The following is a 62093-nucleotide window of genomic DNA, read 5'->3' as shown; positions in this document are numbered from 1 at the left end:
AAAAAAAAAAAAAGGTGGTATGGCACGCTACAATAGCGCGTGCCGGAACAAGTAGCGGCTTGGTCCTCCAGGGAGACTCTCTGGTTGCTGACTCTCTGGACGTGCCCCGGCTGCTCCAGCATGCCAGAAGAAGCTGGGCAGGGGCGGTTTGCCCAAAGCAGGACACCGTGTCCCACAACAAAGTGGACATGCAGGGTTGTGCAGGCGTGCTCCCTGCATGTGTGGACACGTGTAGGGATAAACACGGCATGTGTCCACTTCCAAAAGTAGTTAATGTGGTTTTGACTTGGACCCACTTCCAGTTGGTCATATATTGTTGAATAATGGTGCTGCCAGTGGAGGAAGCTGTCATTGTTTGGGCTGCAATTAAGATTTCCTGCTTTTGAGGTTAGTGGCTTATTTTTCAGTTAAAGGCTTGCTACATTATCTTAAATGCCAGCAGAAGAGCCTCGAACTCGTGTAGGCTGAGCATATTACAGAAGTAAGGCTTTGAAAGTTGTGATTGCAGATGACGTTACTCTTGCTAGCTGTTCCTCAGAAGAGCAGCGAGTTAGCGCCTGCCTTCCTCCCCGATGCATGGAGGCATGCCACGATAACAGGTGGCTGCATTGAAAACCGCTGCAGATGGCACTCCAGAAGGCTACATATGACCAGAAGCTCAGGAGCATATTTTTGTTACAGAGATGATCCATACGGCATCCCTACAGCAAAGAGAAACTTCTCTCCCATTTGAACTGATCTGGGGAACAAGAAAAGAAAACAAATGCTGCTGGTTGGGGCAGGGTCTGATGGCGTAGACTCAAGAGTTGCCTTTTGGCACTGTCATTCGTGCATGGAGGGAGCCAAGATGAGAATTTGCAGCTCAGTTTTGGCCTAGGCCAGGGCACCCGTGTGTTCTCGAGCTTGAGCATTGGTTGCAGAGCCAACACAGCAGAGTCCTCCCAGATTGCCCGCTGCTCTGCTCATGTGCATTTGACCAGGTCCCTTAACCTCTTGGTTCTCCTACCTGTAAAAATGTCCTGTGAAGTGTGGTGACAGCTGAGAAGGAGATGACATGATTTCCCAGCAATGAAATAAGTGCCCTGGGCTGCTGTTCTATCCATCTCCCTAACCTAAGACAATCTACATCTACCCATGCAAATAAATTCAGTGGGGCTGCTGACCTGATGAGCAAATCCTGATCAGAGTCCATAAATCCAAAGGATTCCTCGAGCCCCCCAGACTTGCAGAAATGAAGATGTATATGACACTCGTGCTAATCCGGTAGCTGTTCATTACTAATTGCAGGATGGCATAATTAACAATAGGGCACATTGTACCTCCCAGTGTCTGTGCTGCTCTTCCACGGCTATTGATGTTTGCAGGTTGTAGGGTTGAACTTTCTTCCTTGGATAGAATAATTTAGAAATCTTTTCAACTAACTACAAATAGCTTTTTTTTTTGCTCTGTAAAGTGTGTCTTTTGTCTTCCCACATGCCTATTGGGATGTTTGAATGGAGAGAGCGTATGTGTGTGTGTGTACAGGTATGCATGCGTGCCATACCTCTGCACGTGCAGGCACACGTGTATTTAAATATGATGCTTTTTTTTTTTTAAATCTCTCTGCCAGATCCCAGGAGACCTATTTACAAATGCTTGCCAAGGTCTTTGGTGTGTGTGTGTGCGCAACTAAGACAGGTAACAGTAGGTGCTAATAAATGAAAGAACTGAGTGAAATGTTGTGACATGCAACTCTCTGAGCAACCCGCAGAGCCATGACAGAATCATCAAACCAAGCTGAAAGTAATCAGCGGGGACTGATAAAGCCGCACTTGTAATTATTTGTTTGATATACAGCTTTCTTTTCTCCTTCCGCATAAATAGTAGAATTGCTTTGCTTAGTGTGGGACAGGTTTGGGGTCCTTCTTGTCAGGGCCTGTGTATCTGGGATGACATGAGAATAAGGACCTAGGACTACAATTTTTGTTTAATTTATGGGCTTTCACTGGTAATTCTTAAAGTTTCAGGTTGAGCCAGCCTTCATTTACATGCGTGACATCGGCACGGATCCGAAGCTGATGGCGTTCAGGGGCAAGGGGGCCTACTCAGTGTCTAGGTTATACCTATGTTGGCTGAATAAGGCGCGTGTATTTGTGCCCCGTCCAATCCATGCTGGCCATGCACTTGACCTGACCTCAAGCACATTGCTCTCCGGGGCAGCTCCAGCTCCACTCCACTCCAGGGCGACTTGGCCCCACCAAATTCAGGGAAGTTCCCCTGCTATAACTCCAACCCAAGGGCCTGGTTCAGTTTTGCTTCACGTGGCCACTTTCACATGGTACAAACTGCTGCCGCTCATACCCACTTTGCTTTGGTCCAGGTGGAAGGGGGTCGAAAGCCTGGTGTCAAAGATGAACACCGAGGATAAACTAACAAGGGCAAATCCCAAGCAAAATGAGAAGAAACGCCTTACCAGCTAAGACTGGAGCTTAACTAGGAGGGGGATTTGGAGGTGGAGAGAGAATTTGTCACTCCAGTAAAGTAATATCTATTGGGCTGTTAAACCATGAATGGCCCAGCTGTGCTCAGGGACATGTGTGATATGAGGCATTTCTGTCCCTGTAAGTGAACGATGCTGTTAAGACTTGGATACATCTTTTCTATCATCATCTATTTCCTATGAATCGGCACAGATTCCAACTGCAAATGTTCAAATAATAAAACAATAGGACTGGACACGTTCACGATCCCCCTTTTTCTTTTTAAAAACACCCATACACACTTTTTAATTCAGTTGAGTTTTTTAATGGATGGTGCAAGCTGCAGGGTACTGAATGGAGAAATGTCAGAGCAACAGCAAATCCAGTGATTTTCTTGGCAGAGGGAAGCTGCTGAAGGCTATAGGTGCGTCATACACATTTATTGAGTGTATGGAATACACTTCTAAAATCCACGTGCTGGATTTAAGGGCAATAGGGGTGACTGAAATCCAAGAAAATATTGTTGCACAAGTCACAAGATGATTTTGATATAGAGCTATTTTTCATCCTTAAATCCCTTTATTAAAATATTCTTCCACAATTCTAATAAGCCACTGTGTGTTAGTTCAACATAATGTCATCCCCGTTTTCATTAGTGTGATGATCATATAGATTCAAAGTTAGGGTTGGGAGGGACCTCAGGAGGTCACATCGAGTCCAACCCCCTGCTCAAAACAGGACCAGCCCCAACTACATCGTTCCAGCCAAGGCTTTGTATAGCTGGGTTTTGAAAACGTCCAAGAATGGAGAGTCCACCACCTCCCTGGGTCACCTGGTCCAGTGCTTTATTACCCTCCTGGTGAGAGAGTTTTTCCTAATATCTAACCTCAACCTTCCTTGCTGCAACTTGAGCCCATTGCTCCTTGTTCTGTCATCTTCTACCACTGAGAACAGCCCAGCTCCGTCCTCTTTTGGACCCCCTTCCAGGTAGTTGAAGGCTGCTATTAAATCCTCTCTGTCTCCTCTTCTCTAAACTAAATAAGCCCAGCTCTCTTGGTCTTTCCTCACGCGTCCTGTCCCCCAGCCCCTGAACCATTTTCAATGCCCTCCACTCGACTCTTTTCAACTTGTCCATATCCTTTCACTGGAGGAGAGGGGCAGAACTGGACTCCAGATGTGGCCTCCCCAGTGCTGAATAGAGGAGAAGAATTGCTGCCCTTTACCTGCTGGCACCACTCCTGCCAATGTAGCCCAGGATGCCTCAGTTAGCCTTCTCGGTGCCAAGGGCACACTGCTGGCTCCTGTTCAGATATTGTCCACTGTTACCCCCAGGCCCTTTTCTGCAGAGCTGTTGCCCAGCCAGTCCCCAGGCTGTAGTAGTGCATGGGATTGTTGTCCTAAGCACAGGACGTTGCTCTTGTTCTTGTTGAACCTTATGAGATTTCTTTTGGCCCAATCCTCCAATTTGTCTAGGTCCCTCTGAATCCTGACCCTGCCCTCCAGTGTATCCACTACTCCCATCAGCGCGGCATCATCTGCAACTTGCTGAGGGTGTGCTCTGCCATCTTCCAGGTCATTGATGAAGATATTGAACAAAACCGGGCCAGGACTGACCATGGGGCACTCTACTTGATACTGGCTGCCAACTAGACGTTGAGCCATTGATTACTACTCTCTGAGCCTGAGACTCCAGCCAGTTTTCTATCCACCTTACAGTCCATTCACCTAGCCCGGTACTTCTTTAGCTTGCCTGCGAGAATGTTGTTGCAGACCATATTAAAAGCCTTGTTAAAATCAAGGTATACCACATCCACCGGTCTCCCTGCATCCACAGAGCAGTCACCTCGTTGAAGAAGGCAATCAGGTTGGTCAGGCATGACTTGCCCCTGGTGAATCCATGCCAACTGCTCCTGATCACCTTTTATTCCTCCAAGTGATTAGAAATGGATTCCTGGAGGATCTGCTCCAGGATTTTTCCAGGGACTGAGGTGAGGCTGACCAGTCTGTAGTTCCCTGGATCCTCCTTTTTCCTTTTCTTAAATATGAGCACTATGCTTGCCCTTTTCCAATCATCCAGGACCCCTCCTGCTCTCCATGAGTTTTCAAAGATGATAGCAAGTAGCTAATCACATCAGCCAAATCCCTCATCACCCTTGGGTGCATCCCATCCAGCCCCATGGACTTGTACATGTCCACCTTTTCTGAATAGTCCCTAACCTGTTCTTTCACCACTGTTGGCTGCTCCCCTCCTCCCCAAAATGTGGTGCCCGGTGCAGTAGTCTGGGAGCTGACCTCGCCTGTGAAGACAGAGGCAAAAAAGGCATTAAGCTCTTCAGCCTTTTCTGCATCCTCTGTCACCAGATTGCCTTCCCCATTCAAGAAGGGACCCACACTTTCCCTGATCATCCTCTTACTACTGACATACTTGTAGAAACCCTTCTTGTTACCCTTCACATCCCTTGCTAGCTGCAACTCCAGTTGTGCTTTGGCCTTCCTGACTTCATCCCTGCGCACCCAAGCAATGCTCTTGTATTCTTTCCTACTTATTTGTGAGGTTTCTTTTGGGTGGGTTGTCCAAAATCTATTGAAGTCCATTGAATTCTTCTCATTGACTTCAGTGGTTCTTGAATGGGGTCTTTAGCTTATACATTCCTTGGATCCGGGTCTATCTGTGAGTCTTATAGCATGGTTTTGGCACTTAGTGAATCACATACAATTTTTAAAGTCTGATATGTTTCTATTCTATTCACCATTATTTCAGATGCACCAAAAATAGTTTTGTATATAATCTGTGACTCTTTGCCAGGTATTTTAGAATGGCAGGGAACTGTAAGAGGTGAAGAAGTAAGGTTTGAGAAGAAGATGCATTGAAGACAGTAAGTTGCCCAACTCTCATTGGTAACAGGGTAACTTGTAGTATGCAGCAGAGATATCTGATGGATTGGTACCTTTTTTAGTATTCCTGTAACCATAGTAGTAGTAATTTTGTCACAATATACAGCGGGGCCCTGTCCACTTTTCCTCAGACATGCCAAAGCTGTTGTTGAGAGTAGCATGGGATTACGTTACCAATTTATAGACCTCAGGGGCTGGATTCTGATCCTGCCCCTGGTGATAATCCTAAAAATGTCTGTCCACAGAGACTTGAGTTTGAATTAATCTGATGAGGAGCAAATTTAGTCCCAGGCTGCGAGAGAAGCTTTGTACCCGATGTGAATTCAGACAGAGTGGTTTTTCAGTGATTACACTTCATGGCTTTGGTTCATTCTTATTCCAAATGATGGCATTTTAAGATGAATGATGTGTTTGCTGCTCTGCTTGTTATTGAAGGGCTTTTATTATTGCTGATGTTACATGAAAAGGCAAGTTATTAGAAAAAATGTGGCGCTAACAAATTGAAGCCCCCGGGGAACTGTTGCCTGGATGGGATTTTGATTGGAATTCAATTTAATTGGCCATAAATCTTCCCATTTTTGATTTACATTCTGCTTGGGACTGTCTACCAAATTCATGCTAATCAGTTTTTCGTTTTTCCCCATCAAACAAAATTTACAGACATGAGCGTAAACAAAACCATTCCCCCAACAAGGTGACTTTGTCCTTGTATGCAGCATACCGGTAATTGAGTTAGCGCCACCTCCTCGCCTATAAATCGGGCCTCTTTCAGTAGCAACCTTATCATCAGATTTTTAGGTAATTGGTAGGCCTCATTGGTTTTCCAGAGTAATATTTTGATTGCAAAATATCTGACACAAAGCTGAAATACAGCAGCAGCTATGATCGTGCTCGTCATCATTTCGTTGACCTGCTAGAACAAATGCTGCTGTTTCGATACTGACTTCCAGTGTAGGAGCAGGAAGCAAAAATAGGCTTTGTCTTTTCACGGCAACATCGTGGGCCAAAGGGAGTCAAAGCCCCCTGAAATCATGGGAGAGACTCGCACTGATTTCTGGGGGTTTGGGATGAAATGTACAGGTCAGGAAGGGAAAGGCCAGCGGGCAGTTACTGCTGGTAACATTGCACACGCGTGAGTCAGGGTCTTTGGGAAAGAGGGTCCGCAGATGGGAGCAGGGGCGTCCCCCCTCTGCCATGCCTGCACCGTACCCGTTGGGGACCTGGAAGTCGGTGCAATAGCCCTTTGCTTGGGTCTGTGCTGTAACAGATACGCGAGCTGGGAGCTCCTGGGTTACGTGTCTTGACTAAAGCTGGTTAAATGTTTTCTGTCAACTTTCTAGTGGAAAAATGCCTGCTCTGGACAGAAAAATGTTGGTGTCTTTCTTTGAGAAACGGAAGGCCTGAACATCACACATTTTTTTTTTTTCAATTGACTTGCGTTCACATTGTGTCATGGGCCTCAGGATTCATGGCTTTATATCCTCATTCCCTTGTCTCTGGGCTGACGGACTGCTCCCACTCTCCAAGAGTGAGACCATCCAAGGAGCAAGATTGAAACTCCAGCTCCCATGAAGCACCAGGCTGATATTTCTGGATTGAAACATTGGTTTTGGCCAAAATAGTTTGGTTTCCATTTTTTTTTTTGCCAAAAAAATACATTTTCCAAATATGAAAGACAGCTCAAGAGCTCAGCCCTTAGGAGTAAGTCCCCCTTCAGGTTGATGGATCTTGTCCAGTTGACAGTATATCCCACCCAAATTCTTATAGTGGTCTTCTCACTTTTATTACCCGAGTCCAATTTTGTACCACAGATGTGTGTCTTGTTATCAGTGTCAGTGGCCAAGTGGAAACTCAGAACAGCACGACTAAAGGCATACATCTTGTGATTTTTTGGGGGGCGTCTGATGCTCAGACACCTTTTCTGGCATCTTAGATTTGATGCCCTAAATTTGAGTCACCCCAAATCACCTGCTATGCTTGTAAAATCTGGGTCACGGACATCTCCGTTGCATTGCAGCATCCAGTCTACGTGAGGAATGAGCAGGAGCACAGGGAGGATCCTACGTACTACTGAATTGAATCACTTATTTATACTTAGAATTTTGCAATCACATTTTCCCACCTTCTCATTCCCCCAGTGCTTATCCCTTGCGATTACTGTGCGTTTGTACTTGCATGGCTTCATTATATCCCTCATTTAAACATCCCCGGTGTTAGCGGGATTGACAGGTTGAGTTTTGTGCAATTTTACAACTTCACGGACTGTAAATTGAATGTTTTATGGCCTGTTGAAAAAGGTGAAAAGAAAGCAACATCTGCCACCAGCTTCCTAATTACATCAGCATCAAATACATAATAATGTTCTTAACACCACCCACATGCACTGAAAAATCATTTATAACCCCAGCCCTGACAGCCAGAAAGTTAGTGCAGTATGGGACTTACTGTCCTCCGGCTTCCTAAAACACGAGTGATCTCTCCCTCTCAATCTCCCCCATTCCCCTCCTGCTAAAACCATGGGAGAAAGATCGGGATGTTTATGACTTAATAACTGTGAATGTGTTTCTCTGCAAAAATGAATAGCTTTACAAAGGCACGAAATTAGTGTGGAAAATGTACCTCCCAGAAAGTAGCCGGTGATAGGTAGGGTCCCCCTGGCTCTCCTGTTTTTGTTACTTGTATAATAGTGGTGATCTCAACTGAGATCACGGCCCCTTTGGGCTAAGTGGTGTGCAAACACAGAGCAAGAGACTGTCCTCGCTCCGAAGAGATTACAGTCCAAACCAGACAAAGGGGGAAAGAAAAGGGAATGGTGTTATCTCCACCTTGCAGAAGAGACGTGGAAGGATGGAGCAAGTAAGCGCCTTGCTCACAGCAGTGGAGGTCTGTGCCAGGGCAGGGAGCGGATGCCAATTTTTGCCATCTCAGCCCAGGATGTCAACCAGCAGGTTTTGCTCTTCTATTCCTTTCTCTTAATCTGTTGCTGACTCTTGCATGCAGTGGATTGTGAGAAGGGTGAATTGCTCCGGCACAACCAAGCTGCATCCTTCCACCGTCACTTATATAGAGCTGGATTTGCACGGAGACCTGAACCGGCTCCATTAGTCAAGTGGCTCCGAGGCCCAGCAGCTCCTCTGGCAGACGTGCAGTCATGAAATAATGATGTGGTGAAGCTTTCCTAGATAAGCAAGCTCGATCCCAGCATGCCATTAGCACAAAGCCTAGAGCTTTAGAGACCTTGGCTTGGAGAATGAGGAAGAAGATGAAAGTGCTGCTCTGAGCTGGAGTTTTTATGGCATCCTCAAAACGGAGCTTCCCCAGTCCTTCCTACTCTATCGTCCCTACAAGGAGAGCCTAGACATCAGCTACGTGTAGCATTGCGCAGTAAGCGTGCCCAAATCCTCAGGTCTTTACTTACCGAGCTTTCAAACGAATGCCCATTCCTGTGGGGGGCTTACACCAGGAAAGAATGAGGTCGAACCCCTGGATTCACCCCCCGCAGTTTAAACGCGTCACCTTTATCAAAAACAAAAAGCTTTGATCATGTCGACCATTATGGCATGGAGCCCTGCCCTGTTTAAGCTTTTCCCTGAGACAATATAGATACCATATCGGAAATGTGGGCATCTCGGCGTGGCTTTCCTAGCTCTCCAGAGTGCGGCGTGGAGGAGCAGCAAGCCGTCGTTGTTAGCCCAAAGGGGTTGGACTCTCATGCTGTGGCGCTCGTATCCAGAGCATCCTGAAAGCACTTCGAGTGCCCGAGGGAGTGGGTGGGCCGTGGCCACGGTGGCGATGATTAGCCACCCTGCCATCTTCAGTAACTCGGAGCAGGGTAAGGGCAGCTAAAATGCATCTGTGGAGAGGAGCAAGTCAGACTTCAAGGAGGAAAGGCAGCAAGGAAAGAGGTGACAAGATGGGAATAAATCCTACGGAAAGGTAAGCACTGACCAGACAAGATAGCGCTTTCCTAGCTTTTGGAGCAGTCCCAGTATTATTCCCTCCACCCTGCGTGGACACACGCAACCGCTGCTTCACAGTGCAATGGGAGAAAGCAGATTAGGCGGGCGGTGGATTTGTTTGAATGCTTGCAACAGGCCTTCACCATAAAGACCCAGCTGATTACCAATAAACACTTGGAGAGGGAAGCGCTGTAAATCCAGAACGTTAATACTGGCCTATTAATCTGATGCTTACAGGCCCCTAAACACTGCTCCTCGCAAACAGGCATGATTACTCAGACAAAAGCAGCACACGCTTCATGTTAAAATGCCTGGTGTCTTCAGCCAGCGTTGCTGAGAGGTCTTTTTGCCAAACACTGCTTGCTAACAGAGGAAGAGTCCTGGCACGAGCTGTTGCCTTCGAGCAGTCTGTCAAGTTCAGGACAAAGGATGCTCCCACCAAAATAAGCCTTGGCTGGGTGACCTGTTCTGCTCTGTTTCTACCAAACACCAGTTGCTAAACCCTGCAGGCGAAGCAATGACAGCGCCAGCCCTGTGGGATGACTAGAGATACTGTAGGCTGGCACTCGGCAGTCTTGTCTCCTCTTCCTCGCTGCGGCATTAGCTCACAGCGTGACCCAGCCACTTCCTTGCTTCCTTTTCTCATTTCATCATTAATCTGCGTCTTCTTACACTGGGAGCTTCTAGGGGCAGAGCCTGCCCTGACTGTCCATAAACTTGCACCCTGCTGCAGTGAAATAAAATAGATGGCAGGAGGATCGGAGGTGAACCTGCACAGGATTTTCTGTGCTCTGTGCAGATCCCTGTAGCTGATCTGCACTTTGTCGGCTTATACCCTGCTGCTCTCGGGCTTTGCTGGTGCGGTCCTGGCCCAACAGAGCGGGCAGCTGGGAGACCGAAGGGAGCGGAAGATCCCGTCTCTCAGCCCCGGGGGCAATTGCATACGAGCAAACCCTTTCACTCGGCTCTTCCCAAAGGTCGCGTTGTGCAGCCACGGCAGCTGGTTGGTGCGATCGAGTGGACTGGAAAAAGCATCCCATCAAAAAAAGTCATCCAAAAATGCTGAATTGTCAAAAGTGAGGATGTTCCTGGGAACATCATGGTTTTGATAGACTTTTTTGGATTACATTTCCATCAGTGTCAGGTGGGAATTGAGAGGGAAGTCACTGCCCAGGCCAGAACAGCAAGGACCCTTGGAGCTGCGGCATTCAGTGGGGATGTGGGATACTCAGGATCAAGTCGATGCTCTGCCTGGTGGTTAGAGCACTCCTGGGACATGGAAGCATGGCAGAGCCAGACTCGACTCTGGGACCCTGGACCCTGCAGGCTCTTGTTAATTCTGCAAAGGGGTGGGTTTCTTTCTCGCTCTTGTGGGAAAACCAGTCAGAAGGGCGTCTGTTGAAGCACAAACGTTGCAATCCTTGAAATTTGTGGCCAGGAAAAGCAATTTCCCACCAGCTCTACTTGGCACATGATGCTGACTTTCCTCCTTGCTTCTCCCCGGGAGAGATGGAACAGATGGAAGGGAGAGATGAATTCAAGATCAGAAGTAAACAGCATGATTAGCTTTTTGATACGAGGATGAAACACTTATCACGTCAAAGCCGGCAAAAATAGATTAAACGCTTCTCTCGTATTACTTATTGTGTCCACGTTAGCTGGAGTGGCCACAGGGGCAGTTTTACAGCAGCTCCTGGAGCCCGTAAGGACTGGACCTAGTAAGGTGCTGTCTGGCTCTTTCTACCCTGGGTCGTGTGACTGGTGCCGAGAAGTAAAGTAGCAGTTCGTACGTCAGGACCATTTGAAATGCTCTGCGGCTGTGTAGTAGGAGAGAGCGTCCATGCAGGGGGAAGGAGACCAGTCTCCCTGATGAGGTCCCTGCTGTGAAGCCTTAGCGGCTTCTTCTCCAGTACCCGCTCTGCTCACTCTCCTCCTAGGTTGAAAGATATTTTGGTGCCTAAAGATGCATTGAGGTGCTGAGAGGGATTTTTTTTTTTTTCTAAGCACCTGAAGTTTCAACTCTAAGTCAGTGGGAGGTGAGTGCCCAGCTTGCTTGGGCACTTCTGCAAGTCCTGGAGGTGCCTGTCCATCTTCAGATGCTTAAAGACCACTGGAAATCTGGTTCATTGTATCCACCTAATACAAGGAGGTTTGAAGTTAGTCCCCTTGCTCACAGGCGTGTGTGTGCTAAGTTCCTTTCACCCCTGCTTAACACACAACCTTGGACACTGACTTTGGCAGCCTTAGCCTGCAACCCGGACCTGGTAAGGTGGTATCTGACTCCTGCTGCCCTGGGTCGTGTGACTGGTGCCAGCAAGTAAAGTCGCAGACCGAGGCTTTGTCTCCGGTGCCTGGTTTCTGCTACCAGAGTGAACACACAGCCAAGTGCTTCTGGAAATGCAGTCTTGCTTCTGCCAGCACCTTTTGACTCCACGCGCCATGATGGGCACGGGGCGAGGGGCACTTCTGGGAAGTGCCCGCTGCTGCTGGGGTGGTAGCAGACAACAGACAGCTTACGAGCGCTCACACGCCTCCTGCCCGCTGCTGGACATCCGCAGAAGCTTTCCATCGGTCAGAGAGGAGGTGCAAGTCTGCCAGCAGGGAGGAGGGGTTCTCTTGCTCCGGGCAAAAACATGTGCCCAGAAACTCAACCCTGCTGGATACCCGCTGTCTGGTACGAGCACTGTTAGACTGACCCCGAGCAAGCCACGAGTAGAAACGTTCTGTGCAAGGGGCTGACCACGAGCGTTGCAGCTGCTAGTGCAAAGGCCTGTGCACGCCTTTTGGCATTTGATGGGAAGTCCTCCTTCCTGCCCACCGAACGCTATCACGCAGGCTGTCTGGCACAGCACCAGTCAGAGTTTTAGTTCTTTCTGGCGCAATGGATCAAATCCTCAAATCCTTTCTTGGCCTCTGCTGAATCCCGAGGTGGGTAAAACGTCTCTCTGTGAGTTTTTACAAAAAGAAAACACATAATTTCTTTTTAGCATTGTGTCATTTATTACACATCGGAGACTTCTAAAGCCTCGCACAGTAGAAATCATTGAGTTGGAATATCATGCTGACCCAGTTGGGAAAGCCAAAAAGCAGTGTATTGACGTAATTCTCCTGTTTCTCTTTTACATAGCTTAGTTAATTTTTAAATGGCTGTAATATAGTGAAACAAAGTCATAGAAGAACGACAATATAAAAGCTATAGAGTTTAATGAATATGTAAGACAGGAAGGGAGGGAAAAGAGCAAGAGGAATAAAAGAACAGTTATGTCAGCTATCTTTGTTATGAATATAATATTGAAATGGTCACCCTTTTTCTGCAGTGGAAATATGCTATTTAGGGTTGTAATATATGCAGTGTAAGTTTTCAGGTCCGGCAAGCTGCATTTTGATTATCTAATATAAGTGTCTTTGAAGAGTGGATATTGCCTGAGCTTTGCATCTCATTATCCTTGGCCGACTATATCATAGCTCCCATTTAAAAATCTTAAATAAGCACAGCAGGACGCAGCAGAGTCTGTTGCTGCTTGCATGTCTGGAGGTCACTGGTTTACTGAGCTGTAAACTAGGTAATGGCACAAAAAGAGCTTTCTTGATTAGCACCAGTTGTATCGGCCAGATTTGTCCGCTGCCCTGTGCCCTTGTCTGCTCAGTTTTTCCTCCTACAAAGTGGATACAACGCACCGCGGTTGGGAGCAAGTGTCATTTGACGCTCCCTCTGCATTGGTGTAGAGGCACAAAGCCTGAGATCTGGCCTGTTTGTTCCAGGATATGCCCTGTTCAGGAGCCTGCTGGTCCGACTGTCCCCGATGCAAGGGCTGCCGAAGATGCTATTGTATTTCCCCTCTCCCCTAGGGTGCTTTCAGAAACCCCCACCAAAAGAAAAGGATCTTCGCCTGGACTTTCTTAAGGAGCATGTCAATGGTTTGAACGCTGGAATATGCTGGATCTCTCGTGCCTTTTCTTTCTGGGGGAGTGCTTCCACTTGCCCAGACCACCTGCCAATAACCCCCTCGATGCCCACCAGCAACAAGGGGGCTGGAGAGGTAGATGTATTTAACTGCCATCACTCCTTCTAGAGCACTTAGCAATGGCCTTTTTCAGTTTTGGGCCTTTATGTGCCGAGTAGCCCGGGCTGGTCGGGCACTAAGGAGGTTTGTGGCCTAGCACGGTTGTGTAAAGATACAGCCAGGTTGATTGTGGTAACATTTGCAAGGTTTGAAGTTAAAAAGGAAGCCTTCACCTTCTCACCTGACATCAGCGTATCACAGTAGCGTATGCAGGGGATGGGACAAGATTGCAATGCATGGAGAAAAAGGCGCGGGCTCCCATTATTAACGTCCATCACCGCAGACAAATAAGACAAATATCCCTTGGTTTTTTGTGTTCGGTGCACTTAGTGTTTTCATTTTCTGTATTATGGTGATTGATCGCATAAGTCCATGCACAGCTTCTTCCAGAAACAGAGCTGCATTAAAGGGGATCCGTCTTTGCACATAGTTCAAAAGGACAGCAAGAACAGTTTGACTTTCGGTTGCAGCTTCGTAAAGAGCCGGCGTGCAGCACGCTGCCTTCCTGCTTAACATATTACTGTCCTTGTTGGAATGAACTTCAGTCCAGGGCTCGATGGTGCAAAAGCTTTACTTTTCACTCAAGTTTCTTAGTCTGGTCCAGTCGTCCTTCACTATATGCAAGACTCTCTGCCGGCATGACGGTGCTCACCGGGATTTGAACTCGAGACCTTCCATACTGCAGCACGAGCCTCTTTCCCAGCAGCGTCTTAAGTTGGGAGTTGTACGAGGCTATTATCTGCCTGTGAAGCGACTCCCGTGGAGGCCGTGAGCGTCTGCCAGTGGATTTTTGGAGTCTGATTCAGCAGAGCATGGTGGGAGGTGGAATTTTTTATTTCTTACCGAAAGCAGCACCGATGACAGCTGCGCATGCCCTGCTTATTTAGCTTGAAAAACCCCAGTGATTTTTGGAAGTAGCATACATTGCATTGTTCCCCAAATTTCCCTCATAATGAGATGCAGAGGTTCAGGCAGCAGCCTCTTCAGACGTATTACTGTTGGATAATAAAAATGGTGCTGACAATGAGGAATTACATGGCACAAATTATATCCCTGAAATCTGTATTTTGCATTGATGCAAGAAAATGTCCTATAAATTTACAGCTTTTTAACTCTATTCCTGGCTCAGGCAACACGATAGTCAGGAGATTTATTTTGCGATCTATATGAACATGTAATCTTTCTTGGGATTATTGCCATAGAAACAAGAGGTAACAGAGAGAGTGTTAGAAATAACAAATGGGATTTGGCAGTCTTTTCTCCATTTAATGCCTGGGGTCTGAACAGGGTACAAAAAGCAGCAATTATTTGCTATTGGAGCCTTATTAACAAGCACATCTGCACACTCTTTAAAATTAGAGGCTGCAGCTCCCATTCGTACAAGAGTGACATGTATGCAATTACCTTAACAGAGATTTTGTTCTTAAAAATAAAATAAAAGGGCCCCTGCAGTCTATTTTGGTTTTCTGTCAAAGCTGGATTTTTGTTTTTAAGCCGTGGGCTGCCAATATTAACAGTGTCGGCAGACCTCTTTGGATGGGGGGAGAGTCCTCCGTATCCAGGCTGCATGCATCCTGAGCAGCGTACCCGTCTTTGAAGGGTGAAGTAATGAGACCTTTGATGATAAAGCCGAGTCTCCCGTGGCGCTTGGGTTCAGCTCATAGCCGCTTTCATGTGTTCATGCAGGCGTCTTGATCTGTGGCCTGGAGGAGCTCTCCGAATTGGCAAGACTTAAGCAATAGTGTAAGCTGGGAGGAATGTGAGGGTTGTGACAGGGTGAGGGACACGCGCTAAACGCCAGCTTTGTAGTCACAAAAGTGTCCTGTTGTACGGGCAGCAAAAGCAGAGCTCGCTAGCGCGTCGCCCTGGAGGTCATGAAATGGGAGCGCAGGCAATGGATGTGCAGGGCCGGGTTGCAGGCAGCATGTAAGGTGTGGGGCAGCAAAACCCTGTGCAGGGGAGGGCGGACGGACAGCAGGAGGGAGACAGGCCAGAAGCCTCTCTTCCCCCGTGAACAGATGAGCGAGCATGTCTCTGCGTGAGCACGCAGCCCTGGCAGGGCTCGCTCTGCTTTGCAGCCTTGCGTGCTTCCACGTGGGAGGTCTGGGGCCGGAGGCTGCAGGACGCGGCTCGTTCGTCAGTCGGCGAGAGATTACGCTTTCAGCAAGAGCTGGAGCCTTGGCTGACCTGAGGCTTGGAAAATGCCTCTCTCTTGAACTCCTAGTGCTCGTCCCAGCTTAAACCTCCCAGATGCGAGTGGGCCAGTGTCTTGTCTGATGTACCTGTTGCCCCCCTCCCCCTGCTGGGAGCAGAGCAGTGTCTGCAGGTGATTTCGGGGCCAGCTGGATGCGTGTTGCAGCCCAAAGTCGAACCATCCTCTATATCCGCAAGTCAGACCGAAATGATTGGGCTGACGGGGTAAACGCTAAAAGCAGCCCGTAAATCCCAGCACGAGCGGCTGCTGCAACAGAGACAGCAGGAGTGCAGCTAATGCCTGGGCTTTCACGGCCTGGGGTCTGAAATCGTGCACTTGGGTTCCCACGTAGACATCTAACTACGTAGCTTGGTAGTCAATGTTCGGAGCACCCAGTGGCTCATACCACGGTCAGCGGGTGCTGAGCACCTGCTAAAATGAGAAGATTTATTGAAGCGTGCTTGTATAGTGCTAGGAGACCAGTTTCAGGCTCCGGGGATTAACAGGCTCTGCCAAAAAAAATTACTGATGTTCTTGGCTTTTTCGCGCTTTTCTATTATTCCTTCTGTCTCCTTTGTCCTTCCTCTGGTTCTCTTGCTGCCTTCTCCTTTCCAAGTCCCACGCACGGCCACCCTCCCAGCACCCATTCCCGTCTTTCCTCCTCCTCGACTCTCACTATTCCCATATTCTTCCTTCTCCTTCTCCTTCTCCTCTCTCCGCAATCCCTCGCGCCCCCTCCCTCATCTCCTGGGAGGCACGGGATCTTCAGCCTGGGTCCCGAGCCACAGCTGAAACCCACCCTCTGTCTCCCGGCCTGTGCTTCAGTTATAGCTCCATGGGTATGGTGGTGCCTGCTTCAAGGGGCTCGTGGATTCAGGTCTGTGGCTTCCACATTGTCCTGAGAAGCTGCTACGCGTCAAGGCCAAGCGTGTCCTCTGTGCAGCAATCTCCCGGGCCAGGAGCAGGATGGAGGTGGGAGAATGCTGCTTCTGTTACTCTCTCTGGCAGGGGTGCCATGGGCAGCTGCTTTCCTCCTCCAGAAACAAGTCTCCTGTTTTCTTGCAGCAGGTTTCCCAGAGCAGGGGTGGTCAAGAGGCAGCACTGCGTGTCAGTGAGGGCATTGCATAGCCAAGATGGCTCGCTTGTCCTACAAACGGGAAGTCCTGCTTGTGGTCTGTCTTAACCACCAGGTTGTTTCTGTGCCCCAGGGGTTCGGGGCCTCTGAGCTGTCTCCTGAAAGGTACCTCTTTCTCTTGCAGGAAGGCATGCCCCAGACGCTGAGCTCAACCAGCATGTTTGCTCCCTGCGCCTTCAGTCCCCATCTACACTCGTCGAAAGAAGATGACCAAGGTGGACTGATCTTCCAGGATGGAAACCTCACCTCAGCCTCTCTAGACGCTTTAATCCAGCATCTCATACCTACTGCTGATTACTACCCAGAAGTAAGCAGGGTTTCAGCTTAGCTTTGATGAATTGGGGCACTTTATGCCAAAATGCAAATGTGCCCATTTAAGAAGTAAGAGGGATCATTTGAAAACTGATATAGTTCAAGTTTGGTAAATCGATGCCTTGCTTTAAATGTCGTCGCGCTGCTCTGGTAATTGTTCCCATGCAAGAGCCTCCAGTTCGGGATCCACTGCCTGGTTAAATAAGACAACAGGAAATAAAATGCTGGTGATGAGGAGTTTGCAGTTTAGCAGGCAGGGGGACACTTAAAAATAGCAGTACATCCCAGAGAGGCTTAGTTGTTGGCTGAAGCAAAATAGCTTTGAATCTGAACTAGCAGTAAACGAGCTGAACTTCAGAGGCTGCTATGATCACCCAGACCGCTCTGTGCGCGTGCAGCTTTCCCTGAGTGAACATCGAGCCACGGCTTATGGCAGCTTATAATGTGCCTAGGATATCCCAGCCACACTTGTAGAGCTTCTGCACATGAGCACAAACCCTGATATTTGTTTCACCGGTGTAAATGCAGAATAACTCTACTGACAGAATGAGAATCAAATCCAAGAGGTCAAATTCTCCTCTTACACTCACGCAGCCCTTTTGACTTTGGTGGATTTGCCATGTCTCAGTGGAATTGAGGGCAGAGTTTGATGGGAAGACTTTTAAGTGTTAATGTGTCCCAGTGCAATGGCCTGTATTATGAAGTAGCAAAGAGGGTGACTGAATTTGGGGCAGTTTAAGGGCCCAGGAAAGGTATCAATGCAGAATGCTCAGTGAGTCTTAAATTAGCAAGAGCTCATTTTCTGATCAGCTGAAAATAAATGATAAAAAAAAAAGGAGAAAAGCAATAAAAAATAGGTAATGGCCAAATTAGACTGTCAGATTTGTTAGTAGGCAGTGTGTGGGATGTGAAAGATTTTACTTGCTCTTCGGGGGCAGGAGTGAGTCTGTGGGAAGGAGTCTGAAGGTTAGGACACAAAATGACTTTGCATGCTATTTAAAGATTCACCCTGGAGATTCATGCATATATTTCAAACTCCCTGGAAAAATACCTTTTGAATAAACATTTATTCTGTGGACCTGACATTTCAAAGCTGCAGTGACTTTTAGGTCTGTGTATGACTTTCCTAGGGCCTGTGAGTAGAACTGCTCACAAGGAAAGATGTGTGTTCACGTGTTTATAATTTAATAAGTGCAACATCATCTTCTGCTTGTGAACCTCCAGGTAGACATGCAGGGGCCCCTTGGGCAGCCAGAAATCAATCAATCCGGCGTCAGTGTTTACAGATGTGCTGTACCCACGTGTGTGTAAGCTCAAGGCGAGTGAGTGCCTAAATGCCTGTGTCCCTTTTATAAATGGGGGAGCAGAAGCAGCTGTATCTTGTAAGAAGGGCAGGTCTAGAGATAACATTCAAGGCATTTCCTGGCAAATGTTGCATGCTCTCCAGCCCTCTGAGAATAGGTTTGCCTCTTTGGCTCCGCAGAAGGCCTACATCTTCACATTCCTGCTGAGCTCAAGACTCTTCATTGAACCTCACGAACTTCTGTCCCGGGTTTGCCACAAGTGCATCGAGCAGCAGCGCCTTGATGACCCCGTGCTGGATAAGGTGAGTTGTATTGCACTGGGAAGGCTCAAAGCCCTTGCAAGGGGCTGCAAGGGCAGGGCTGATGGAGAGCGTTGCTGGGGTTGTCCTGAACACATCTGTGTTCACCTCTTCTCTGTCTGTACAAAACCGTTCCCAGAAAGGTTCTGGTCGTCCCTGGGAACCTGGCATAATTGCATCCTACTAATGTCATTGCTATCCAAGGGCAGAGCTCCAGGTGCTAGTCACTCCAAATCCTCTTCTAACTTCCCTTTCCCCCATCTCAGTCTTCCCAGGTGATTTCCCTTCTCACTTATTTAAGGCTCTGATCAAGCCTCCCAGCTGCAAGAAGGGAGGATTTAAACCTCACGCTGCTGATTGCAGTTGTCAGCCCACCTCGCTCCTTCCCATTTGTACTTAATGTGTCTGCCCTTTTGCTGTCTTGCTTCTGGTACGGTATGTAACAATTCCCTTCGGCCTTACCTGTCACTGTGAACTCCACATAATAGCATGCAACTACCTATTAACCTCCCCTTGTCCGTACTGACGGATCGTTCCTGTGTAGCAGTGCCGGGAAGCGTTGCTTCCTCTGCCATACAAGGAATTGTGTTCCCCGCCTTGGCCCTGGGTCCCCTGCACAGCCCTGGTTGGGCAGCATCCCCAGGCCTAGCCCTTGCCCCACTCCCTCCCTCACCACGGGTGCCTCAATCTGTCCCCCCCAACCCCATTGACCTACCTGCAGGCAGCTGGGGGAGCTGCTCTCCACTGCTGCTGTGGCTGTATTCCTGGCCAAGTGCATGTGTGCACACACGTATAAACGTGGTCCCCCCGTGTCCGACTCCCTGCAGGCCCTTGTAACTGCCAGCCTGCAAGGGGGACCCTGCCAAGTCCCACATTTTTCTGCGGTGAACGGAAAACCCGGATCCTGCACAATACTGAGAAACCAGGACAAATGCTGTCCTGGCCGCATGCAGCCTGGGACTGGATGTTCACATTTCAGGACTGCCTCTCCCCAAGGCGGGCCAGGGCCCTTGGGCCCCCATGTACTCTGCACCTATGCGTGATGCCCTAGTTCTGTCCCAGCTGGTGTATCCTCTCGTGATTGCTAAGCATGGTGACGTGGAGAAGATCGTGCATCGGTCTTGTCATATTCTTGTTACTGAAGTATCTGACTTATAAAACTGTTGTCAGTAGCAAGGCCTGTTCCTTCCACGCTCAGGGCTGAATAGACCTGAAGCCAGCTAAGTCTCAGGTTATGTGCCAGATGCTGAACCCCATATATTATGTGCTAGATGCCTTTTTAATGAACATTTATTCTACAGACCTGACATTTCAAAGCTGCAGTGACTTTTAGGTCTGTGTATGACTTTCCTAGGGCTTGGCAGTGTAACTGCTCACAAGGAAAGATGTGTGTTCATGTGTTTATAATTTAATAAGTGCAACATCATCTTCTGCTTGTGAACCTCCAGGTAGACATGCCGGGGCCCCTTGGGCAGCCATAAATAAATCCGGTGTCACTGGATTCAGGAAGAGCACAAAACAACTGCAGAAGGGTGTTTGTACCCAAAAGCTTGCAAAAGAGGAATTTTCCAACTATTTTGTTGGTCTAATAAAAGAGATCAGAATTACCCAAAGAACCTTGTCTGCCATGGTTGGGCTAAGCTTTTAAACACTGGAAAGCCCTCCTCGTGCGCATCCTTTCTACCCAGACTCAGCAGCATTCGATGCCTTGAATCGTGTCCCGTGACGGCACGCAATTCCCTCCTCCAGTGCATAAACTGAAATTCGCGCGGCTGGATAAAAAGACCCTCCCCGCTTGCAGTCCCAGCAGAGCCTTTTCCTTAGGAGCCACCTGCGATGTCCGAGCATGTGCTTGGGGCAGGCTGGCACTAGCTATTTTTAGAGCTGTGGTACTTTGAAACCTGTTGTTGGTGGAAAGCTGAACTATGCATTTTAACCGACTTTGTTGAAAAGCAGGGAGCTGTGGAGCAGAACGGTATCATTTTTCTTGATTACAGGGTGCTCGTTAGCTACGGGTTGGAGGATACACCAGGAAGCTGCTTGTTTTCATATGCATTTTCTGTAAATAAAAATGCCATTGTTTGCTGGTGTTTTGGAGTGATTTGCCCTGCCTTCCTCCCCCCGCTTGTCGTTCCTCCCTTGGACAATGGAAAATGAGCACTTTGGAAGAAGCATGAACTGGGCATGCATTGAGTTACGTACTGCTGCACAGAGAAGGGTCTGCCCCACATTCTCCTCGCCATCCCACAACATCTCCAGACTTATTCAACACTTGCATAAGGAGAAGAAGGCAGTATAATCAGTAGTCAGCGTTGGGGGAGGGACGTTACTAACATGGCTCACTTCTATGTCTGTTCTTCCCCGCAGGATTGCAGACAGTGTCCACTAAGTGGTAGATCCTGCCTGCCAGAAAGCAAAGCAGCAAGAGAGTCCTCTCCTTGCTGCCCAAGAAAGATTTAGTTTGCAACCAGTAACCAATGGAAGTGTGCACAGGACTTGAACAGGAGGAAGATTGTCTGTTTTGGATTGGACAAGGCCAAATCTTTTAAACAAGGGCAGCAAAGTCGCCCCAACAAAATGTGTCCCTCTACTCAGAAACAGGCAATTGAGTGTGCAAAATGCATGCATCTGAATGTACAACAGCACACAGGCACTCTGAGTTTGCTTGCAGAAACATGCCATTTGTGCCCAGGTGATTTGTTTGCAGGTGTGCCGATTCTGCGGACATGACCTTAAATGCCTTCTTTAGAAATTTGGCCCCAACTGCCAGCCAGGCATTTTTCATGACTTTGCCGAATGGATTTTCAGCCCATCTTTAGCTGTCTTGTTTCTGTTTCAGGCCCGGATCAGAAAATTTGGACCCAAAATCCTGCAGCTGTTGACAGAGTGGACAGAAACATTCCCCTATGATTTCCAGGAAGAGCAGATGATTGGCCACTTGAAAGACATGATTCACAGGATTGCTCCCTGTGACGAGGTGAGGCTGCTGGTGTTTCGAGGTGCTGAAGAATGCTATGCTCAACCAGTTTTCCTTTTTCCCTATTATGTTTTATACAATGGGTCCCCGTCCTATTGCTGAACCCTTTCATGAGTGAACCCAGGTTTCATGAATGAAAGCCATCATAGTTCCACCGAAAGCGGTGTTCATCTTGGTGCTGATATGGCTGTAGTATTTGGGTAACTTGGATCATTACTAAGTCTTACTCCCCTCTTTCCCCCACCTCCCCATGCCTGTCTGCAGAAGGGAAATGTTCTCTTTTGCAGATGAGGAGGTGAGGCACAGAGCGGGTGCCATGATTTTCCCATGGTTTAGGCCAAAGCCTGGGGAATGAAACCCCCGACCCCCACTGAGGCTCCGAGTCCAGTGTGCTAAACCCCCGTACCCAAGCAGTGATGGATGCAACCTGCCAGTGGGGTAACTGTAGCCTATGTAGGGCAGGACAAGTAGCCAGATTCCTCTCAGTTTTAGAGAGAAGTCCTGGCTTGATTGAAGATACAGAAGTAATGCTGCTTATCCTGGAAAAGATGCCCTCCAAGGGCATTTGCAGTGCTCTCTGTCTCCTGACATGAAGCCTCACTTTCCCAGTTCATCCCCGCCTCTCCTCATCCTTGTTTCCTTGCATTCTCTTCCACCTGCATCCCTCATTTTCTATCCTTGCTGCTTTCCTTCTGGTCCCTCCCAGCTGCCCCCGAAAACTGCCCTTTCACTCCCCCTCCGGTCACTAGCAAGCCCTATAGGGGCCGGACTCACTCCAGTGTGAAACAGTCTTCACAGATCTCATCTCTGAGTGTTGTGGAGGCAGGATCCAGAAGCTGAACAGACCCCGAACATCGCATTCAAAGCCTGGCTTGACTAATACCCCTGGGATTCACGTTAAAGACCTCGAGAGCAATGGGCCAGAACATTAGCTCATTTTGTATCCCGTTAACTTTTGGCCATAAACACTAAGGCTGGGGATGAAGGCGCCAGGGACTGACAGTGTTTTAGGCATCCTGTGTCATAGGGTGGCTTTGGGGAGAGTTTAAACACTGAAAAATTAGCTGTGGGTTTCTCCGAGGGGCTCTGCTGGATGTGACAAAATTAGGATGGCATCTGCTGTCATTTTTCCCGGGCCGGATTCATCCCTGAGTTACACCAGCAGAGGCTGGGATGAACCAGGGCACAAAACGTGCGTTTTAAGCCCCTCTTGTGGTAGAGGCAGGTAGGCAAGAAGCAACATGACCACTGGACCTCCTGGCCCAGGAGAGACCTAGTGCCCAGGAAAGGACCCTGAGTATTAACGTGCTCTGGCGCTGGTGCCGCCTCCACACTGACTCACTACGTTCCCCAGTGAATTAAGGAATAGTCCTGCGATGACAGCTGTCAAAATGCCACGTGCACATTCAGTCTTGCACAGCTACAGGCCCCACGCTTCCTCTCTGCCCTGTCGTGGGCCCATTGTGTTCCCTCCGCATCTATCAAATGCCACCAGGAGAAGTCATGTGTGAAGAATGTAGGGGCAGGCTCTTTCTTGGCCCCTGTGAAGTCCCTTGCAGGCACTGCTGTTCACCAAACACTGCTCCTCTTGAGCTTCATCGCTTCCATATCACTCGCGCGACGTCACCAGCGCTGCCGTGCTAATTGCAAAACTGTAGGTATTCAGTGCGATGCCCTGACTGTGGCTGGCTGTTGAAATGAAGGGGAGTCATGCTCTGAGGTCCACTTCTCTGTGGCTGTAAGTGTTAATCGCGTGACCAAACCTCTGCATCGCACTGAATATTCATCAAATATGTCAAGTGAAGAGGTCCTCACAGAGTCGGATGCTGGCTGCGAACAGAGGCAGCATTGATTTTGGGATTGCATCTGCAAATAGAAGTTGTTTTCTTACGTGGTGTTTCCAACGAGCTGCAACTGCATGCACTCCTGGGACAAAACTTACAACAGAAAAAGTAATGTCCTTTACAAATGGTGCATCATAGACCCTGGAATATGTACAAGAGTGACAGGCGATACAACAGCAGTGTCTCAGCAGAAAGCTGTGTCTCGTAGCTTATTTATACTCCATGATCGCACTGGTTGCCTCTTGGCCTTAAAATATGTTTACTCTTTGTGCACCCAAGTAGGAAAGCAGGAGTGGATGGGATGTTAGCGGGACGTATATTCAGATTCAGCCTTTGGGAACACGGAGGTATTAAAAATAGCACGAAGCCCATGAAGATAATAAAGAGAAGGGCAGATAGTGCACTGCAAGTCTCTAATTACTTGTGGGTTAGCCACGGGTCATGAAAGAATCCTGTTTCCATTGACGACGTCAAGGCTCAGCCTGGGTTTGAGGCCACAGATGTGTGTAATCCAGTAGGAAAAAAAATAATTGGCACGATTGAAGCAGAAAGGAAGTGAGCCGGGACCCACCCATCCACATGAAAAACGAGAGAAATGGAAGCAGCTGCGATCGGGCTGGGCTGGCACAGCTGCTGGCGTGGTGATCATGGGCAACAGGCTGGCATTGCGGCGCCGGGGTTTGGCTGGCCAGGCAGGGCGGCCAACATAAAATAATGCAGGGAGAAAGGGCAGGAGGGCTCTGTGGGATTGCTGGGTGGGGCTGTGCTGCAGCAGAACAAGACAAGAGGGCCACGCTGACTTTGCTGCCCTGCAGTGGCTGTGGACTGGTCCTCTGGGTCGGGAATGCTGTGGGTAGGGGGACAGGGATTTTCCCCTCGGTTCTGGCCTCCAGATAGGCACAGTACATCTTCCACAGCAGTTCTTCTCCCCCTGGGGTAGAAGTCAGTGCTAGAGTCACAAATCACTACCTGACAGCCGGGAGGGGAGTCTCTGGCCCTGGCACCCCCATTCATCCCAGCAGCCTCCTGCCTCCAACCCCACAGGCTTTGGGAAACCAGATGAGGCTGAGCAGTATAGGGGTGATCAATAAGTTCATCAGGGTGCTCACCAGGATCTGGGGGAACGTCTGCTCACCAGAGCGCCCCAAGGGATGACAAGGTTGAACGGTCACAAACTCCTCCGTGACGTTTCAGGCTGGACATAAGGCTGTCTGAGCCCCCAAGGTTTGCAATAGACTGCCACCAGAGGTGGTTCAAGCACCTACATTGAACGCCTTCAAGACACATTTGGATGCTTATCTTGCTGGGATCCTACGACCCCAGCTGAGTTCCTGCCCCGGGGCGGAGGGCTGGACTCGATGATCCTCCGGGGTCCCTTCCAGCCCTGATGTCTATGAATCTATGTGGTGAAGCCACTGCTGCACTGGGTTGGCCATTACTGTTGTCAGTGGTTGTATGTATTGCGGTCACATCTGGATGACCACATCACAAAGAGGGTCCCTGCCACAAAAGCTCAGTTTGATCCTAAGATTGTAAGTTGGTAGAAAACAAGGCAACAGGTGGATGCAACCACATGGCGAACATCAGAAGCAGCGTGCGGTTGACCTCCAGAGTAGTCCTGCATATCCCAGTAGTTGTGGCTTGACAAGGGATGGATGACGAGAAGAAAATAATTGGTGTTGGCAAGTGTCCTTTAACGGCAGTCCGGGTGCTGTGCTTTACCAAGCGCTTGTCAGAAGTGGCCACCAGGCCTCTGGCACTTCTGACCTCAGAAAGAAATAACCAAATGGCCTCCCCGCTTGCAGGTCCGGTTTGTATGGAGTAGGAGCTGCACGACCCTTGTCCTTTCCAGTGGAAAAGATGCGTCTAAAATCCAGGCTGCTCTCGTGTGGGGAAGAGCATTGTGTGGGGATTGCGATGTTGTACTGTGCAGCTCCCCTGAGAGTTGTGCCTCTCTGACCAAGGGAAGGAAGAGAGCTCTTAGTTCAGGGGGTGAAGAGCTTCCTCTGCCTTCCTGCTGGCTGAGCCAGAAGGGTCCTTGGCACCTCTGGGATTACCTGAAGCCAGATAATCTGTGCTTGCAGCAGAAGGAACAGGAGACCGCAAGCACAGGGGAGTTACCAACGCAAATAAGAAACCTAATTCAAGATAGCTACTTTATTTTAAGCCGCTGCACTGGAGAAGAGCTCAAATGCTCGAGATCAGTCTTCTGCATACAAAGCAACTGCTTATTTGCCAGGTGCTGCTGGGATGTCTGATACATACAGCAAGCGCTCAGGATTCAACCTCCGAGCACCTGCAGCTCCCATTGCCTTTGCTGGGTCCCCTGAGGGAACTCAGTGCATCTTTGGATCAGGCTCAAAGAGTTGTTCTTCAAATATTAATATGAGCTGTAATTGCAATAGCTTATGCCAGAGCAGAAGCAATAATTAATTTAGGAGGAACTCATCTCCTGCACATGCAAATTTCCTTTGTGAGGAACAGCAGTTGGGCTGCATGAGTTGCTTGGGGAAAGGTTGCCACTGTTGTGAATCTCGGAGGCTACTGCTGGGGAAGAGGCATTTGGTCCAGGCTGCCTAGGGCAATATTAATTTCCCCAGCGGTATATTCTTCTGCCCTTGGCCAGCAGTTTGCAAAGGCTCTGAGCTGTGCTTAGCAAGGTATGCATTATTGCTGAGAAGCATTTCTTGCCAACTGCTGTGATTTGCACTTAGGGAAGTTTTTCAGGCAAAACTTTGAACTTTTGAGCAACCTGCTGGGGTCTGCCATCTTCTGAAGAGCTTTCCTGGGTGAAACTTAACTCTTTTGCGTAACCACTAAGCAAGAGTGCTCTTCTTCTGCCTGTTAGTGATGTAGAAGGGGGCAGCGTGCGAGCTGGTGTGGAGCTTTCAGTACATCAGAGCATCATTTTGCAATGAGATAATTGCTAGCAGATGGGCCTAGAAGAACAGTGCATCTAATTGAAGGTGCTATTTTCATTTGCTGGCCACAGTTTAAACAAGGCAGGGAATACCTCTGTAATGGGAAAAGTCAATAAAACTGCTTTAAAATACATGGAAATGCTTCTTGGAGGATGTGCTCAGCAAAATGAGTCTTTTCAAAGCGCTTCTTGGAGAATTTCACTTTATAAATAATTCTGCTTCTGTATGTTTGGTGTTTCTCTTAGTACTCTTCAGTATGTAGTAGGTTTATGTGCATCTTTGTTTCCCCTGGCCTGCGTTAGATGCATGTGAAACGTTCACCAGGAAGTCAAGTGAAGCTGGATATTTAGACCAAAGTTTGCCAAAAGGGTTGATAATGCTCTTGAATCATTCAGGAAATCTTGGACTGATTTTTGGTCTTGCATCCGAACAATGAAGAATGTTGTTACTCCACAGATAAGACTCACTGAAACGTTACATGGAAATGTGGGGTTTGGATTTTAAAACTGTTTGTAAAAACGGTCTACTTTGGGTAGAAAATGGAGATTTCTTTCTTTGCTCAAGAAAAAAGAAACTTCCTCAATCCCCAACATATTTTAGCGAACACCCCCCCCCCAAAAAAACCTGAAATATTTTGGAATTTTGACAGTATTTTTTGGTATAATAATTTTTATTGGGGGGGAAAAAATCAATGTTTTTCCCACGATAAAAAATCAGTGTGACAGGATTTGTTCATAGGGATGCTCAGCCACAGCTGAAACATGAAAACCAGCATGGATGCAAACCAAAGATACTGCTGACTGGTTTAGAACTAGCCCAAAAGCTAGGAAACGCTGTTCGAAGAATGACCCACGTGAATCGAGTCTGGTGATTTCTCTTGTGTCCGAGTCAATGAGGCGTAGATGAAAGCTGAACCATGTATCTGCTTTCATAGCAATCGCTGTAATGACAGAGAGCAAATCCTGTTCCTCTCCCCCTCGGTGCAGCCCTGCTGAAGTGACATACAGAGGAGGTGGAGTTTGGCCCAGCACCTCATTTCTTCTGGTAGGAAAGCCAAAGCTGCAGAAGGAATAATGGAAGCAGCACATGTGGCATTGAAGCGACCGTGATGAAACCAGGGTGGATGTCAGCATCTTTTTTAAATCTGTGAATTCATGGGAGAAACCCAGGTTTGGGACACAGCTGGGCATGCCACATATTGAGGGAAGCTTGGGGTCCCACTCCTCATGATCTGGGCATGTAGCACGGGAGTGTCACCAACACAAACCACTGATCAGTCCTCTTCCAAGAGACAGTTGCTGCAGTGTGTGTCCCTACCGTCTGCCAGAGGCTTTCCTAACATTTCAGGTAATGTTGCTGTGAAGCTGAAAAGAAGCTGCCATGCGCTACATAAGCTCCCAAGTCATTCGTGTGCAGTGATTCCCGTAGCCGGCCATCTGCAGAATTGAACCTAGGGCCCATGTCTACAAACACGAGCTTCTAAAATACCAGAGCTCAGGAGGCAGCAACAGACTCGCACTTCTATATCCAGTGTAGCCGGTGGGAGGAGACAGAGTCATTGCTTGGTTGGCTTGAGTTGCATACTGATTTGTAATCATTCCTATTAATGATACCACAGGGCTAAATCGCATCCATTTGAATGAGAGTTTTCCTCTTTGCTAGCAGTAAGACTACCTGTGCTGAGAAGAATAGTTGCTAGTGCACCCTGCTGCAACCAGCATTCCCAAATAACTGTGGCTTATCTACTCCCTGCCTTGCTTGGCTAAAACAGACAGTGCCATGGGCAGCAAACCCCGCACACACAGCTCAGCAAGGTGAGCGTGTGTGCAGCACTGATCTGCCCGCTTAGAGGATGCAAGACTTCAAGCCACCCCATGCACGTGACCTGCTGAAGGTTTCTTAGCCACCGCTGTGGATTTGGCCCAAGCATTAATTCACAGGGCCCTAAAATGTTGCCCTGCATTGTGGGTAGGTTTTATTAAATAGAAATCTCTGCTTACTGAGGCCTTTTCCCCGTCTCCCAGTTGTCAGTTTTATGACATTAGCATCTGCCTATCGTGAAAGGTGACAAGAGCACTTCAGCCTGTTCCTTGGGACTTGTTGCTCCCGTTACCAAGTGGAATCCAATTCCAAAGTCAGCCACAGCTGCTCGGTGATGATGGTGCCTCCTGCGCGTGCCACAATGACTGGGATACTCGATAGGCTCCACTTCACAGAAACCAGCATCTTGTACAGTAAATGGTCCCAGCCCCACAGTGCTCTTACCCCTGGCAGGGCCCGCTGCTTGAAAGCCCCGGCATGCTACAGCAGGGTGCAAGGCAGACAGATGGAGGGAAGTGCAAGTACTAGGGGCCAAGCTCATTATTGCAAACATCACTAATATGTACAGCCACTCAATCAAAATTAAAGAGTTGGGACCAGAACCAGCTCCAAGGCACATTAGTATAAATGTCGAGCAACTTGCTGGAGGAGCTGTATCTCTCCTTCCTAATCTCTTCGGTCTGGCCCTGGCAGAGCTCGGTTAGTGCTGGTCCGCGGGTTGGGCTGGCGCAGCGTGGAGCCGGTTTCTGTGGTGCGGAGCCAAGGGTGGACCTGTAATTATGTCAGCCAGTCATTCCAAAATGAACGTGTCAAGAATAAGGTGGTAGGTAACCTGTCGGTGGCTTGGGGATGTTTTGGACTAGAAAAGCGCAGTCAAACGCTCCGTTGTGGAGTCCTGGAGGGTTGCGTAGGTTCATCTTCTGCTCAGCTCTGTTTTTCTCCAGGCCTATTGGAAAAAGATGAATCAGCTTTTGCAAACCCTGGATCAGAAGCTTGCAACCCTTAGCCCTGGGCAGGACAGCATAGTCAAGATCAGCGCGGCTGTCTCTGACAAGCTGGTTGCTTTTAAAAGTAAACCCCCCTCAATTCAGAGAGAAATCCTGAGTGTCTGCAGCGACCCCTACACGCTGGCTCAACAGCTGACACATGTGGAATTGGTAAGTAGAGCTGCCGTCCAGCTTCTGCATTCAGAGGTAATATTTGACCGGCCTGGCACCTGCCGCAGTTGAACACCACTAAAATGCACACGCTATTTGGGAGACTCTGAGCTTTGCAGGAGGAGGCATGGTTCAGCGGATCAAAGCAAATGACAGAATCAGGGTAGGTGCCACGATGTTGTGGTCTGACAGGGCAGGTCCTTTAGCATCTTTGCCTGCCCTGGCTGGTTCATCTGTGAAGTGAGGGTGTTTCCTTGCTTGATGCGGGGGTCACAAGGTTTAGTTCATTCACACCTGGAGAAAGCTGAGAGCCCCTCAAACAGGAGGTGATGGGGAACGGCTGACTTCTGCTCTTGGTTGTGTTTTTGATACTGAAAATTTCTCAGTTCTCATCCAAGGCTGATGCAGGAGGCGTTTCCGTGCCTTGATCCTTTTCTGTCTGTGGTTTCACAGGCCTGAAATGTGAGCTCTGGCCGCGCTCGCACACAAATCTTGGTTGTTTTCCCCCCTCTTGATGTAGTCAGCTCCCAAGCCAGTGTTTAACTCTCGCTCTCTCTTGTGGCTGTAGCGGGGGGGTCTTCCCCAGCATGGGGCGATCAGCCTTTTCTCCTAGCCAGCGACCCCTATGCACGTGGACACCACATGTCCTTGACTGCAAAGATGTGGTGACCTGCGTACACCACTACTCTACCCTGCTCCGTCTGTTTTCACGCTGGAAGCCCGTGGTGGAGGTACGCTCACTTAGCCTCTCTGAGCACGTGACTAGGACTTCGAGCTTTCGACAGCTTGAAGTGAACAGCATTACAGACTAGAGAAGCGTTTTGTGGCAGGGGCTTGTTTGTTTTTTCCCACCCCATGGGAGAGCGTCACCCTAAGAGAAGTAAGGCCCCTTCTAACTGGATTGCAGTCTGCAAATTGCAATGCATTGGAGCAACCTGGGGCCTTCACTCCACTTCACCACCAGCATTGTTCCACTGCACCAGAAGGGGTTAGATACCAGTTTCCTATTGAAAAGCCATTAGGATTCAGGGCCCAACTTAATACCCGCTTGAAAATGCCACCCATAACACACAGTAGTACCCAGCTGCTGTGTACTGCTGCTTATCAACAGATCTCCATGTGCTTGATCCTGCATCCTCAGGATTATCCCCATTTTATAGATGTGAAAACTAAGGCACGGACCTGCAATGTGACTTGCCCATGGTCACTACGAAGGCTGAGCTGAGAACGGAAGGTGGCTCCCCAGGTTTCCAGTTTGGGGCACTATCTGGTAGGCCACAGCGGCATAATCGTATTTCCCCCTCTAGCAACCAGAAGTCATTGCTCTTGTTTACAGAAACACATAACTAATGTTCTCTCCTGCTTCTGTCTTTTGAACCAAATTGTGCCCTGGGGGTACGTGAGGAAGTCAGTGGGAGTTACACGAGTGTCTGAGTTCAAAACATGGCCCCTCGGGCTCTGTTCAGTAAGTAATAGATTCGCTTGCCTTGGTAGTATCCAGCATAACTTAATTGTGATGCTGATGCAAACTGTTGTAAACTATCGTGCCTCACTTCTAGTGAGGCATCATGGTCTAGTGCACTTGAGATCCTTTGATAGACATCAAATCCCAGGGAGGCAGTTTTGGGTGCAGTGGGAAGCAGCTCCCTCCAGTGTACAAGGGGAAGCTCTGTTAGCTGTGTAAGGCATGAGGACGAGTCATGTACCATGAAAATTCATTTGAGAAACACTGTGCAGGTCAGCCAAATGCATACCGCTCATATCAAGCAGACCTTTCCTTAAAGGTTACAGCTCACAGCCTCTGGTGTCCTGTCAGGGCAGCTGATTGTTCAGGGAATGGAGCTGAGATCCTGCGGGGGTAGGATCACAAACACTAGTTTCTTTTTAACATGCAACTCCTCTTGGGATTTGCTTGTGATGTGGAAAAATATGGTAGCTGTCCCGCTAGCCAGTGGCGATCAACACGTTGCAGGTGTGCTCAGGGACCAGCAATTGGCATCCTAGTCCCTTAGACAGTGGGGAGCTGAGCCCATTACTTTGTGATATCTAAGCACTTGCACCTTCAACACCAGACTTCCCCTGTGCACAGACAGCGAGCAGCCCTGGAGCCCAGCTGACCACTACTCCTTTTCAACCCAGGCAGGGCTGGGACAGTGATACTGTTGGGCCCTCGCGTGTCACTGCTCATTGGTAGATCCACAAACCCTGTTATCCCTGTTCACAACACAGGGCATGGAGATAGTGGGCACACCTACACAAGACGCTACGTCTCACGTGATGCGCTACTGCACAGTAGCAGCAAGCTAAAGCAAGTACTAAATATCTGCACGCTACCAACTGCACGGTCAGGGGCACATGTGAACGTACCCACCGAGAGAGAGTGTGGCTAGGCCAGGGTTATAAAGTAGATCGGTGAAAGCCAAGAAAAGCCTCCAGGTCTCCTGACCCCCAGCCTGGTGCCTTCTCGACTGGAGCAGGATGCCTTCTCTTTGAGAGGATTTCTGTTGGAGTGAAAAGCTACCTGCATAGCATTTCATTAATCCCTGGTTAAGCTGACAACAAAAAACTTGACTAGCAACTCTAAAATCTGACAAAGCTGATAATAAGGAGTCTAGGTGCGCATTTTCATTCTCACTCTCTTTCCCCTCCAAAGGAAAGGCTGAGTCGCATTGGGCCTGAAGAATTTGTGCAGGCATTTGTGCATAAAGATCCTCTGGATGGGACCAAGGTAGGATGTGGCAAATGTTTCCTGCAATTGCTTTCTTCTAGATGGATGTTTGCAGTGAGATGAGGCACAAAGCTAACAGTGAGTGTTGTACAAGAGCCATTGCAAAGGTGCTGGGTGCACTAACATTTTCATGCAGTGAAGATAAGCTGATGGTTGAGCTTTCTCACTGGCAGGGCATTGCCTTGGATTTCTGTCTTGCTGAAAATGTTCACACCTGAGACTGGCCACCCATTGAACCCACTAAAGGCTTTGTGTAGACTACCTTTGTGCCACCCCAAGAGGACAAATCCAGTTCTCTTAGGTGACTAGGCCTGATCCTATTTCACTGTCTTGAGTCCTGGAATAGCTAGTGCCTACTTCTATAGGTCGCCATCATTTTAGCTTTCAGCTTGAGCCATGAAAAGCTGTGTGGAGGAGGAGGAAGACCCACCTCGCGTTACCCCTAGTAATGTTTCCTCTTATCAGGGCAGTTGGTTTATGGATGTGCAGAACCATCTGTTTGCAATGTTGAAGGCATGAAGGTTTTGTATGTAATGTTGCCTAACGTGTGCCCAGACCCAGAATGGGCCTGTTACAAATCAGTGTGTAAATCATCTGTAGCTTCCCATTACATAACACCTTTAATTTCTAAGGCTCCTAAATGGGATCAGGACCTTAGAACTAGGCCCAAAGCCCATCCAGCCAATGGGAGTCTTCCTGCTGGCTCCCGTCAGCTTGGGTGCAAAGCCTCAACGGGTGCAAAGCCTCAACAGGAGTGATGTCGCAACACATTCTGAATTCTTTTTATATATTCCCCCCAAACAGAGATGAGAGCAAATCCTGCCCTGAGGATGTGTCCTTCCTACTGAATTCATAAGCATTACCGTCTTTGACACTGGAAAGAGCAAGAGAAAATCTGTTGGCCAGAGCCTGTGCATTGTAATAGTTTCTGATGCAGAAACAATATAGACAAATAAAAGTGGGGGAGCGTGGCCCCCTTTCGCTTTCACTGCAAAATTCCCCTGGCTTTCATCTGGTTTTATTGGGACAAAGCCATGGCTTCAAAGCCCATGAGCACTAATAGCATCCTTTGTAAAAGAGCTTTGATGTTGAAGGGTTGTTGGAGCTCTCTGAGAGCTCCATGTGCTGCAAGTAAAAGAGCCCTGCAAAAATATGTATATATACTGAGGAAGGTGCTGCCTTGGGCTTACAAGGAGCTTAGAGACTGTTTTAATGGGAAAGGCTTTTGCTTGTTGGGAAAATAACTTCTGTTATCTAAATGAGGTTGGATAACAAAGGCAAACCTGGAGCTAGTCATACTTTATTCCAGACCCTTGGGGCAAGGTGGGGAGCAAGGGGAGGGTCTTTCCTGTTCTTGCTAACTTTTCTAATTTTCCAGCCTTTCTGGGAGTTGTGCCGCTGGAGTGGGGGGTGGCGGGGTGGAATTTAGGCCTGATATTAATCTTCTGAGGGGCAGTTTCTGTTCATAATTCATGACAGCACATTGCCTTTCTGTCAAGTCCCTCAACCTCCATGGATTACAGTGGGAGTCCAGGTGCTCGGCATTTCCTGGTTCAGGCCCTAAACATTAGGGGTAGCTAAAGACCAACTCTTTTTTACTTTGTAGGGCTGCTGCTTGTTTTAGCATTTTCTGCCTCCCCCAGCAGGGCTGTTTGTTTTGCCGAGCCCAACTGAGAAGTTGAGCTGAACCAGCCCCTTACCCAGTGGAAGTACCAGCATAGACTAAGAAGGATGGGAAGAAAGTCCCATGCCTAGTGCAGGGCTGAATTTGGCCTCCCATCTTTTCAGATATGGTTCTCAGAATCTCAAAATCAGTTGCTGTTATGGACTAAATCCTTCAGTCATTCTGCAGGCACTGCTCCTGTTGACTCCATGGATGACTTGAAGCACAGTTTGTCCATAGGTAGAGTGTAGGAGAGTGGGATTTGCAAAGCTAGAGGAGCTAGGTGCAAGCTTCATTTGAGGGTGTCAATGTGTGGACAGCATCTGAACACCGAACTTTCTTTAGGCACCACTGAAAATCCCAGCGCAAGTCTAAGGTCAGCAGGTTCCTCCCTAGGGGCTGGCCATTCTGCTCTCTGCTTTAGGGGATTGCCAAAGAGTTGGGAGACTGTGACCAAAATACAAACTAAGATATCAGCAACCTACCTTTTTCCTGCATTAGAGCCACCAAATTGAAACAGAAAGCCTGTGGAAGAACAGCAAGATACAAAGAGTAGTTAAGGATGAGAAGCAAATCCAAAGCAACATCAGGTACAGAGGGCAGGAGCGATTCCAGAATAAAGACTAGAGAGAGTGTGAGAGTAATGGCAGAGGTGGGAAACCCAAGGATGTTGACTCCAGAGGTCACAGTAAATCAGAGATGTTTCAACCTAAGACAGGAGCATAGCGGCCATTGTGATACATGCTCTTTAAACACTTCTTTAAACACTGATACAGTGCGTTTTGTGCTGGAGTCCATTGCTCCTGGGCGCTGCATTTGAACATGTGCTTGGGACCGCAAGTTGAGCCAGGTCAGAGCAGCTCCAGTTGGCAGGGGGCCCTGGGGGTCAGCCTGCCAGCCCAGGACTACTCCGACTCTGCTCACTGTGATGCAGAGGGGCCGGCTGGGGCATGAGGGGGCTCCAGTGTGGGGCTAACCAGCAGGTACACCCTGCCCTGAAGCACCCCTGTGCCCCAGCCAGCCAAGTTAGCGTGTACACGTGCGTTGCTGCTCACTAAAAAAACTCCACAGCAGGATAGTAGTTGTATGTACAAGTACTAACCTGCGGCAGAGTTTATTAATTTATTGTGGCCTAATAGGGCAGCATGTGTAAACACTAAGATGTTAACTGCACAGCTAATTAGGCAGCTCCACATTAAACATCTTGTGTAGATGCACCCGGAACAGCTCTAAGATACACCAGCTCCGGTAGTCTGTGGGGTCCAGCAGAGAACCATATTGCCCATCTGTCCTTTTCCCTCCTGCATAGCTGCTTGCTAAAGGTGAAGCCTAGGAAGAGCCCCATACCGCATACAGCCGTCTGCTCCTGATCCCACACCAATGGTGCAGTTTACACCAGTATAGGTATTGACCCAGCCATGCACCAAGGTAACAGCATTGAGTTACAAACGCTGAGGGGGTACACCTGTCCCCAAACCGTAAATATGTTCTCATTGACTTCTTATAATTAATTAACAACAACACTTTGATTAGCAGCCATGTTCAGCAAAATGTTGTTTTAAAATTAAAATATGCGATTTGTTGCGAAGCTGCCTGATGTGATTTGTTCCTAGCCCAGAGGTGGGTATGCTCAGAGGGTTCTCGACAAAGGGCCCAATTTTTCAGAGACTTGTTACGGTGACCACAGAAGTAAAAGCAATGTGTGTAAGCAGTTTTTACAGGCTTCTGCCACTGACTGACTGGGGATTTCTCTTTTAAAAGATGGCTTTTCATTTTTTTTTCTTCTGTTGATTTGCTGTTTATAATCTTCTTTTAAAACAAAGAGATTTATTCTGCAGAAATTCTTTGCAATGCTAACAGCAATGCACTTTTTGCTTCTATAAAACCTTACCCATCCACAGCTGTAAATCAGCATTTCTCTAGGCTTACGCCTCTTGAGCCTTAGATAGTTGCTCAGCTTACATGGTATCATGATTTATTTTCCCGTAGATAAGCTCTGCCTGTTTACTCTCTTAATGATATTTGCCTAAGGTTTCACTGGGATGGGAAATTATCACCTTTTAATAAAATGAAAATTCAGTATCACTGATTCCCTCTAGTGGATGCTAATAGATGTGTAAATATATTAGGGAAGCAGATAGCCACAAGCCCTAAATTGGAGGTCCTCAAGATTCATCAAAGTTGGAACTTTTAAAGGAGGTTTGAATTGTGGAAACCCCAGGGACACCTTCTCAGCTCAGGTAAACTAACTCCACTGAAGTCAATGGAGCTGTGATGATCACTGATACCAGTCAACAATCTGTCCCCACACCTATTACCCTGCGCTGTCAAACCCCGGGAAGGGATTTATTGTAAGACATCTTGTCACTGAAGTTTGCCTTGTATCTGAGTGACCTGTTTCAAAGCAACCTATGAGACAGAATCAGGTCAGCCAGGAAAATACTATCCCAAAGGAAAGAAAGAAACAATCTATTTTTCCAAAAAGAAGCAAGTGCAACTGCCTTCTGTTGTAGTTGCCATCCTTTTTCTTAACCACATTAGCAATTCTTTCATCCAGGAGAATGCCATGGGCAATCGCTTCTGCTAAACTACAGTAAGTCATTGAGTCAAAGAGATGCACTGAATGTGTTAGGGAATATTGTGCTTGTCTTGTATTTCCATGCATATTGTTGCTCTTTGAATATTGCAGTAGTCAATCAGGCTGTTAATATTCCAGGGAACAAAGATCAACATAAATTGCACTGGTGAACATTTGCTGTAGGCAAAACGGGGCTGTTCTTCATACGCTGCTTTGACTTGTATAAACTGACAGACAGAGTCAGACCCCACCTACTCACCCACTGACATCTGTAACTTCATCCGTAATGCAAAGTCCACTGTGCGTGTGAGAAGGGGGGATTTGTGACAAAATTATATGAAAAATAATCGCCCTTTGGTAGCACGTATCTTAAAGCTGACACACCTCTGTGAAATACACTGATATGACATTCTCTGTTGGGGGGTTTTTTTCTCTCAGACTTGTTTCAGTGAGCAGAAGAAGACTAGTAACCTAGAGGCCTATGTGAAATGGTTCAATAGACTCTGCTATCTGGTAGCAACAGAAATTTGCATGGTAAGTGAAACGTGATTGATGTGCCAGTGAGAGACGGGACATTAATAAACAAACCTTGAGATATAATTTTCATGACCCAACTAAATCTCTTACATAGGTTTTAATGATATTATCCTCATAGGTACACGACGGGAAATGACAAACATTACCAAACTGAGCTTTAGGGGGGAAGCCGCATTTTATTGCTGCAGACTGTGCAGAGCAGGGAGCTGTGAAATGATGGGCTCTGCTGGGGGAAATAATCTTATTGGATGAGTCAGTCTGGGGGTTTATTTTTCCTCTCCAGAATATTACAGTGGAGAATTAGAAGTAGAGGGATCCTTGTACTATCGGTCTTCCCAATGCTGTGAATCCATTCCTCAAGTCCAAATGGGCCTGCTCCCATCTCTCCTTTGCCATAAACTAAAAACTATGAAAGCAGGTAGCTCAGGGAGGTAAGAGAAATGAGGGCTGCTCCAAACTTGCCTTGTCCCTTCCCCATGCCATCTCTCTCAGCCTTCAGCCCTTCCCACTCCAGCCCTATTTCCTCCTCCATGCCACTCGCCTTGTTTGAATTCCCTCTGCTCTCACCCCTCTACCTGGACTCCTCTCTCTTCTCTTTCGGCTCATTCCCCACTCGATACAAGCACAGCCTAGTGTCCTTCGTTCTTAAACACCCCCCCTCCACGTCTTTGACCTTTCCAGTTAGGCTGAATACTGGCCTGTCTCCCTTCTCCCTTCACCTCACGCCTCGTTGAATGTTCTGCCTTGTGTCCCGGATCCCCTCCTGCACTCCACTTTACTAAACCTCCTATTTCCTCCTAGCCTGGTTTCAGGTCTGCTCTATTCATACCCTCCGAGATCCCCCTTCTGCCCGTAGATCTGTGGACCAGGCACCCTTCCCTGTAATCTCAGCTTGTGTGAACCTGTCTTCACTGGGTTTGTCTTCCAGGCCTTTGGCCATTCCTGTTGCATCTCCTTCCATCACACTCACTGTCTGTGAAGATCCCACGGGGACATCTGCTAACACCTTTCTTCTTCCGCCTCTATGATGCATCTCAGATCAACCTCATCCCAAATGACCAGGGGCAGTATGAAAGTGCCCTAAGCTCCAAGACTCGCTGTTGTCATTATGTCCCTGTTGGCACCCATCATAGGGCTCTTAGACATGTTGCTCATGTCTCTACATCTAGATATGTTTGGATTCTGTAAATGTAAGAAATGTTTTACCTGCTTTAAAAATGTAATACGAAGACTAGGAACAGTAAGTGGATATGGAATCTCTAAGTTCCTACGCTCAAGTTTGCTAATGACTGCTCAAGTTTGCTATAGTCTGCTCAAGTTTGCTCAATAAAGTCTGCTCAAGTTTGCTAATGACTCCATATTGTAGCCATTTGGTGGTGGTTTGGTGACCCATCTGAAAAGAACATGGGGGTCTGAGTTCATGCAGTTATAAACTGCAGCTGCCACCCAAATGATTCAGGGGAGCACGCTACTAAAAGTAGCCAAAGAAAGGCCACACCAGATGAGAATGTGGTTGACTGGCTCATGCTGGGATGTTGTCCTATGTGGAGGCAGATGCAGGTGCTCAGGTCACGATGGCTGTGGCATAAAACTTGGATAGAGGAGAGTGAAGGAAGCAGTAAGCATAAGCAAGCATATATTTTGGGGAAGCTTCTATCCCTTTGATTGGTGCCATACTGCAGCTGTGCATTAAGGAAGAAATTCACTGCCCTGAGTGGTTACTTTGGAGATTTCTATTGGCAATACATTTCCCTTTGCAGGAAACAGTTTTTTTAAATGTATGATGATGTCATGTAAGGGATGAAGCCCTGGCCTCAGTGAAGTCTGTGGTAACATTTTTATTGACTTCAGTGTGGTCAAGAGTTCACCCATGGCATTGGGTATTTTTGTATATATTTGATGGCTTTAGAGCCATTTGGAAAGACTCTCCCTGTAGTCAAAAATCTTCTGGAGTCTGGCGCTCTATCTCAGTCCTAGCGCAGTGGTTGAGTGTGCCTTAACATGCAGCAGCTTTTGTCACCATCTGCAGAGAAAGCTTCGATGCTGGAGACTGGAAGGCAAAAATGTCCATTAGTCTCAACAGGATTAGGAAGTGGTTGGGGCTTTCTAGAATCTGCTGAGTGAGCTGGAAATGTCGTTTTCCCCAAGCAGGGCACAAGTAGTATTTTGTGTGTGCTTCCCTTACCCTATTTTGTTTCCATGGTTTTCAGCCTGCAAAAAAGAAGCAGCGAGCACAAGTCATAGAGTTTTTCATTGACGTCGCCCGAGAGTGCTTTAACATCGGGAACTTCAATTCCCTCATGGCAATCATCTGTAAGTAAATACTTCGATGTGGCTATTTTGGCTTCATACAGTGGATGTGAAAAGAGCACCTGACTCTTAACTCTCTCCTTCCTTCCTCATAGCTGGGATGAACATGAGCCCAGTTTCAAGGCTAAAGAAGACCTGGTCAAAAGTGAAAACAGCTAAATTTTTCATTCTTGAGGTAAAAAAAAAAGAGAAGTTTCACTATTCCTGTTTGTTTTTGGACTTGATGGTTGTTGAATGTTCACAGCAAACATGTTCTTGCATGATTTATGAAGCGGAAGCTCTTTATAGACCAGGAGTGAAGTTCTGGCTGGTGATGCACTTGTACAAAAAGCCGCTGTCCTGGCCCTGAGGAATTGAAACACCCCAGTTGTACTACTACAGGAAAAGAGAGGCCCGAGTCATTCCTGCACAGGGCACTCATCAGATGACAGCGTTGTGTGGCTTGGATGGAGTTTGTCAAAACACGGGCATGTTTTGCATTAAATCCCTTACAGGGGACTGATGAAGCCTGATGCTTTTCTAAACAAGCCAATGGTAAAACCTCCCACTGATTTCAGTGGTGCACAAGCATTGCCATGGTGCACGGGGTACTGCTCCCCAGCAAACTCCTCCACATCAAAGAGGAGTAAGAAAGGCACCCTGGACCGCTTAGCTGACATAAGGTGCTGTTTTATTAGGACACAACTGTACGCTCTTGCAGATGATCCATCCTGATGCCAGCCAGAATTTGGCCTTATATAAGCCGTGATTACAGTGCCTTTTTTAGCAAGAGTTTGGCTTGATATCTACAGCATATTGGCAGTAATGCTGTGATATTTTCCCAGTATACAACATTATTCTAGTTCTTCAAATGAATTTGTAATAAGATTTCATTTAAACACTGACGATACAAACCACCTAGATTGATACAAAGAGATCAGTAGCCAACACTGAGGATGTTGGGTGTCATTATTTGTGTTCTGAGGATGTAGGCCAGGCTCCTGACAAGGACCTCAAGATTGTCATCCAAGAATCTCACTTGGGTTTTATATTGAGAAGACTGATGGGATTTGGGGGGTGTGAATGAGTCCTCTTGTATTACAGTAATACCTGTGAACCTCACTATTATGTCTTAACACCTTGATAAATAAGCTTCAAACCAAACTTCTTGAAAAGAAAATGAGGATGAGTTGGGCATTCCCAGATTCCTATCATATTGACGTCTTCTGTGTTAAAAATTAGTTTTATATCCTGACAAGATAAAAAAGAATCCAAGTGTTTTCTGATCTAATACATAGAAATTGTCTCGTTTTGTGTCTAGCATCAGATGGACCCTACCGGGAATTTCTATAACTACAGAACTGCGTTGCGAGGGGCTGCCCATCGATCCCTCACTGCACACAGCAACAGGGAGAAGGTAGGTCCACCATCTTGGACAGATTCATGTATTTCTATGTGGTTGAGGAAAATTTAAAGCTGAGAGTTAAAACGCTGGTGTAGCCAAGATGTGTGCCACTTCAGGTGAACTGCCTCGGCCCATTGCAGCACCAGCACAAAGTCAGTGCACCACTAGAACTGAAAAACGGCGCTTAAGTGAATCTGAACCACTCCATGCATTTTTTCCTGAACTCCTGCCCAGAAAGGAGGGACTTTATTGTTGCATGCATCTCTCTACCCCTTGAAAATCCACATGGGGCTCCTCTGCATGGGGAAACAGACTGGCTTTGAAGCAGAGTAATTATTCTGGAATAAAGTCGCTTTTATTCTGGAACAAAATTTCCATGCAGAGTTTTCCATGCTGGCACTGGCATGTCGGTAGTGGAATGGCTGTCCTGCTCTAACTATGCCAATCATCTTCTTCGTGAAGGCGATGCCTGAAGGCGTAATTACTGACTTGAACTACAGAGTTGTAGTGTTGCTGCAGCTGTAACAGCCCAGGAAATGTCTGAGGACACAGGGCCACCTTGAGGGTTTGGCCTCCTAGGAGTCATCACTTTTGCAGGGAGAAGATGCCACTGAAATCAGTGTTGTGGTGTCCCTGCGGTGATGAGATTTGGCAGCACTGGGCAATGACAGTGACAAGGAGGCACAGTTTCCTGGGCACAGCAAAGCCAAGATAAAGTAGATGTTGCATACCCAAACACAATGAGGTGCTGAATTTTAGTTCACTAGGAAAACTAACCCAGAATCTAATCTTGAACAAGAGTAAATCTGATGCGAGACCCCTGGCCTTAGTAGTCAAGTGGGTTTTGTAAGGAGCTGGGGTGAGAACCTGGTCCCCAGGCTGCCTCTGCTGCAAGAGGAATACGTGGAGTGGTTTTGAAAATCCCCTGCTGTGGAAGGAGGTGATGAATTGCATGTTAGTGAGGCGCAAAGAAATTCCTTTAACAAACTCTCATATCGTTCAGCTAGAGCCTGTCATTGTGCAGGGCTTCTGCAATCTGTTGTTTTTGTGACGACTGCTCAGACTCGAGCCTGCTGCTGTTTTACCTGAGCTTGTTTCCTGTGGAAGTTGCCCATCTCTGTCACATCTGTAACTATAACTGCTTCACTGTTTAAAACCAAGGACAAGGAGGTTGGTATATTGACAGGCATCTATTACATGAGGAGAAACCCATGTTATTCTGTTTCTTCTGTATTAGCTGAACAAGTATTTATGCTAAGGTTTAGTGGCTAATCATTGCTGGGAATAGATGCATAGCACATTCTTCAAACTCCAGGATTTGAAGATTTTGTACCTTATTATAAGCCAGCTCCCTGATCATTTGTTTAATTTTCTTGCCACTGAGTTAGGACCATCCCTGAATTCAGGAGACTGGCTGCAACAGGTGAAAGTCCATAAAAGTGACTGCTGCGCGTGGAAAATGTGACCTTTTTTTTCCAGTTTTAGTTAGCAGACGTACCTCTTGGAGCCACAGAAAAATACTGATTTCCAAATTGAACCATATTTATATTTTTTTCCTTCCAAATTCAGTCAGTCCTTCCAAATTTACCAAACAAAAGAGGGCAGGGGGTGATGTTTCCTACATCTATTCTCTAATTTAAATCTAGAAATTCTGCTTTGCCCTGGCACCAAGAATAAGACGTGCCAGAGCACTCAACTGAAATAGCTTCAATAACCACATTGTTTTTCTCCGAGCTCCATTGTTTTTCTCTGAGCATTTAAGGATGGGTCACTTAAATGCCAGTTGAGCTGGACTCTGCTCACAGCCACGTTCAGCACCTGGTTCTTCGCCACACGTAAACAAGCGGCTGGTCCAAACATGGTGCAGATTAGAGCTGCAAGACTTGGACTGTGTGGGACCATGCATGAGTTGGGGGTAAATTGGGTAATTAATCCCATGTGTCCATTCCATCCTCCTGTCCTAGGACTGGGGGCTTCCTACACAGGAAATCATAAAGCAGAACCCCATTTTTCCATCCACCTTCTGCTGCCGCAGGAAGACCCCAGAAAGTGTAGACAGATGCCAAGACAGTGGTCTCTGGTGTTGGCAACTACAGCCCGCCTGACAGCTGGCAACTCTTGGGCATGAGGGTATGCCCTGTCAACAGAGGGGCCGAGTGGGGGTGTGCTCCAGCACCTCTTTTTGTGGCAGTGGCAGAAGGCAGGTAGTACAGAGAAGGAGCCAAGAAGCAGGGCCTGGCCCTGGGGAGCGAGGGGTCAGGTGGGATGCAGCAGGTGGCTGAAACAAGCCAGGTGGGGTTGTAGCTGGGGAGTGAGGCCACAATACAAGAAAGAGGGTTTGGCATGCAAGCAGTCATCACCTGCTTAAGCGGTGTCAGTTTTGCAGTCATCAGGGCAGAGGCAGGCTGCTGGGAAGGATTTAAGAGGAACGGTACTGCATTTACAGGTTCTGGTAGGCAGGTTTGCCAACACATGGAGAGCAGCCTGGGAACAGGGGCTGAGGTGTCTGTGGGAAATGGGAGGGATCAAGCCCTGGAAGACGAGAGGTTTGATAGATAGGGAAAGCTGAAATGAGGAAGGGTTTTAAAGGTAAAGATGAGGAGCTTGTGTTGGTATGGTGGAGGAAGAGGAGCTATTGTAGGGGAAGGGAGTGCTGGCTGCTCTGCCTGCATCAGACAGGGTTGGCCAAGATGATCCTGTCATATAGAAATATAACCCTGTCATCAGCAGTCCTTGCCTCTCTGTTTTAGTATCATTGCATCATACTTCAATCTCATTTGCCTTCTTCACGTGAATGGTCTCACATCTCTGTGATGACTCACGTGAGTAAGCGGAGCAGGACTTAGGCCCCTTTGCTCTGGCTGTACAGTAGTGACTATTATGCAGTGATGTATTCTGAAAAGTGAATGCTGGGAACAGTTTAACAAATAACAAAATCCTCAAAAATCCAAGAGCAACTTGCTTGATCTGTTGAGTTTGCGGTTTCGTGTTTCGCTTTGTTCTTTCCTGAACGTCAAAAGTGGAACGAAAGGTTAAAAAAAAATCACAGCATAGATTTTCACAGCTGAGCATCAGGGATTCGTAACTTGAAAACTTTCATTGAAAGCCTGCTTTGCCTTGCAGATCCTCAGTGTGTTGGAACGAGCACGTGGGCTGCTCATGTTCGAGTGCATGCTGAATGTGCCGTGCCTTCTGAAAGCACGTTGGCACAGAGCAGAAATCTGGCATTAAGAGCTTAACCTGGGACAGCAAGAGCTGTTGATGTGCATTCTTAGTTTTTCCCTACCTGCATCTTTAAACATTTTTGGCAGCATCCCACGCTTAGCCCCCTGCCTCGGGGAGAGAGAGGGCGTAGCAGAAAGAGCTGAGCAAAGGGGCCAGGAGATGACATCCTGCCAGTGCATATTGCACTGCCTGAAGAGGACGGCTCAGGGGTGTTTGCCAGACTCTTCTACCCATCTCTCAAGTTGACGGTGGATGGGAACACTGCCCAGCTATTGTAGGAGTGCGGCAGCTGTGCCCTTGCAATGCGTTAGCGCCAGCCTGCCAGACAAAGCAGGATTTGTTCCATGCTCTCTGTTTTCCCAGGTCACTGTGCTCTTGACATGGTGGGCGCCAAAAGTACAAAGAATCGCTGTGGAAGGGAGAGCTATTGACTGGGACCAGCAGCTTGTTTTTCACCTCCTGACATTTTTCTTCACTGTCAATGGGCTCCAGCAAGACCTGGCTCTGTGGGATGTTGCCCGGCTGTAGGGAAGATCTTTGGCTGTCTAGCATAGCCCCATCACTGTGGCATCTGAGCTGCTCAAGCTGGTAGTGGATTTCCCCTCGAGAGTCGGGACTGTACAGCTGTGGAGCTGAGGTACAGCACGCCCCGTCTAAAAGGAGATGTGCGGCAGGGCTGAGAGGGTCCCTGTTCTCTCCAGCTTTGGGTGCTATTCGGTTTATTCTGGGGCATTATACCAGGAGGGTTTTTTGTTCTGGTTCCTGCAGCTCACTGCAGAAGCTAAGGGTTCCTCCATCTATGAGCTTCCTGCTCTTTGCTCATTCACATGCCGTCTTGCCCTTAATCATTTGCCAATACACTTCATGCCAAACCTGCGTACGTGTTGCACAGCTTCCAGCTAAGGGAGCAGCATGTCTCTGTGGCACCCTGGAAAGCAGTGGAAGGAGAAGTGGATTATGCAGTGTAGCCAGGTTGTAGAAGACATCATGCCTTGTGCTCAGAGGAGCTGATACTGAACCGCCTGCTTCCTGGGAAGTTCTTCCTCCTTATTGCCTTGGGGTTGGAGTCTCAGCTGCTGAGTTTGTTCCTTAATTTGCTTGCAGGGTGGTTTAACCGAAGTGAAGTGGGAGGTATCCTTGGGGTGGGAGTAACTGGATCAATCAGCAGTGCTCTGAGGCACTCTCCTGCTCAAATGTAGACCTTCCCCATGCCTGCACCCCAGCTAAGCCAGACTCCTCCATGGCAAGGGGCACCCTAGGACACCTTGCTTCTAGGGAGGGCTAGCTGCCAGCATTTTGCCTGGCTCTGCTGTGTATGCCATGCGGGGAAGGGACACTGGCACTCTACTGCCTTCGTTCCCTCTGCACCCAAGATGGTGAATTTAACTTAGTGTCTGGTAGCTCTGGTTCAGCTGTCCTCTCTGCATGCAGGTGGTTTATTTGCAGTAATTCTTATTTGCTCAAGAACGAGCGGGCTTTAACAATGTGTTTGGTAAGGCGGGCCTTAAAGCCACAAGTTAGACTATGGCTAATTCCACAGTTCATAGGAATAAACCTACTCCAGCACAGGGAAACCGGTCTTGTGGTGATAAAGGGATTGTATTCCATGCAAAGGGGGTTTTCTGCTAGGAATGAACTCATCCCCTCTTCTGTGTCACCTCCAAAATTCAGTCATTCCACAGGGAAACACCGCTTCGTACAAATGACATTTGTCTGAGTGGCTTTGAAGTGTCAGGATGCACAGTGTGATGCTGTGTATGTCCTGCCACAGGGAAATATTGTCTGATTTCATTAACTTAGTTCTTTCTGCGAGAGGCAGCTGTTGATTTCTGTGTGGGTGGATTGGATGGTTTGGGGGAGAATCAAACGAAAATGAAATGCGAATTCCTGGCTGTAGCCCAAATTTTTTGCTGGTGAAGAGGCTGGATAAAAGCCTGCCTTTAAAATCCACATGCATTTTATTTGCTTTTACTGAAGAAATTGTGAAAGTAAAACAGTGTGGGACACACTCATGCTAGGAAATTGCTCAAAGACAAAAATTCCCAACAAATATCCCACACAAAGACAACCTGGATTCTCAGTCATTTCCTGGTGCTGACCTCAGTGAGTCACTCGTTTCTAATTGCTGTCCCTTCATCACAGTGGGCCCTAAATTGCATCCTTTTCAGTAGACTCAGACGCCAGGCCAAGGCTAATCCCCTTCAGGCAGGTTTCAAATCGGGGACAGATCCTGAAAGTGAATTCACGTTTGCCTGGAAGTCACTCCTGCTTGATAGGAGATGCACTCAGTACCTTGCTGAATCAGACCCAGCAAGTGTGCACTGCCCAGCTTCATACCTTCATCCCTCCTGCAACTTAGTACCTGCATCTTCTGGGCTGTCAATCTGGCCTTTTCTGAGCATGACACAGGTGAAATAAATCCTCAATGACCATTCATTGAACCACTGCTGTGGTTCAGTGGTAGAATCCTTGTCTGCCACGTGGGTTTGATTCCAGATCTGCGTACAACTGTAGCCATTAGAAGCACCAAACGCCAGGACTCAGTCTAATGGTCTAAAGTGGGGATAGTAGGTCTGGGCAGCCTCCACTCTTCCACTCCGTCTGGGTGTGTTTGCTTAAGGTCATGGTGACCTCACGCGTACACCATGATGCAAAAGGATTGATGGTTGCCCACTAATGACCATTACAGAAGGAAGCTGAGGCCACGTCTAGACAGTAGATTTGCCAGGCTGCAGGTAGCCTGCTTCCCAAACCAAAAGCCATGTTGTCACATCATACTGCTGCAGCAAGCTAATTAGCAAGGAGGTGGGCTAATTAGCATTGCCACTCACCTGGACTGATTTACTCTGGACCGAACAGCAGTAATGTGGTTGCACTGCTTCCAATTTAGCAGTAACACACCCAGTACAGCACAGCTCTCCTGAAGATGCTGCTCTGGAGCCCAGTAATTTTACCATGTAGACTTGGCTTAGAGGAATACATATGTTCAGCCATTCGTTAGCTGTTGAACTTCAGTTGGACCGGAAAGTGGTTTCCATTCTTTAGACAAGAGCAGCATTATGGTTTGGGGGGCTCCTGCCTCCATTGTCTCTTTTAGCATCTGTGATTTGCTCCAATTCCTTCTCAGTGTATTGTGTAGGCTGTAGACTGGAAAACTGCAGCTGACATTTTACCCTAGTTTCACTTCAGATACCATTTCAGCTTCTGTTCAGCAAGAGAATGAATAACTGTAGAACATGAACTACTTAACTACATGATTGCTTTATTGTCATCAGTTCCCATTGCCTTACATGTCCTCAGGGCTCTTATATTTTGGTGCACACTTAAGAAGTTATGATTCAGTTTATTTAAAAATAGGCCAGTAGAAATACTTAGATATTTTACCCATATGACTGTGCTCTCATATCCATTCTCAGTGTGTAAGCCCAGTCCCATCCATGCAAAGTACAGACGTGATGGCTACAAAGGGGTGCTCAAAAGACAAGCACTACTTCAGTGCCCCAAACTCTCTGCATGGTCCTTCTCTAGCCTGGTGCCCCTGCACAGCAAATCTGATCACTGGTTGGTCTTCTCTGCTGCTCTCAGCAGTTGGGTTGGGCCTTTGGGTCATGAGAAGATAGACCCACTGAGATCCATCATCCTCCAGGCATGCTTCACAGAAGGACTTTTTTCCTAGTCTCAATTTCAGAATGTCAAACCCCAGAGTCACCCCTTATGTAATTATTGGATTCCTTTGCTTTACTATAAGGCTGGATTAGGCCTGTACTATGCAGAATAGACCTGTTCCTCAGGAGGACCCAGCAAGTGTGCACTGCTGGGAGGAGAGGCATTGTATCTCTGACTGCGCCTTCCAGGTTGCCCTGGACAAGACCCGGTGTTTGTTCTGAGTGCTCCAGAGCTCTGTGTGACTACTAACAATATTTTTTTTGTTCGTTGAGCCTTTAGTTTTGCCTAAGCCGCTGGGAATAAGGCACTTCTATTCCACAATGAGACTCTCCGCACACATTTTAGAGGTAGCTGTTCTTGAACAACTCCATGCACAAACAAGCCCTCAACGGGAAGTTTTTAAATGATTCCATGTTTGTTCATGTCATCTACAACCATGTCTGGAGCAAGGATTTCCTATCTTCATGGTAGGATGTCCTGGCTAACTCAGTATTGCTGTTACCTAAATCTGTCTGTACATAAAACATGTCTGTTGACAGAAGAAAGCTTTGAGGACAGATGAAGGGACTGGGGTGGATTCAGCCCACCCTTTGCTTGCCCAGGGAAATGATCACTGAACTATTACAAGATAATAACCTGCAGTTAAAGGGCAGTTTTAATTATTGTTCCGAGTGGTGTGGCCATGCCCCAGATAATGCCCCCTTTGCTAAGTTGTCACTGTACTGCTTTGACACTGGGAAGTGAATTGTTTTTCCTCCCTCTCTCTCCTGACTGAGCTCTCTTCTTTCGTATATACAAAATAGGAACCACAAAGATAATAGTTGTATCATTCTCTTCACAGATTGTCATCCCTTTCTTCAGCCTGTTGATCAAAGACATTTACTTTTTGAATGAAGGATGTGCTAATCGCCTTCCGAACGGACATGTCAACTTTGAAGTAAGATCTGCAAAAGTCTTTCTCTCTTCCGTTCTGATAGCAGTATCTGAGATCTTGTGCCCTTTCTTTTCAGTGAACTCCAACAAAGCCTGGCTAGTACAAAAAGGGGTGACCTTATGTAACCCTACTGCAAGGTCAAGCCAATCCCAGAGTGCCTTTTTATAAAGAAATCATTTATATTGAAATTATTCCAATATGTTGGACATTTTTTGAAAAATAGTAAATTTTATTCCAATATTGAAGTTTTTGATCGTCTGCTCAGAGATCAAAAAACCCAAAGAGAGAGACATGGTAATTCTTTCTTGTTCATCCCGTTGGTTACCTGGTGTATGTGCTGGGTCAGCACTAGGAATGGTTATATATACAAACAGCTTGAAGAAGAAGATGCAACTTTTCCAAGAGGAGGAGGAGAAATGTATTTACCATGTATCCACAGATAAGTAAGGCAGTCTGAATATCTGATACTTGTTCACAAATATTTTGGCTTTTTTTTCTTTTAAGCCTTTCTGAACTACAGGAGGCTCCTTTACAAGCTACCAGCCTGTAGTTTATATAAGAACCTACAGCTTTTGTTTAAACCTGATCATTTCAGTAACATGATGTGCATGCAACTACATTGATTTTTTTTTTTTTTTAATTTTTGCAGAAGTTTTTGGAATTAGCCAAGCAAGTGGGAGAGTTCATGACGTGGAAGCAAGTGGAGTGTCCCTTTGAGCAAGACCATAACATCATCCACTACTTGCACACAGCTCCCATTTTTACTGAGGATGGTAAGAAATCCCTCCATCATCTCTGATCAACCAAAATGTGTACCTTTGAATGGGTCTGTTCATCACCACCAGCTGAAACCTATGCCCTACCTAAGCTGGGGGTATTTTCTCCCTTTGACCACTTCTGGTCCATCTCCCTGCCTCTTCACTTCTACTTATCTCTGCCCCATGCAAAAACCCTTTTGTAAAGATGATCTTCTGGCTCGTTATGTCACTCTGCAATCATTTTTCTCCTTTCTGTTCCCCTGCCATCAGGCACTCTGTAGTCGGTCACTACAATGGTCCTTCCCTTGAACCAGGAAAAGAGACCAGGCAGCCATCTCATGGATTGCTGTGAATGTCAGTCATCCCTGTTCCAGTACGGAAGTAATCAGGGCATCTCTTCCCTACAAACTAGCAATGTCAATTCTCCAAAAGGGAGCTCTCAGGCGGTGGAAGTTCAGCTCATGTTATAGAGATGTAGTCAGCTGGACTCCTGTTGTGACAGTACTGCCCGTCTCGCCTTCTCCCCTCCCCCTTGCAGTTTGAATCCCACATGTCAGACTGCTTCACTTCATATAGGTCTCCTTCAGTCACATCCTGTTGCATCATGTCAGATATAACGAACTAAAGCTACATCCCTACAAGCTAATTTAGAGTTCTTTTTGGGGGGGGTTGTTCTTTTGATACTATGGACCATTTTCCACACCCATCCAAGCTAATCAGAGCAGGCAGTTGTTATTTCAGAGGCTACCCCAGAAATCAGGACAGAGCAAGGAAAATCAGCAGTGACTGCTGAAAAGGAATAATTAAAGTAATTAAAGCAATGTGTAGAAACAGGAGACAAGATGCAGGCATTTGTCTTGTTCTCAGGGTGTTGAGTACTGAGGACCTGGGGTCAAGGATATTTCTGGAACGGTGTTTCAGGCAGTAGGGTGAAGGAGGGTGATGTCTGCCTCTTTAGTTGCTTGCAGATCATCTGTCCCATGCACTGGGTCACGTTCATGCTGGCATCATTAGATGCCCTGAGTAGAAAGCAGGAATGCAGCTGGCCTTCCCTGCTGCCAAAGGTAAGGTGCAAAGCAGAGGCTCACCATGACTGATTGAGAAAGAGATGTGTGAATTAGAGAGAGATACAGCAGTGGTCTGTAAAGTAACACCAATACACTCCACCTGTCACCACCCAGAGTCATAGTGATTAAATGTATTGAATATTAAAATATTCTTGAATTATTTCACAGACTAAAGTGCAAAGGCGACTGTGGAGCTCCAGACTAAAGCATAACTAAGCAGTGTAATGAGAATATGCCCACAAATAGAAATTGCTACCTAGTTATAAAGTCTGTGAAGCAGGTGAAACAGGAGTTCACACGGAGAGGAATCTCGAATGCGTTGGCTTCGTTTTGTACCATAAAATGCATCCTGTAGTGCAGGCTCTTGCAGAAGAGGGCCTGTTCGTATGTTAAAATAAAAAGCTTACTTAATACTTTTCACAGCCAATGCTTTAACTATATTTGTTTCCTCTTCTGTATCTTTAAGACTGGAAGTCCACCAGAGGACCCAGCAAGCCAGAGCATTTCTGCTGAAAATCCCAAGCCAAGTTTAACTCCTTAATGCTGCAGTCTGACAGGCTCCTGTTGAAATCTTGATTCTGGGCCAATGTATTGTCCCATTGACATCATCACAGCAGCAGATTTTCAAAGGGATAAATTGGTGCCAAGCTCCCGTGCCCTAGTGGCTTTCATTGAAAATAGGGCACCTGACTGCATTTGTTTGTGTGTTTTTTTTTTAAAAAACCACCTTTGGTCTCCATGCAGTTGACAGTGATAACAAAGAAGATAACAGGTGAAACCAAAATGTATAGGATGCAGCTGTAGTGTAAGACAGCAAACAGATAAAAGGCTGCTGATGCTATTTGACTGATCGATCTTTATCTTTCCTAGGTTTGTATCTGGCTTCCTATGAAAGTGAAAGCCCAGAAAATCAAATTGAAAAGGAGAGGTGGAAATCTTTAAGGTAGAAGTTTATTTTTTGAAGCTTTAGTCACAGTACCGGCGTTGGATTGATGGCCAAAATTTAGCTTAATGGGGCCTGAAGTTTGAAGCCTTTTTTAATAATACTGGCACCTAACGTGACCTGGTGACCGGGATGGAGTTTTTTTCAGCCTAACCCTGTAGTCTGCAAAACTAGAATTTGACTGATACAAATATTATAAAAATATAATATAAAAATAAATTTAAAGTTGCAAACATTAAGCCTAGCCTCTTTTACACTGTTCTGGAAATAAAGTGCCATCAGAGCACTGTAAAAGGAGCTTTTACAGGCATTTTAAGGCCCCTCTAAAACTACACACCTTCTACAAGGGAACTTCAGGGAAAATGGAAATTGGGCCCTAGAAATCATTCTGAATCCATCCTAAAGAAAAGCAGTGATTTCACTTCTCTGTTTTTGTTTCATCTTCTTCACTATGGTGTTTCAAATTTGCAGGTCAACTATTTTAGGGAAGACTTGAAGACTACGAGATTATTGCAGCGGGTCAAGAAAACAAATCAGCAAACTATTTTGCACTACTGATTCCAAAGATGCCTGTTTGGGATTTAGATGATTTCCCCCCACTTCTATTTGTTGGGGTTTTTTTGTTGTTTTGTTTTTCCTTTGACTGCCTAAAGTGGGGTAAACTGGATTCATCCCCCAAAATCAACAGGACTGTCATACTGGACGCACAATTACGCTTTCCTGCCTCTTCCAAAGGCGGGGCGGACTCTCTGGGGCTGATGCCATGTCAGTATTGCTGTAACTTTGTCTCTCAAGGAAAACAAAGCAAAACGAGAGCGAAGAGAGCCATGGTGCTGCAAAAAGAAAGGTCTCCCCTGGAAAACTAAAGGCACAGGTGCATGTTTCGGAAGCAGGTGCTTCTGACAGCAGCTCTTCCTGAGGACTGCAGGCTTAAATTATTTCAAGCCCAGCAGCAATCTGGCTAATTGCTGAAATAAAAGAAAGAGGAACTGTATTGGTCATCGGCAGTCTCCAGCCTTGTTGAACAATGCACTGACTGCAACCAGCATAAGCTTGTGGTGGCTAAAAACTCTTGTAAACCACATAAGCAGGCAAAAGTCGCTCAAACCCTGTGGATTCTTATTTCACGAATTCAGCTTGAACTGTGAACATCTGGTTAGTTCGTCTTTCCCTGCTTTTCTTCCTTTGAATCTTGGCAGATTTTTCTGAGTCATGAAATGAAGATGGTATGGCACGTAGATCTCCTGACTACACGTAAAGCTGTGCTGAAGAAGCAAGCGGCTGCTTGGCTTACCTCTCTTTTAAAGCGTGAAGTGTACCCCTTCGTTCTGTGGATGTTGAGGGTTGAGTCTTTCTGAGGCCATACCTCACTGTCAAATGACAGGAGATGGTGTGAGGGAATGTGTCACGTTGCAGTTGATTTAGCTTTGTATAGTCATTTTGTTCCAGTGCAACCCAACATTAAGGAAAGAGAGGAATCGCTCTATATCTGGGGGCTCCACGGCGCACTGAAGAGGAGGCTAAGGGCTTTTGCTCTTTGCACAAATGCTTTGGGGTAAAGAATGAGCAACCTGCCATTTGTCCATCAGTCCATGCAAGTATTTTTGCATTCTGTATATTGAACCATGCTCGCCAGCTTCCTTCCATGGCAACCGTGTGCTGTTAGAAGAGGGGACCATGCCGTGTTTGTGTTTGCACAGATTTCAGAGCAGCATTCAATATTAAATGATGAATTATTATACGTATACCAGACGCAAGACTGAAGTAGAGCAAATAGAAGGATCCTCCCAGTCTTTGCTCATGTGAGCAGAGCCACTGAAACCAGTGGAGCTGTTTGTGTGCTTAAAGACTGCTCCAGGCCTCAGCTGGGCTCTTTTCATAGGCCTGACAGAAGAAAAAAGGCTATGTGATATGGAACTGGTGATGTTATTGTAGGCTCGGTGTTGGCATTTTGGCTATTCTACTCTTTTCTGGCCATAGTCAAAAGATTCAGTTTTCTGCTGAACTCAGTGGTAGCTTTCCCTTAGTAAAGAGTGAAGGATCCTTTGCACAGCATGTCTCAACACTACAGTACTTAAATTTAAAAAAAAAAAAAAAAAAGCAGCTCCATAGAAACTTTTCTGTGTCCATGTCTGAATTTAGCCAGGAAACCACCACCAGTCCAGCCGTGGGTAAGCCCACCTAGGTTTTCAGGCCCACGTACATTGTAATGCACACTCTCACCCTTTGACCACTTGGATGCACCCTAGACTTTATGGTTTATGGTCAGTCATGCCATATATATAATAGCATTTCTTCCCATGAAACTCACTGGCTTGTAAGATGCAAGTCATGGGATTGAATATGGTCAGTAAAGGCTGGGTCATGGATACCTGAGAAATCACTGTGGTCTGTTGTGACATACAGGATCAAGCAGGCTGCTTTTTCTAACACAGAGTCTGTCGCTCAAGTGAGAAGCAGGTAATTCTCAATGGAGGATCCTTGATTTCTGTTTCCACTTGGTTTGGCAGTGCCTGAGTTTGTTGATCTGTTTGTACTATAGAGAGTTTGTCTGTTTACTCAAGCTTTGGTCTAGAGGGGCTAATTGCAAAGAGGATGCAGAATTATTTCAGCAAGGAAGCTGGTGGTTTTGGAGGCTGCCAAGGTGTTAATTTTTGCACCTGTGCTTAGACTACGCAGAGAGAATCATTTTACAAATAACATTTAAAAAATGACAACCATTCAGGTGGAACTGTTTCCAGAGTGACCATGTTACAAGCCTGTTAAATTCCAATCAAATCCAGGGTGATAACCATAAACATATCCATAACAATTGTAGGGCCTTTGTGTAATCTCTGAGTGGTCATTTTCCTTAATGCTTGTATCTCTTTAACAAGCCTATTATGTCTTCATTGTGGAAATGGTCTCCTTTAATTGTCTCAAACCCCAACGTAGTTGGATCTGCTTTTGAAAGTGTCCATTCTTATTTGTGCTCTAATGATCCAAAGGTGCTCGGGACCGCTGGGATTCTGCTACCCTGAAAATGAACTACCCTGTCACTTTTCTCAAGATCAGTATTTTGCACTTCTGGGGCACTTTCCAAGAATTCAAAGAACTTTTTCAGCATCCATTGGATTTAGTCTCCGGAGACCCCACTGGTGAGTTCAGCAATTTTAACAATAGACCCAACGCTTTCAAACATGGGTGCTAAAAGTTAGTTCTTAAAGAGCCAGATTTCCCAAGGTATTTAAGTACATAAAGATGCAGTAAGTGCCTAGTAAAATTTTACAAAGCCCCCAGGGTGCTTATGTACTTATCTGCTCCTAGATATCTACGTACCTCGATCTAGACATGTTTAAGCAGTCTTTTTTTTGGAGACAGTGGGCATGAATGCACTTTTGCTAATGCACATTAAATTTAGTACCTCCGTTGTAAGGTTACTAGAAAATGGCTCATTAGTTTATTTTACTGTGCATTAGTGAAAGTGCAGTTTTTTGCGATGCTTTAATGTGCATTAAAATAGGTTAGTGCGCATTAAAGGGGCAACTGGTTTTTCATGACGCACACATAGCACTTCAGTCTCAAGGTTTGTTTCTCCTTGATGTTGATTTGTGACTTAAGGCTGCTTCCAGACTTTAAAAAAAAACCAAAAAAAGCACAGTTTACTGAAAGAAGCAGTTGGACCCAGCTCTGCAGCATCCATATAGATTGGGCGCTTCAGCAGGGCTTTTTGGTGCTTTTATCTAATAGCTGATTCAATCAGCTATTAGGTAAAAGCACCAAAAAAGCCCACAAAAGCACCCAATCTATACAGACATTAGGTGAGCTGGCTCCAATGCCTCTTTTTGGCACATGCTGGGCTTGGCAGGAGAGCACACCGAGTTTAAAGTAAAGTGCCATTTGAGGTTTGTTTGTTTTTTTGAACTGTAAACAGCCTCAGTGGCAGAGGAAGCACTTGGCAACAGGAAAAAACTGGTATTTTTTTTAAACAAGCTTTTAGGATCGTGCCCTGCCTTCATTGAATCATTGTTGATTTAATCAGAACAGGGTCAGTTTCTAAATTTGTCAATGACATTTGTGATTTATGCATGACTCCACTACGGGGAGAAAAAAAACAGAAAAATGAGACCATTATGGCCTTGTGTCATCCACAGGTTTAATAGGTAAGATGACAACAACAACAGATTGTGTTAACAGTTTGGGGAAGGGACTTATCTCCAGAACTACATTTTTAAATGTCATTTTATAGAAAAGATAAAAAGACAAACAAAAGCCTCTGAAATAGTGTCCCATTACTAATACTGAGGAACCCTACACTAGACCTTAGAGAAAGCAACAGCATTTAGCACTGAGCCCTGGGCTGTTGCAGAGTTTGCAGGGGTTGGATTAGCCTCTAAATGACTTATTTAGAGTAGCTGTCATGCTTTCTAATTCCATTATTTTCAGTGGGTTTGTCTTTGTGACATGCTTAAGCTAATGCTGCACTGAAGAAAAAAGCAAAGCTCGAGGTGTGGTTCTGCAGCATTGTGCTTGTGTTTGAAAAACAAACGTGCTTCTTGGTAAAATGTGATATATCATGTAAACCTTTTAGGAAAATTAGCAGGACTCTTCTGCCCTGTGCACACAGTTATGTTCTAAAAAAGGAGGCAAACCCAAACCAATCTTCCTTACCTCCTCTAGAATGATCATAGTGATAGCAGAAGTCATCTCTTTACTTCCTACAGATCCAGCCCTGCAACCTTGGGTCTAAGCCCAGTAAAATCAATGGGCATATACTGAGTACCTTCAGCTTGAGCTGAATTCCATGGGATAAGGCTACACAGGGCTTGTAACGTGTCACCAAATCACGGCCTAAATTCCACATCAATATCAGTCATGTTATCGGACTAAAACAGAGGGCTGATGCTAATGCAAACTGAGGTGCTAATGCTATGCTTCAAACTGAGAAGCAATTTAAAATGTCCAAGCATTTTTCTCAAGTTCAAAGTACCTTTTGGCATGATTGCTTATACGATAATCACCCATGTAAAATTAGTCCAATCCCGTACTGATCCCCCTGTACCTTTATCAGTTTTTTGTTGTAAATAGATTGTTGTACTAATCCTGAGCACTGGTCTGCTCACAATTGTAAACCCAGTTTGAAATGGAGGTCGGATCATTAAATATATAGTTTTAATGGACATAAAGAAAACCGGTCGGCAGTGAAGGCAGTGATTATTGGATTGCTATGCATATCACCGTAAAAGTGGTAATAAGCTAGCCTTATAATTACTTTGTTTTAAATTGCTGCTCCAAAGTGCAGTGAAATGCCAAAGGAAAGCCTCTAATTGATTTTGACAGGCTTTGGGTCAGACCTGCAATTATTAACAGTAGTGCTGCTTAAAGTTGTTGATAGAGATAAAATCACAGTTGAGATTGGTCGGTTGTGGTTATCCGCTGTTAGCCTCTCTGATGCACAGGTTGACTTACCAAAGCTGGTATCTAGCTTGGGCAGAAGCTATCATTGACATTACCTGAGTCCTAGTAGCTTATGCTGGCACTGACTTTGACTCAACAAGTTTATTTGTACACTGAGAAGAGAATTTGGCCTCTGGGCTTTTGGCGCTTTTTTCCATTTTCATACTGAAAGAAACTCTCAGTGCTCTCTGAGGAGTCTCTCTCTCTCTCTCTCTCTCTCATAGGAAAACACAAAGGTTTGATTCTAAATGGATTGTTTCTGCTGTTTTTAGTCTCCTGGCAGGTTTAGGAAATGAGAAGGAGCAATGTGAAAGGCCATTTAGGAGCATTTATTGGTTCAAAACTGGGACAAAAGCTTTTCCTAAGTTCATGCTTCATATGACCCTGATTCTGCCTTCAGATGTGGATACATAAGCTTCCATTGACACCAGATCAAGCCTCCTAAACGTATCCCAGGAAAGGATTTGCTCTTAAAAACTTTGGGGTGTGGAAAGAAAAGGTTTCAGTGCTGAACAAGAGCTCTTCCAAAACACCATTGGGAAGAATTTCTAGTTCCTTGGCATGTGCAGGCCCTAAAAACATAGTTCAATGCAAGAGTTCAAGGGTAGATCTCCCTTTGCTGCATCACCTGCCATCTGCAAACAGTCAGCCCAGGTTACTGTTGTAGTAACATGATGAAACCTTCTTCTGGCTTGTTTTCAGCTCTGTGTGTGTTGCTATTCAGTGTACTTTACTCCAGGAATTTCTGGAGTACTTGTATTTCCCAGAGGGATGGGATCTTGTCTGCTAATTGGACAATACTATGTCTCTGGACAATACTGTGTCACCCTGGACAATGTTATGTCACCCCTTTAAAGTACCATCTTTTAAATTTCCACTCTTCCTGGACCATGTGATAGCTCTTTGCTGTTTGATGTACTAAGTCAGAGTTTAGAGAAGCAGTGTTATAACCTGGGTCATGGAGGAGTTGGGGAGATGGGTATTTTCATAGCCACCCAAACCTAGTTAAAGTTTACAGTCTGTCTTCACTTGTACTGGAAGAAATTGCTACAGTACAGTATTTTTTTTTTTTAACTAATCTGGCTAATTCTTAAAACTCCATGGAAGATACAAGCACACAGCTGTTACATTTAAGTATGCTTTTAAAGATCTGATTCTTACAAGTATGCAATTACTAACTTCCCTGAGGAGATAGTCTGTAAAAAGAAATAAAATTGCTAGTTTGTAATAATGATGGAAAATAAATCTGCTTCTAGGTTGTAGAACACTGGGGCTCATGCCCTGAATCTTCAAAGGATTCCTCTGCCATGAATATTTAGTTTACATAGGACAAGAATCTGAATTAAGATTCGTTGCACTTTTAGCTAGTTTTATTAAATGTGGCAGCCTCCACAACTGCTGTCTTGTCCCTGTACTCAAAAATCATGGCTGTACATTCCAAATGTCTAACAAATGTTATGCGTGGTATTATCAGACTGTTTTTACACCTTTGCTATTTGACTTTTTGTACAACTATACTTATAAATACTGGAAATGTGTTGTGACAAAGACTTTTTAAAAGAAAGAAACAAACTGGGCACTGAAAGAAGTATGAAATTGAAGTCTCAAGTGTCTCTTGATCATGTGAGCAATCATAATGAGTAGCTATGTTTTTCCTGTACTATTTTTTAAACCGAGTTACTTCATATTATGACTAGCATTTTCAGGTCAAGCAGAAATCACTGTAGCATCCATTACACTCGAACAATGAAGCTTTGTTAAATAGGAGTTTTCAAATTAATATTGACACTTTATTAACTGCACAGGCAGGAAGCTGTCAGGTTACTTGAAAATGGCTATTGTGATTTTGTGACTGTACATAGATCTTACAGATTGTTAATGGTAATACGCTCCCTGCATAAACACTGCAAGACTAGCATGGTCATTGTTCGGCTTTATAACTGTTTGTGGAAAATGTCTTAACCTGCATTCATGACTATAGTGTCCAACCCATTCCCATGCCTTTTTATACAGCTGTGGTGAGATTGCTATGAAACCCATTTGTCAGTCATGTTCAAGCTACTTTATCCTTGTATAGAATTTGTATATTAAAACCTTAATTTATACTGTGTTTTAACAGTTTGCCTGAACTGTCTCTGGTTTCTAAATTTTGTAACGTGGGTGTCAAATAAAAAAAGAATTAGCTGATTGTTGCTGGTCCAGCTGTTCAGATTTTTACGCGTGTGAAGTTTTATTCTTGGGCCAGATTTAGATAACTGTGAATCTTCAGAACAGACTGCAAATAAATCCTGGCTGCTCCTAAACAGCCTCTAAAAATATACAGACATAAGTGATTGGACCAGGCAGTTCTCAAGAGAGACAGATAAATTCAGAGGCATCTCAGAATTTCTGCTCTTCCTTTCACTCCACTGTGGTATTTTCCCCTGTATACACTTGAGATTCATTGTAACGGAAAGTGTAATTCAAAAGGAAGCTCTGGTTTTTATTTTTTCTTGATTATCAGTTGCCACCCCTGAAAAATAAATGAGAGGAAGGCTGCAGATTTTAGTCTTGTCATATAATATTCCAGAGGTGTCAGTACACCAGGGTCAGTACACTGGATGGTGGCAGGGGCTACGTTGGTTGTTTCAGAGAAAAGAAAAGATTACGGTGCCACCAATACCCTAGACCTGCACTGCATGGAATAGGTCAGGTGAGATTTATCCAGCTGATCCCAGCATGCTACAGAGGAAAGGTAACAGCCAAACATGGGGGGAGGAAAAACATCCTTCCTGATCTTATGAATGAGGCAATTACTTATGACAACCTTAAGTCCTTCACTGACTTATGCTTCTCACATAAGAAGTCCCAGCATTTTCAACTAATGATTGTGGTGAGTAAGATTATGGTTTCCAGCCCATAGTCAGAAGAAGAATTAGTCAGTAGAGAGGTAGCTTTGCAGTGCTCCATCCTCAGCCTGTCCCTGCTGGGGAGGCTGGGAGTTTTGCTCTCATCTCTAGTCATGATCTGTCCTGAAGTATCTGAAATGGAAATCCCATAAACAAATTTGCTCCTTCACATATATATGTGTGTAAGTGTGTGTGTGTGTGTGTGTGTGTGTGTAGTGTGTGTGTGTGGGTGTAACACATGCAGATGTTCTTGGGAATGTTATCTTCAGCAGATAATCCTTTTGGCCTTTTGCTAAACAGTTTCACCCTATTTCTTTATCCTACAATTCCCTGCTCTTAGATGTGCCATGGCAACTTAAGACATCCCCATCTCTGTGTCATTAATTAGCAATGATTTCCCCTCCCCTCCCCCTATTCGAGGACTGACTGCTTTCTCTATAAACCCTAGAAATGCTCGCTGTACCCTTTTTTTCCAAGTTCATCCATCACATTCCAGCTCCTTTTTCAAACATGGCACTTGGTTAGAGTCATTACTGTATTACATTCCCAAAAATACAGCCCAGTTCCTGCTACTGACCAGCTGAGCTGGCATATGATCTCCATCTGCTCCTGAAGAAACTACAGTGCAAACAATGGGAATCCTTTACATAAGCAATAAGGCAAGGCAAAACTACTAATCAACCAACCTCTAACACTGACCTGCGAAAACCAAACCAAGCCTTAATTAAGAGAAGCTGACTGGTCTTTGTACAGGACAGGGAGCCAGGAACTTCTTGTTCTGACATTGACTCTTGCTGTGGCTTTGGGCAAGGCATGTAACTTCAGCCTTTAATTTCCGCCCTGTAAAATGGGAGGACTAAATAATATCTACTTCTCCAACATGGTTGTTACAGGATGGATCAGTGAATGTTGTACGGCGCTTTGACAATGAAAAGTCTACTGTGAAGGCTGTACATTGTTGATGCCAAAAATTAAAGAAATTTGTTTGGAAAATTGCATTCTGAAGCAAACAATATTGACACCATCTCAAACATGCAAATGTGCCATGGCAAAGCTAAAAAGAGGAAGAGAATAGGTACATTACTTTTGTCAAAGGGCATAATCTAAAATGTAGCTTTATTTTTTTTGTTACCTCCTAGGACAGCGTAGACATTTGATGTTACGTAGTCTCCCTACATAAACACTGTAATACCTAATACACATACATGGGCATGGTAATGACTGACATGCATATAATACATTCAAAAGGCTGGATATAATAATTTTCTTATCAAACTGCTGCCGGTAGCATTAGTTCCTTATTACATGAAACCACTCACCCTCCTCCATGTTGTCACGACTAGAGCTTCTCTGCTTTTATTTAGATCACAACCCCCTCTGAGATGGCCATTTTTAGATGAGCTATTTCTGCTTTTGGACTATATAAGGATGCTATGGGAATACCAGCATCCTCGTGTCCTCTACTGCTGTGTCACCATCGCCATCTGCTGAACAAAAAGGAAAAGGAAACATTAATAATCTTTAATATTCCTGTGCTGTGTTAACTGGTCCTGTGCAAGCATTATGTTCTGCCCACTGTCAACTGGAAAAATGTTTGAAGCTTTGCTCTGTAACTCATCTGTCCACTGAATGAGCAACTATCTTTGTTTTTGAAACTGCATGTATATAAATACCAAACCAGGTATCAGATGGAAAACCCAGTAGTGTGGTACAGAACATAAAGTACCAGATAGAGGAAGAAAAAGCAGATCATTTGTCTCTGTTACTTGTTGCTTTCTGTTCTGCCAGTGATATTGGCTACTTATTCGCCTCTCCCTTAAGTGCCCTTGGTTTTTTTTGCCATACCTACAAGAGACCTAGTCTATAAGGCCATTTCCCTTTCCTCTTCTACATCTTCTCCAGACCCACTTGCAAAATGATGTCCAAGATTACAACCAATATTGCCTAGGTAGCTGGCCAAATGATATATGCAATATAGGCATAAAGTGTCTTACCCCCTGTTCTCTGCATTTTCTGCTGCTGTTTGTTTTCTGAGAGAGTGAGTTCCTTGAAGCCTGGAGCAATAGAAATGGTATAGATTCAATAGTAAAAACCTCAAGGTTATTAATATAAGGACTAATAAAAAGGCCATTGGCTATATGTTGGGAGGTCTTCATCTGGAAATTACAGATGAGGAGAAGAACCAGGATATACCTGTGGAAAGCTATGATCCAACAATGTGAGGTAGTCGTGAACTGGTAAAGTATGATCCTAGGCTACATCAGGTGAGGTATTTTCAGTAAAGATAAGAAAGTAGGCTGGAACTTGATAAATTTATAAAAGGTTTTATATAAATTGATTGATCACAGTGATGAGAAACTAGATGTAATGGTTCTGGTGGTCCCTCCTTCTCCTATATGCCCGTGCTTAAAATTTTCTAGTGTTTTGTCAGGTGCCTTTATTAGGTGTTTTCTTATCTCTGGGGCATCAAGTGCCCATCACTGCTGAAAGGAACTCACTTGATCTATTTTTTCTACAGGTCTCATTTCCTTATTGGTCAATATCCATTATATATCATATTTTATGAATTTACAATCTGCCATCCTCATTGATTTTACTGAAATTTATTGCTGAAGTCCCACTGAAATTAATTGCG

The 62093-nt window shown here is 46.1% G+C and overlaps 1 protein-coding gene across 1 annotated transcript; it reads left to right on the top strand.

Annotated features, from left to right (window-relative positions):
- Positions 1-16689: 16689 nt before the first annotated feature.
- RASGEF1C (RasGEF domain family member 1C) lies at positions 16690-52352 on the top strand. Its single transcript, XM_019535173.1, has 13 exons — positions 16690-17013; positions 18502-18624; positions 21461-21598; positions 29129-29341; positions 31995-32069; positions 36749-36844; positions 39058-39160; positions 39253-39332; positions 40458-40553; positions 48274-48369; positions 49016-49139; positions 51062-51134; positions 51606-52352. The coding sequence occupies exons 1-13, from the start codon at positions 16705-16707 to the stop codon at positions 51628-51630; spliced, it is 1551 nt and encodes a 516-aa protein (XP_019390718.1). The 5' UTR covers positions 16690-16704; the 3' UTR covers positions 51631-52352.
- The last annotated feature ends 9741 nt before the right edge of the window (positions 52353-62093 follow it).

Source organism: Crocodylus porosus, unplaced genomic scaffold (assembly GCF_001723895.1).
Source record: "Crocodylus porosus isolate Cpor-Errol unplaced genomic scaffold, CroPor_comp1, whole genome shotgun sequence".
Classification (NCBI taxonomy): Eukaryota; Metazoa; Chordata; order Crocodylia; family Crocodylidae; genus Crocodylus; species Crocodylus porosus.
This window is presented reverse-complemented; position numbering and strand designations above follow the sequence as displayed.

Coding starts and splice junctions, on each gene's coding strand:
- RASGEF1C (XM_019535173.1), top strand. CDS start 16,705: ATGGCTCGCTTGTCCTACAAACGGGAAGTCCTGCTTGTGGTCTGTCTT. Junction 21,599..29,128: donor GGATTGCTCCCTGTGACGAG/GTGAGGCTGCTG, acceptor GTTTTTCTCCAG/GCCTATTGGAAAAAGATGAA. Junction 36,845..39,057: donor TAGCAACAGAAATTTGCATG/GTAAGTGAAACG, acceptor CATGGTTTTCAG/CCTGCAAAAAAGAAGCAGCG.